A 60948-nucleotide genomic window follows, 5' to 3' on the forward strand; every position below is an offset into this window, starting at 1 on the left:
TTGGGAGGCCCCCGCCCCACTGACCCTCAGGAAGCACTCTGGGAATGGAGGTTTGGGCAAGAGGAAAAGGAAGTCACCAAGAGCCCGGCGGACCAACACTGTGGGAGGAACAGAGGCCTCCAGCCAGCCCCCACCACCGCCAACCCTCCGCCCCCCGCCCCCTGTGGGCAAAGTCCTGCAGATATCCTGCCCGGAGCGTGGATGGGTGCTCTGAGGAGGACGAGAGGCTCTCGGCTGTGCTCCACACGAGCTCCTGGTCTGCAAGCCCTCCCTTAGTGGACACGAGAAAATCAGAGGGAAGAGGACGGCCGGGTTCAGGAGTGTCGGGGGTCCTCTTTGCAGGCCCTGCTCCCTGGGCCGGGTGACCCATGCCTCTCAACCCCACACTTGATTATGGCATCGCCTGCTTTCTAGGACTGCAGAGGGGAACGGGGTGGCACTTCTGCCACAAGGCGGCATTTAGCTGGAGTGTGCTGTCACGGCTCCTCACCATTTACATTTTTAAATTTAAACCAGGATAGTGTATATTCAGGGAGTCCCTCGTGCTGGCTTGAGATACACACGCAAAGTGAAGTGGTTGCTACAGCCAAGCTAGTCAGCATGTCCAGCTCATATGGTGACCACTCTTGTGATCAGGGCCTCTGAGACCTGCTCCGGAGCACACTCCAGGCAGGACCTGACACAGCGTGCTCACCCACAGTCACTGCTGGATGGTCTCTCTTCTACTGCTTCATCTACCCTGTGTGTGTGTGTGTGTGTGTGTGTGTGTGTGTGTGTGTCTGTGTCTGTGTGCACATGCGCATTTGTGTGTGCGTGTGTGTGCGATCAGTTGAGTACAACTCTTTGCCACCCCGTGGCCTGTAGCCTGCCAGGCTCCTCTGTGGGATTCTCCAGGTAAGAATACTGGAGTGGGCTGTCATTGCCTACTCCAGGGGATCTTCTCAACCCAGGGAGTGAACCCACATCTCCTGTGTCTCCAGCATTGACATGTGGATTCATTACCACTAGCATCACTTGGGAAGCCCTTCTCTAAAAGATGGGGAGTGCTTTACAAAAGTAATTGCATTTCTATCATTAAGCAAAAAGTTAACAACAATTGCTTAACAAAACAGAACACCCGGGGTGGTGGTCTGTTCATCCACGGCTTCTGTTTAGCCAGGAGAACACAGGGCTAAGAAGGATGAGGCAGCTGTGCTGTGTACAGATTCCAGGTAACACAGCAGGCTCCGGTCATGGGGACCCCTGCCTGGGGAGATCTTTTTCTCTCTCTCTCTTTCTCTCTCTCTGTGTCTCTCTTGGGTGATGTTAGCAGCCTTTGAAAATGGTTGCCTAGATTTGCTCAGGTAATCTCAGTTGTGAAACAATGACATTTGAATTCCAAGCTTGTATTTAAAACAAAACACTTTCCCTCATCAACTACTTGTAGCTTTAGATTCATTTAGATTTGGTGCATTTTGTTTTATGTTGTCTTAATGTCTTTATTAACTCGTGGATTTAAAGAGTCGACGTGTTTCTAAAAATCCTGTTTCGCTATTATCGGTTGTGCTGGGTGATGGTTGCCGCGCGAGCTTTTCTCCATTGCAGGGCGAGCGGGGTCTGCTCTGCCCTGTGGCCCACCAGCTTCTCCTGCGGTGCCTTCTCTCGTTGCGGAGCACAGGCTCTAGGCACACAGGCTTTAGAAGTTGCAGCTCCCAGAGTCTGGACCACAGGCTCAGTAGTTGTGGCGCCCAGGCTTAGCTGCTGGACCAGGGATCAAACCCATGTCTTCTGCATTGGCAGACAGATTCTTTATCACTGAGCGGCAGGGAAGCTCCATGATTCAATGTGATAATTCTCACGTCTTTACTCAGCGGGGGCCTCCTCAGGGAATGTTTTTGACATGGACCTGGTGACCCATGGTGGCTTTCCTGCCTTCTGGTGGACACACTGTTTTAGATTGTTCATTTCCTGACTCAGATGTGAAATCTTCCATTTCTTCCAGAAGCCACAGATGGTTTTAATGAGAAATCTGCTCGCTTGGGGGTGACTACTGATCGGGTTTGTGTACTGGTTTCAGTCCTTTTCTGTACAAAGCTTGTCATTTCATATTTATACCATTTGAATTTAGGAATACAGTGTTTTTACTTAACCTCACCCATTGTATAAACATCTCCTTTCACTCACACAGTTGATTCTCAATGATATCAGAGTATTGACTCACTCAATCTGACCACAACATAAAAACATTAATCTCAGAAAAACAGTGCCCATGCCCATACTCCCGGGACTGGCGGTTTCCTCTTGTTAGTGTTGTGATAGTTGTGCCATTATGGGAATGTTTCAATATGCAAGAAGGCCTGTATTTTCCTGGCACACAGATATTGTAGTCAGGGATTTGATAATGCTTGTGTAGATTTCCCTTGTGATTGTCCACTGCTGCTTATTGTAAAAAGTAAGACAAATGAAGGCTTCTCCTGAATCTAGGAAGCAGCAGTGGATGGGCATAGCACTTTAACTTCATAGCCCTAGTGCTCCCTCTTTTACTGTTTTCACAAAGCAATGAACAGTCTGGCCTGGGATGTTAAGAAATCAACCCCCTCTGCTCTTCTCCCAGAGCCCCTACTGTGCGATCTGCTTGATTTGGTCAGACTCAGGCATTTCTCCTGAGAGAAGGAATCTGGGTGCTGGGGGAGCTCTGTTAGTTTTGAGTTTATAGGGTTCAGATTGTTTCAGAACTGTATGATCCTTGGGTATTGGGTGGATATTAAGATGGGCACAATAAAGTACAGAAATGGTATGCACCTAACAGAAACAGAAGATATTAAGAAGAGGTGGCAAGAATACCCAGAAGAACTATACAGAAGGCATCTTAATGACCCAGATAACCATGATGGTGTGATCACTCACCTAGAGCCAGACATCCTGGAGTGTGAAGTCAAGTGGGCCTTTGGAATCATCACTATCAACAAAGCTAGTGGAGGTGATGGAATTCCAGCTGAGCTATTTCAAATCCTCAAAGATGATGCTGTTAAAGTGCTGCACTCAGTATGCCAGCAAATTTGGAAAACTCAGCAGTGGCCACAGGACTGGAAAAGGTCAGTTTTCATTCCAACTCCAAAGAAAGGCAATGCCAAAGAATGTTCAAATTCTACTGCACAATTGCACTCATCTCACACACTAGCAAAGTAGTGCTCAAAATTCTCCAAGCGAGGCTTCAACAGTCCATGAACTGAGAACTCCCAGATGTTCAAGTTGGATTTAGGAAAGCAGAGAAACCAGAGATCAAATTGCCAACACCCATTGAATCATAGAAAAAGCAAGAGAATTCCAGAAAAACATCTACTTCTGCTTCATTAACTATGCCAAAATCTTTGACTGTGTGGATCATAACAAACTGTGGAAAATACTCAAAGAGATGGAAATGAATATCAGACCACCTTTCCTGCCTCCTGATAAATCTGTATGCAGGTCAAGAAGCAACAGTTAGAACCAAACATGAAACATCAGACTGGTTCCAAATTGGAAAAGTAGTATGTCAAAGCTGTATATTGTTACCTTGCTTATTTAACTTCCATGCAGAGTACATCATGTGAAATACTGGACTGGATGAAGCACAAGCTGGAATCAAGATTGCTGGGAGAAATATCAATAACCTCAGATATGCAGATGACACCATCCTTATGGTAGAAAGCAAAGAGGAACTACAGAGCCTCTTGATGAAAGTGGAAGAAGAGAGTGATAAAGCTGGCTTAAAACTCAGCATGAAAAAAAAGAAGATCATGGCATCTGGTCCCATCACTTCATGGCAAACAGATGGGAAAACAATGGAAACAGTGACAGACTTTATTTTCTTGGACTCCAAAATCACTGCAGATGGTGACTGTAGACATGAAATTAAAAGGAACTTGCTCTTTAGAAAAGCTATGACCAACCTAGACAGCATATTAAAAAGCAGAGACATTACCAACAAAGGTCCATATACTCAAAGCTATCGTTTTTCCAGTGGTCATGTATGGATGTAAGAGTTGGACTATAAAGAAAGCTGAGCACAGAAGAACTGATGCTTTTGAACTGTGGTGTTGGAGAAGACTCTTTGAGAGTCCCCTGGACTGCAAGGAGTTCAAACCAATTAATCCTAAAGGAAATCAGTCCTGAATATTCATTGGAAGGACTGATGCTGAAGCTCCAATACTTTGGCCACCTGATGAGAACTGACTCATTGGAAAAGACCCTGATGCTGGGAAAGATTGAAGGCAGGAGGAGAAGGGGACGACAGAGGATGAGATGGTTGGATGGCATCACCAACTCGATGGACATGAGTTTGAGCAAGCTCCAGGAGTTGGTGAAGGACAGGGAGGCCCGGTGTGCTGCAGACCACGGGGTCGCAAAGAGTCAGACAGAACTGAGGGACTGAACTGAACAATTAGGTTGTTAGTTTTGCTTTTCAAATCTACTGTATGTCTATCTGGGAGCATTGGGAGAAAATACAAAAACAGTAAATTGCCGCCATCTTCCCAGATTCCTTCTTAAATGGGCTTTCAACTCTGTAATGAAAGTCAGAACAGGGTTGATAGAAAAGAATACATCACTATTATTGTGGACCATATAATCATTCACTGAAACTCGAATTTGGTGTGCTTCCTCTAGAAGGTTGTCTCCAAATGTTCTGGTCTGTACGCTCCTCTCGAGGTTATGAAATAATTTTCTCGGCCACCAAGAAAATGCGGTTGATATTCCTCTACCCTCTCACAGGTGACGCTCCTTCCCTTCCCCTGCCTTCGACGCTCTGCCCCTCCTCTGCCCTCCAGGCCTAAGAGCAGCTTCTATCCTGGACTCTGCTTCCACTCTTACATCCTCTTCCTCTGGTTCTGGCCTTCCTGCCTCCTCAGCCACCAGCAGGTTGCAGGTGAAATCCAGACCCAAGAAAGGGCCTGGGCAGAGGAGAGAAGTGTGGGGCTTCTGGCCCCAGCGGAGGCTCAGTGCCGGAGGAGGGTGGGAAAAGAAGCACCTGCCAGATGCCCCCAGCCTATGGTTTCTTTCTGGAAGTTTGTGGTTTTAGGTCTTACGTCCAAGTCCTCAATCCATTTTGAGTTAATTTTCATGCTCTGGGCAGCATTTTTAAATACCCACAAGATGAGGAGCAGGAGGATAAAATGATCACTGTCCTCCTTCTGATTTTCCAAACAGCATGCAGGAGCTTTTCTGAAGCCCCCCAGGCTCTGAGATGCGGTCCATCCACCAGCAACGTCCATTGTTGAGTGTGGATGTGGGTGAGGCTCGGGCTGGCAGTCGGGCAGCTGGGGTGTGGGTCCCTGACCAGAGGATGTGGGGGTAGCAGGCCACATATAATAGCCATGCTTTAGTGGGAATGGATCATAAAGAAAGCAAGGGAATGCCAGAAAAACATCTACCTGTGTTTCATCAGCTACACTAAAGCCTTTGACTGTGTGCCTCATAATAAACTGTGGAAAGCTCTTAAAGAGATGGGAGTACCAAACCATCTTACCTGTCTCCTGAGAAACATGTATGTAAGTCAAGAAGCAACAACTGATTGGTTCAGGATTGAGAAAGTACAACAGGGCTGTCTGCTGTCACCCTGCCTATTCAATCTATATGCTGAGCACATCATGAGAAATGCTGGGCAGGATGAGTTACAAGCTGGAATCAAGATAGGTGGGAGAAACGTCAACTACTCTAATCGCAGAAAGCAAAGAGGAACTTAAGAATTTCTTGATGAGGATGAAGGAGGAGAGTAAAAAGCCAGCTTAAAACTAAATATTAAAAAAAAACCCAAAACCTAAGATCGTGGCATCCTTCCCCTTTACTTCATGGAAAATAGAAGGGGAAAAGGTGGAAGCAGTGACAGATTTCCTCTTCTTCTAAAATCACTAAAATCTCTAAAATCACTCTAAAATCACTGTGGATGGTGACTGAAGCCATGAAGTCAGAAGACAGTTGCTTCTTGGCAGGAAAGTTATGACAAACCTAGACAGTGTGTTGAAAATAAGAGGCATCACTGTGCCAACAGAAGTCCCTATAATCAAGGCTATGGTCTTCCCAGTGGTCATGTATGGTTGTGAGAACTGGACCATAAAGAAGGCAGAACGCCAAAGAACTGATGCCTTCAAACTATGTGCTGGAGAGGACTCTAGAATCTCTTGGACAGTGAGAAGATCAAACCAGTGAATCTTAAGGGAAATCAACCCTGAATGCTCACTGGAAGGACTGATGCTGAAGCTCCAATACTTTGGCCACATGATGCGAACAGCTAACTCATTAAAAAAAAGTCCCTGATGCTGGGAAAAATTGAAAGCAAGAGGAAAAGGGGCAACAGAGGATGAGGTAGTTGGCTGGCATCACCGATGCAATGGACATGAACTTGGGCAAACTCCCAGAGATGGTGAGGGACAGGGAGGCCTGGCATTCTGCAGTCTATGGGGTCGCAAAGAGTTGGACATGACTGGGTGACTTAACACCAACAAAAATGGAGGTCACAATGCAATGGAATGGTCAGAAGACAAGGCTTAGAAGCGTAGAGCAGGGAGACAAAGAGATGGTTAACAGCAGAGAGGGGACAATGGAAAGCCTGTGTAAGCGGATGTTATCCAAACAAAAGGAAGAAACTTCCCAGCCCTCAAGGACACCCATTGTGGGGTGGTAACGGGACTCAGACCATCACAGCAGCCGGAGACCCAGTCTGAAAGTGTGGAATGTACAGGTTGGCACCATGAGACGAGAACCTAGGGCTTAGGGTCTGCCAGGGTGGGCTGAGCTGGGGAGAAATGGCTGGGACATTATGGGAGGGTGACAAGGGGCTGGGGCTGCTGCTTGAGGAGGAGGGCGTGGAGCAGGGGCGCCCTCCCACAGCAGCCTTCCTTAAAGACTGGCTGGTGTTTCCCATTCCTCTCCTCTCATCAGCCACCCAGTAAGACTCTTCTTACCAGTCAGCTCACAGATCTTTGCAAATCAAACCCCCCTCTGTCAGTGTACCAGGTCCAAAGTAGTTGTGGCAGGCAGATTTATTTTTACTTCCCCAGCAAGACTGTGTTAGCCATGAACACTCTCCTCTGAAAGGGATTACCTGTTTCACAGGCTCCTGTTCCTGCTGGTGTCTGGGTGATGCCTTTCAACCAAGGTAGAAATTAAGTGACATCTAAGTGAAGATGTGGTTCATGTTGCGCTGGGTTTGGAGAGAGGACTGGGGGGCAGGTGAAGGAGCAGAGAAGGTATGGAAGCGAGTGAACTCGGCACCCTGCTCTTTCCGGGAAGACATGGGGCTGTTTGCAGGATTCAGAGGTGAGAGGGGTCTGCAGTGTGGAGTTGGGGGAGAGCAGTATCAGGATGGGCTCTGGGGAGTTCGGTTCCTGAGGACAGTCTGTGGTGGGGACGGGGCTGGCTCAGGCTCTGTAGGGTCTGAACTTAGGCAGGTCAGAGAGCCTCTTCATGAAGAATTCAAATTGATGGACAAGGTGTGGGCACCTCGGACATCAGTTCCGTGGGACGACATTCCTGCAGAAGCCTGACGAGGAAAGCTGGCCCTGCTGTGACGGAATGACCATTGGATCTGGAGTGTTTATTGCGTTTGTTTCAATATAGAACTTCCTTCCTCCACAGTGCGGTCAGCGTGCTTATGAACCAAGCAGAGAAGCACTGGTAACCATTTACTGGGAGAAGCTCAGCCAAGGGAAGAGTGGTGCCCTGAAGCCACTCTGGCCTCCCCCTGGGGATGTGGACACCCAGGGGCAGGAGGATGAAAGAGGATGGACACGAAGATCTGGATGGTTCAAGCGCCAGCAGGAGAAGGGGGCCCAGCACCACAGTGTCCCCTCCCCCCACCACCAGACCCTTTGCCTGATGCTGGGGGCCAGCGGTAGGCGGGCTCCTCTCTGGGCTCGCCCACCATTTCCTGGGACCTCTTTGCTTTCCTGAGACAAGTGCAGGTAGGTTCTCATCTCAAGGGTTCTGACCCCTCCTGGTCGTGGGTCTTCCAGGTCCAGGGGAGCTGATGCCCTCGAAAGGGAGCGGCCGACCCTAGGTCTTGGCAGTGCATGACCAGGGTTCCAGTTTCTTCTGAAAACAATGCCAATCCTCAGCTGTTCAGAGATCCTGGGGCTCTGCCATCGCTGCCTGGAACATCATTGCCAAGACCACGCCGCCCTTACCTCACTGCCTAGATGGTGCAAAGGCCCAGCCCTCAAAACACACCTGACTGGGGGAAATCAGCCAAGGCCTTGGCGCAGAGGCTGGGGAGCAGCTGGCTGGGGTATGAGTGAGCAGAGCCTCAGATGGTCACTAGTTCTCACATGCTGCTGAAACGCACGCGGAGGTCAGACAGGCAATGTCACAAGAATTTGGTCTTACTTTTTGGAACAAGAGGTGGGGGCATGAGTCCAGACCAGCTAGACTGAGGCGTGGTGACAAACCAGGGGGAAGTCTCAGTGATGGGCAAGAGGAGTGACTTTCCTTGCCTCCTCACAGGCTCATCTTGTTTGGGCTGCAGGGCTCCGGATCCTGGCGGTCTCACGGTCTGCAGTGCTGGACACACCCAGGCAGGAGTTCGGATCCACCAGCTGCCCACGGAACAGTGGGGTTTCAGGCCTCCAGGGGAGCCTGTCCCAGAGGACAAGGTGCATTTTGGTTTCTGAAGAGCCACCCAAGTGTGAGATTCTCTGTCATTTTATTTGCCAATTTGCTGAGCTTTCAAGATGACATATTCCCCGGCGACTTTTCACATCTGCTAATGAATTCAATAAAGCACTTACTGGTGACTTTGTCTGGCTTAATGGTGGTAATAACTTTACATGATTAAACTTAATCAAATGCCATGTCATTAATGAAGCCATGTGTTTTCTGCTGACAAAATTCATAAATGAGATGTCACAACCCATATGTTCACTTCAAGTGACTGTGCAGGGCCTTCCGCATGCCCACAAAGTTACACAGTCAGGAAAATTACTCGCTCAGCAGCGTCCAGTCAGTTACCACACTGGAGTCTGGAAGGTGGAGCTGCCGTGAGACAGTCAGCCCCGGAGCTCTGAGGCTGAAGGTGAGGAGGGCAAACAGCTGACTCTCCCCACATCATGCCCTCTGGACCCTGCAACTCTTTCTGAGTTCCCCGCCCAATGCTCATGGTCATGCTCTAGAGCACCATTTAAGGCAGTGGAGTCAAAGACACATGTTTGATCAGTACAGTCAAGCAAGAAGCTAAACTGGTGATAAGTGGGGAGCGGGGAGGTTTCATCACATGCCGAGGCTGCTAGAAAAGGAGGGAATTCTTGGTGTGCGACAGAATGGATGAGTCTGGAGGACTCACACTCAGGGACACAAGCCTTCCCAGGACAGACACAAGATGGCACTCACACGTTCCAAGGACCAGGGCCTGGCGTTTATTTGTCAGGGGCAGGGGAGACCAGGGGAGGCAGGGGAGCACTACATATAGAGCATATGACATGCGCTGTGTGGGAGCCGCCGCAGGCTGGGAGCGAGCCCTCCAACTGCCTGGTGATCCGGCCCCTCCTCTGTTCCTGGTGTCTGAACCTCTTCTTGCCTTTGATGCTTTTCCTTTTAGACCCCAGGGGGCTTTCTCTATCCTTGAAGCTTGAGTTACTTAATGGAGGTGTTTTATATCCATCCTCTTGTATCATTTTTTATTCCTGGAACACGTGACCAACAGATAAAGAGTTTTCATTTTTTAAGAGATATGTTTATGCACTCACATCTTGAATTTCCCCCTTTATTTCTTCTGTTTTTATGTTTAAGAGCACCAGTGATACACAGGTTATTTCCCACGGCTTCCACGCTCAGCCTCTGAGTCTCTTAAGGGCTTTGCAGATGCACATCTGCGTCCTGAGTGGCTCCAGGTTTACTCCCCGGGCCCAGGACAAAGCTTCCTTGACTCCTGACACCTCTTCCTTCTTCTCTATTCCTAAGAGAGCTTGTCTGGGCTCTCATTTTGTTCACTGATATTGTTATTTCTTATTTCTTTGCTTTTTTGAAAAAAATTTAAAGTTACAAGAAAAGTACAGAGAATTTTTACAAAACACATTGCGTTCGCATAACCCAAATTTAGCTATTTATTTTGTCATATTTGCTTCTAATCCCTTAAAAAGAAAAACAGATACAGCTTAGGAATCCTTTATAAACAACACACAGGCCTGTTCTCACTGATCCAGTGGTAAACAGTTTGGTGGTTTGTATTATTATATTCCTTTAAAAACATTTACATATGTACATAGTCATAATAGTACATAGCCATCATAGTCAATAAAAGAGTCTGAAATGCAGTACTTGGATGCAATCTCAAAAATGACAGAATGGTCTCTCTTTGTTTCCAAGGCAAACCATTCAATATCACGGTAATCCAAGTCTATGCCCCGACCAGTAACACTGAAGAAGCTGAAGTTGAATGGTTTTATGAAGACCTACATGAAACTTTTAGAACTAACGTCCAAAAAAAGGTCCTTTTCATTATAGGGGACTGGAATGCAGAAGTAGGAAGCCAAAAAACACCTGGAATAACAGGCAAATTTGGCCTTGGAGTACGGAATGAAGCAGGGCAAAGGCTAATAGAGTTTTGACAAGAGAACTCACTGGTTATCATAGCAAACACCCTCTTCCAACAACACAAGAGAAGACTTTACACATGGACATCACCAGATGGCAAACACTGAAATCAGATTGATTATGTATTTTGCAGCCAAAGATGGAGAAGCTCTATACACTCAGCAAATCAAGACTGGGAGCTGACTGTGGCTCAGATCATGAACTCCTTATTGCCAAATTCAGACTGAAATTGAAGAAAGTAGGGAAAACCACTAGACCATTCAGGTATGACTGAAATCAAATCCCTTATGACTTTACAGTGGAAGTGAGAAATAGATTTAAGGGACTAGATCTGATAGACAGATTGCCTGATGAACTATGGACCGAGGTTCGTGACAATGCACAGGAGACAGGGATCAAGACCATCCCCATGGAAAAGAAATGCAAAAAGGCAAAATGGTTGTCTGAGGAGGCCTTACAAATAGCTGTGAAAAGAAGAGAAGCGAAAAGCAAAGGAGAAAAGGAAAGATATACCCGTTTGAATGCAGAGTTCCAAAGAATAGCAAGGAGAGATAAGAAAGCCTTCCTCAGCGATCAATGCAAAGAAATAGAGGAAAACAACAGAATGGGAAAGAGTAGAGATCTCTTCAAGGAAATTAGAGATATCAAGGGAACATTTCATGCAAAGATGGGCTCAATAAAGCACAGAAATGGTATGGACCTAACAGAAGCAGAAGATATTAAGAGGTGGCAAGAATACACAGAAGAACTGTACAAAAAAGATCTTCATGACCCAAAAAATCATGATGGTGTTATCGCTTACCTAGAGCCAGACATCCTGGAATGTGAAGTCAAGTGGGCCTTAGGAAGCATCATTACGAACGAAGCTAGTGGAGGTGGTGGAATTCCAGTTGAGTTATTTCAAATCCTGAAAGATGGTGCCGTGAAAGTGCTGCACTCAATATGCCAGCAAATTTGGAAAACTCAGCAGTGGTCACAGGACTGGAAAAGGTCAGTTTTCATTCCAATCCCAAAGAAAGACAATGCCAAAGAATGTTCAAACTACTGCACAACTGCACTCATCTCACATGCTATTAAAGTAATGCTCAAAATTCTCCAAGCCAGGCTTCAGCAATACATGAATCATGAAATTCCAGATGTTCAAGCTGGTTTTAGAAAAGGCAGAGGAACCAGAGATCAAATTGCCAACATCTGCTGGATCATCAAAAAAAACAAGAGAGTTCCAGAAAAACATCTATTTTGCTTTATTGACTATGCCAAAGCCTTTGACTGTGTGGATCACAATAAACTGTGGAAAATTCTGAAAGAGATGGGAATACCAGACTACCTGACCTGTCTCCTGAGAAACCTGTATGCAGGTCAGGAAACAACAGTTAGAACTGGACATGGAACAACAGACTGGTTCCAAATAAGAAAAGGAGTACATCAAGGCTGTATATTGTGACCCTGCTTATTTAACTTATATGCAGAGTACATCATGAGAAATGCTGGGCTGGAGGAAGCACAAGTTGGAATCAAGATTGCTGGGAGAAATATCAATAAGTTCAGATATGCAGATGACACCACCCTTATGGCAGAAAGTGAAGAAGAACTAAGGAGCCTCTGGATGAAAGTGAAATAGGAGAGTGAAAAAGTTGGCTTAAAACTCAACATTCAGAAAACTAAGATCATGGCATCTGGTCCCATCACTTCATGGCAAATAGATGGGGAAACAGTGGAAACAGTGGTTGACTTTATTTTTGGGGGCTCCAAAATCACTGCAGATGGTGAATGCAACCATGAAATTAAAGGACACTTACCCCTTGGAAGGAAAGTTGTGACCAATCTAGACAGCATATTAAAAGGCAGAGACATTACTTTGCCAACAAAGGTCTGTCTAGTCAAAGCTATGGTTTTTCCAGTGGTCATGTATGGATGTGAGAGCTGGACTATAAAGAAAGCTGAGCATCGAAGAATTGATGCTTTTGAACTATGGTGTTGGAGAAGACTCTTGAGAGTCCCTTGGACTGCAAGGAGATCAACCAGTCCATCTGAAAGGAGATCAGTCCCAGGTGTTCACTGGAAGGACTGATGTTGAAGCTGAAACTCCAATACTTTGGCCACCTGATGGGAAGAGCTAACTCATTTGAAAAGACCCTGATGCTGGGAAAGGTTGAGGGCAGGAGGAGAAGGGGACGACAGAGGATGAGATGGTTGGATGGCATCACCGACTCAATGGACATGAGTTTGGGTGAACTCTGGGAATTGGTGATGGACAGGGAGGTCTTGCATGCTGCAGTTCATGGGATCACAAAGAGTCAGACACGACTGAGCGACTAACTGAACTGAATGTACATGTATCTACTATACAAACTTGTTTTTGAAAGTGTTACCTTACACAAATGGCACCATGCTGCAGTGATTATTCTGCCCTTTCCTCCTTCTCACACCATGTTCATGATCACAAAATCCTTTATTATCTGTATTTCATCCTACTAGTTTTTGGGTGGTGACATTTAGGCTTTAATTCAGCTTATTTGTGAAGCAAGAGTCTCCCTGAATGGTTTTTCTGACCAAGACGTCTAGTCTCCCCATATTACATACTGAACGTCTGGCGATGCCGATGCTATCAAATCCCCAAATCCTCAAACACGGACACGACTGTCTGAGCTCTTCCCCGTTGGCCTGCTTTTCTACTGCTCTGCTGTTGTCACACTCTTTATTATCATACCTTTGACATATTCACTTTCTTATAAGTAAACCCAATTTGGCTTTTTCTAAAAAAAAAAGTTTCAGGTAGTTTTTCCTCTCAAACTTTTTAAACCTTATATTATAAAGTATAATGTAAATTATAAAATTATGAATTTTAAACATGCAGAAGTAGTTGTTGCTGTTCAGAGGCTAAGTCTTATCCAACTCTTTGCAACGCCATGGATTGCAGCACACCAGTCTTCCCTGTCCTTCACCATCTCCTGGAGCTTGCTCAAACTCATGTCCAGTGAGTCAGTGATGCCATCCACCCATCTCATCCTCTGTTGACCCTTTTCTCCTCCTGCCTTCAATCTTTCCCAGCATCAGGGTCTTTTCCAATGAGTTCTCTCTTCACATCATGTGGCCAAATTTTTGGAACTTCAGCTTCAGCATCAGTCCTTCCAATGAATATTCAGAGTTGATTTCTTTTAGGATTGACTGGTTTGATATCCTTGTTATCCAAGGGACTCTCAAGAGTCCGGCCCAGTAATGTAACTCATTCCCAACTTCAGTGATAATCAACTTCTGCCCGGTATGTTTCATCTATGCCTCCCCCCCTGATCCCTCCACCAGGTACTGTGTCATTCCAAGCATTTCTTAAGCTGTTTCTTTACACACATTCTTTAAAATCAGCTTTTTAAGTTCTCCATAATTTTGATGGAGCTTTGATTGAATTATCATTGAATTTAAAGATTTTGGAGAGTTCACTTGCACAATTGAATCTTTCTATCCATGAAACTGGCCCTTCTCCCCATATATTAAATGCTTTCTTTATATCTTTCAATAACCCATTTGTGTTTTCTCTGTCAAGAGCTTGCATACTTGTTACGTTTTGCCACAACTATGAGTGTCAATGATTTTACTGTGGCTATGAATATTTTATAATTCCCACTTGTTATTGCTATTGTAAAGAAATACTATGAACTTTGTGCAATGCTCTTGTTCTCTGCAAATCTTACTGAACTTTTATTAATTAGGGTATTTTATTGGATTTTATACATAGACAGTCATATCGTCTGCAAGAAAATGATCATCTTGCTCTTAACTATTCCTGATCAGTCATTGTTTCTATCTTTCATTTTGCTGCAAAGGCTTGTTGCTCCAGCGCATGGTTGAGAAGGGAGAGCCAACTCGCCTTCGAGTTTGGCCCTCACATCCGTGGGTCACGAAGGTTCCCCATCTGCCTACAGTCTTCTTCCTGCCCAGCTGTTTGACTTGTTTCCAGGTCTCAGCCCAGCCCCAGGCTGACTCTGACCGATTGTCATTCATGTTTGGGGCAGTGGATGGGCTGAGCCAGCCTGGTCCTGAAGGCCCATGGAGGGAGGGATGGGCTGAGCTGCAGAGAGACTGTGACTGCCACTTGAGTTTGCTATCATCCTGCAGGCACCCCTGAATCACACTGGGCGATGACTGCCCCCCCTTGCCCCGCCCCTGCCACCTCCCCTTGGCCAACTTCCTCGGCTGAAAGGCTGAACTGTGGGCAGTAGAGCTCCTGTGCAGGCTGGCCTTCAGTTTTTGTTTTTAAATCATTTTCTTTAGTTAATTTTGGCTGTACTGGGTCTTTGTTGCTGTGCGGGCCTTTCCCTAGTTTTGGCAAGCAGGGGCTACTCTCTGGTTGCGGTGCTCGGGCTTCTCATTGTGGTGGCTTCTCCTGTGGTGTACAGGCTCTAGAGCAGGCCAGCTTCAGCAGTTGCAGCGTGAGGGCTCTAGGGCCCAGGCTCAATAGTGGTGGTGCCACAGGCTTAGCTGCTCCACAGCAGGTGGGATCTTCCCAGACCAGGGATCGAACCTGTGTCTCCTACATCAGTAGGCAGATTCTTTACCACTGAGCCACCAGGGAAGGCCCTGGCCTTCAGTTTTACCTCCTGCCTTAGAGATGGGTCTCAGGTCCCCCTTCTCAGGCCCATCAATCTGGAGATTCTCCTGCACCCCCACCTCTGGGATACAGCTAAGCTCCAGAAGCAGGTCGAATGGGGCAAGTACCCCCAGTGGCCGAGCTCCTCTGCCCTAACGTGTCCTCAAGACCCCACTGCTTTCTCTCCCTGGCTCTGTTCTTTGCCTTGGGTGTGAGTCAGGGACGGGACGTGAAGATGAGTGGGGGGACAGGCGACCCTAGGGTGCAAAATGTTTCTCAGTCAGAAAACAAGCAATCAGAGAAAATGTATTTTTAAAAGAGAAGATTTAGTGGGTGGGCCAAGTTTTCTATCTTTCACCTGGTAGATTGATGATTATATGGCTGCACAGCGGCAGCTAACATTTTCAAACAGGAAGACATATGATCAAACAGGAAGACATATGATCAAACAGGAAGACATATGATTAAATCTCTTTTGATGTTATCTGCAAATTGTTTCTCTGAGCTCTGCTTCCAAAGGGTCATTCCCCAATTAGAATCAGAGATGATTATTGTGGCAGCAGCCCTGCCTGCTTCGACGGTGAATTCTTCTAAGCATAATTAGCCTACAGGCAGTATCTCGTAGCATGTTGGACCCTCAACATTTTGTTCTTTTCTATTAGTAACTAGAACCAGTTCATCTCATACATGAGTGTGTGTGTGTTCAGTCGTGTCTGACTCTGTGCGACCCCATGGACTGCAGCCCGCCCAGCTCCTTTGTCCATGGGATTCCCCAGGCAAGAATACTGGAGTGGGTTGCCATCCCCTTTTCCAGGGGATCTTCCCAACATAGGGATTGAACCTGTGTCTTTTGTGTCTCCTGCACTGCAGGTGGAATTTTTACCACTGTGCCTCCTGGGAAGACCATTTCATCTGCTGCTTTTCCAGTAGAATGGAGTTCTTTGCTTCTCCCACCCAAGGCCCCTGTGACCTGCCACAAGTCATGGACTCCCCTGTGGCTACTGTGCCCCTGACCCTGGGCAGACCATTATGTCCCCAGGACTGATGATTTAATAAGTTCATTTCCACTCAGGACATTTACTAAGGCCTCTCTTGAAGTGATAGATTGTTTGCTCTTGACAACTTATTACTACTATTGAAGTGGGCCTTACACCAGAGTGAAGGGTTCCTAGACCTCTAATGGTCACTGGTGAGCAAAGTGAGGTGGAGGAGCTAAGACTAATGAGGTACCATGTCTTCTAGTTTCCTTTTGCTCAATAGTGACCACTAGAGGTCAATTCAGATTCCTGGCATTAGGTCTTCTTTTGAAGAGTTAATTGATGTTATGGGCTTCCGTGGTGGCTCAGAGAGCAAAGCATCTGCCTAAAATGTGGGAGACCTGGGTTCATTCCCTGGGTTGGAAAGATCCCCTGGAGAAGGAAATGGCACCCCACTCCGGTATTCTTGCCTGGAGAATCCCAAGAACGGAGGAGCCCGGTAGGCTACAGTCCAGGGGGTCGCAAAGTGACATTATATAAATGACATTGACATTCTTTAAAAGAAGGCTGAGCACCGAGGAATTGAAGCTTTCAAGTTGTAGTGCTGGAGAAGACTCTTGAGAGTCCCTTGGACAGCAAGATGAAACTCGTCCATCCTAAAGCAAGTCAACCCTGAATGTTTATTGGAAGGACTCATGCTGAAGCTCCAATACTCTGGCCACCTGATGGAAAGAGCTGACTCACTGGAAAAGACTCTGTTGCTCAGAAAGATTGAGGGCCAGAGGAGAAGGGGGCGACAGAGGATGAGATGGTTGGATGGCATCACAGACTCAATGGACATGAGTTTGAACAAACTCCGGAGGCAGTGGAGGACAGGGAAACTTGGCGTGCTGCAGTCTGTGGGGTCACAAAATTGGACACAACTTAGCAACTGAACAACAGCAGCTCCCTCTCTTCTGAGTGAGCTCCAGGCTCTCGTGGGTGAGATGTCCGCCAAGTGAACAAACTTTACCAGCCTCGCCTGAAGGCGCTGGAGGAGGTGCCTCCCAGGAGTTCCTCCTGGGCCCTTGGCCTTCCCACTTGGCTGGGGCTCCTCCTGGAAGCAGTGGCCACATCAGACTGGCTGGCTGTCCAGTTCGCAGGCTGCCTCCCTCATGGTTCCCAAATGAAGGTATAAAACCCAACTTTACCTCGCAGTTTCTCATGAACACATACTTGGTATTATTGTACTCAGAATTTTTGTTTATTGGGAAAGGGTATAATGACAAAAGGGTACTATTTGTTCAGTAACATTTAACAAATAAGTGTGTTATTAATCACAAATACATCTAAGTACATATGTAGACAAGGAGCCACAGGTGAAAGATGTTTGCTTTTTGGACCATGCTGAGTAGAGAGTCCCTGTGACACATGCTGCCAAGGGTCCCAAGACCCCCAGCCAAGCCTGCAGCATCCAAAATGCATTTTACTGCCGAGCCTGGTATACAGCCCCTCAGCTTCGAGCGTCCTCTGGAATGAGAACTTTATTTACTTATTTGGCTATGCTGGGTCTTAGTTGTGGCGTGTGGGGTCTTCAATCTTCACTGCAGTATGCAAACTCTTAGTTATGACATGTGGGATCTAGTTCCCTGACCAGGGATCGAACCCAGGCCCCTTGTGTTGGAACTGTGGAATCTCAGCCACAGGGCCACCAGAGAAGTCCCTGCTAATTTATTCTTTACTGAAGTAAGTACAGTTGGTTTACAATGCCATGTTAGTTTCAGTTGTACAGCACAGTGATTGAATTATAGGCATATAGCTGAATATATATTGCTTCTCAGAGTCTGTTCCCATATAGGTTATCACAGAATATTGAGGATAGTTCCTGTGCTGTCCAGAAGGTTCCTGGGACAACAGCTGAGAGCCCTGAGCTCACAATGTGGCCTTCCAGCCTCCAGGCTCCCAGTTGGCTTTCAAAGAGCCTGGATATCACCAGCCCTGTGGTTTTACAAGTTTAAGAAGCCAACAAGTTGAAAACCAACAGTGCTTCTTAGGTCTGTAAGAGAGCTGTGATCACAGGGCAAACCCAAGGTCTCACCTGCGGTGGGGAGGGGGCTGCCGTGAAGGTCATACCCCAGGCACAGGCGCCCTCAAGCCTGAGATGCAGGCACGCCCCCAGCCCCAAGCCCAGGCTCCACTCCTGACGCCCACATCGCTGTGGCCTCACTGGGCCTCGGCCTGCTGCAGGATTCAGCTCCCGGCCAGATACTGAGGTCAGGCCACGGTGGTGAGAGCGCTGAATCCTGGCCACTAGACCACTGGGGACAGTGACAAGGCCCTGGCCTGTCGGCTTTGTCAAAGTGAATTTCCACAGACAGAAATAGTGAGAGGAGTAAAGTGCACTAGGAGGAAACAGAGTATGTGTAGATAGACCCCCGCGGAGAAGGCAATGGCACCCCATTCCAGTACTCTTGCCTGGAAAATCCCATGGATGGGGGAGCCTGGTAGGCTGCAGTCCATGGGGTTGCTAAGAGTCGGACACGACTGAGCGACTTCACTTTCACTTTTCACTTTCATGCATTGGAGAAGGAAATGGCAACTCTCTCCAGTGTTCTTGCCTGGAGAATCCCAGGGACGGGGGAGCCTGGTGGGCTGCCGTCTATGGGGTCACACAGAGTCGGACACGACTGAAGTGACTTAGCAGCAGCAGCAGCAGATAGACCCCCGGCGGGCTCAGAGAGGGAGTCACGCCCTCCAGGTGATCTGAGTCGCTTACACAGGCATTTCTTCCAGTGTTTTCTGGCCAGTCACCTGGCTCTGTCTGACTCTGAGTTCGTGTCTGGAGTATCTTGCGTCTCTTAGCCGAGACAGATTCCAGCACAGGGGCCTGTGGGTAGGTTGACATCACGTACTGTGGGGTGGGGCCGCCTCTCTTTGACCTTCAAGGAGTCTTTCTGCACCTGTGCAGTTAGGAAGGTCTCCTTGACCTTGAGAAGGAGGAACAAGTGATCTCTTTGGCTGTCATCTGGGCAGGGCTCAGCTCCTCCTCCCTTTTGCTGTCACCTTCCTCTGCGAGTCTCTGTCCACAGGGGACAAATTCCGGCTGCTCAGCTTGGACCCTGTCCACCTCCCGCCCCACCCACACCCACACCCCCATTCCCCACACCCACATGCCCTGCCTCCTGCCCTCCCCACGGCCCATCGGCCCATCGGGAGGGTTCCAAACAACAGGGAATTCCCAGGGAAAACACTGCAGTCTCAGCCCTTGTTGAAGGGGACCTGCCTCTCCACTAAATTGTTCAGTTACACATGTAACAATCCACCTCGGGAGAGCCATAAAAAGAACCAAAGTTCACATGCAGATCCACTGGAACAGCATCATGATGTCTACTTATCAGCAATAAGGAAAAGTTGCTCTGTTTCCATAACCATAAACCTCTTGTGCTGGGTCATCAGGAGGTCTTCCCTCAGATGGCCGATCTCTGCAGCCTTCATCCTGGGCATTGGCTCTGCTCACCCAGGGACGACAGGGAGCAACATGTTCCCCGGCCCCGGGCACTGCACTGCCCTCCTGGGTGCCCAAAACCCTGCCCACACGTGTGTACGTAGTCCCTGTGTTAAACCCTCCTTCAGCTAGCCCTGTGTGAAGGTTCCAGCGTTCCCCACAGGGCTCCTGCTACAGCTGAGGATGGAGCCAGGGACCTAGTAGGTAACACAGACCTCTTTCCACTTGCTTTGGCAAAATAAAGGCCTGTAGTTTTGAGAAAAATCACATGGTGTTCTGCAACTTGACCCAGACACTATAAACATGTGACATTTCATTGAGTCATCCCTCTTCCTCTGGGGAGGCTGCAGGTAGACGGGGCACCAGAGGACAGCTCAAAATAAACCCTCAGAAGCTGGAAGAGCCCGAGTGTTCTATTTGCTGCTCTCTAGGCAGCTATCTGCAATAGAACGCTATTTTCATTTTACTTTTGCACTTTTCTTAACCAGAGAGCTGTCTGAAATACCGTTACCATTTTCCTGTTGCCACTGTGCAAAGTCCTGTTGGGGAACCGACATTGAGTTAAGTGGGCAGAGGTAATTAAACATTTAGTTTTGTTTCAGAAATTGTGGTTCTCTGCTCTTGACACCATTCACTGGAAAAGTCCTCACTTGCTCTCAGAGACCAAAGTCGTGTAGGATGTTGAGCAAATGTTTTCCACGCACACAGTGTTTACAGAGCAGGACCAATCACGTTTTAATCCGGGCCATAGCGACATCAAACTTCAAGTAAAGAAGCAACATAATCTGGAAATATCTCAATTTACCAATCCTCCTGGTATAGTCCTTCAACTGGGTTCAATAGAATCTTCTGGTCTAGAACAAGAACATGTATATTGAACATTTTTCATATGAAGGATGTGTATCATTCATTTGCTCATTTACTTATTCAGCAAGAATCTGTTATGTGTCTAGTACAGATCAGATATTGTCCTGGAAGCTGCGGTACATTGGTGAATAAGAGGAAAAAAAAATTTTTTTTTGCTTTGGTGAAGCTTATATCCTGGGGGTGCCTGCTAAGTTGCTTCAATTGTGTCCGGCCCTTTGTGACCGCATGGGCTGTAGCCTGTCAGGCTCCTCTGTCCGTGGGATTCTCCAGGCAAGAATACTGGAGGGGGTTACCATGCCCTCCTCTGGGGGATCTTCCCAACCCAAGGATTGAACCAGTGTTGGCAGGTGGGTTCTTTACCACTAGTGCCACCTGGAAAGCCCTATCCTGGGGGTAATTAATAAATTAATCAATAAAGAGGAGAAACAGACCAGTGTGAAGGGGTTTCTGAGTGCCTGAGGGTGATTACAATTTTAACTGAAATGCTGCAGGTAGGACTAGTGAGAAGGACATGGGAACAGATCCTTGCTAAGGAAGGAAGTCATCGTTTGCAAACCTCTGGTGTGTGGGCCACCTGATGGCTCAGCCTCCACAAGACCCTGTGCAGACACTGTCTACCAGGCAATTTCCCTTCCATCAGTTCAGTTCAGTTCAGTCCCTCAGTCGTGTCCGACTCTTTGCGACCCCATGGACCACAGCATGCCAGGCCTCCCTGTCCATCACCAACTCCTGGAGTCTACTCAAACTCGTCTCCATTGAGTCGGTGATGCCATCCAACCATCTCATCCTCTGTTGGCCCCTTCTCCTCCTGCCTTCAATCTTTCCCAACATTAGGGAATTCTTTGAAGGTAAGCTTTCTTTAAAATCCAACTCTCACATCCATACACGATCACTGGAAAAACCATAGCCGGACCTTTGTTGGCAAAGTAATGTCTCTGCTTTTTAATATGCTGTCTAGGTTGGTTATAACTTTCATCCCAAGGAGTAAGCGTCTTTTAATTTCATGGCTGAAATCACCACCTGCAGTGATGACATGCCTTGGAGCCCCCCAAAATAAAGTCAGCCACTGTTTCCACTGTTTCCCCATCTGTTTGCCATGAAGTGATGGGACCAGGTGCCATGATCTTAGTTTTTTGAATGTTGAGTTTTAAGCCAAAATTTTCACTCTCCTCTTTCACTTTCATCAAGAGGCTCTTTAGTTCTTCTTTGCTTTCTGGCATAAGGTGGTGTCATCTGCATATCTGAGCTTATTGATATTTCTCCTGGCAATCTTGATTCCAGCTTGTGCTTCATCCAGCCCAGTGTTTCTCATGATATACTCTGTATATGAGTTAAATAAGCAGGGTGACAATATACAGCCTTGACGTACTCCTGTTCCTATTTGGAACCAGTCTGTTGTTCCATGTCCAGTTCTAACTGTTGCTTCCTGACCTGCATACAGATTTCTCAAGAGGCGGGTCAGGTGGTCTAGTATTCCCATCTCTTTCAGAATTTCCCACAGTTTATTGTGATCCACACAGTTAAAGGCTTAGCCCCTTCCATACTAGGATAATAAAAGGCAGAGGAAGGGGCCCTTCATTTGTGACAGCAGGAATCACGGCAAAGCTGTGCTTCCTTCTTATAAATGCCCTTTGAAGGTCTCATCAGTCTAACACCTACTGTAGACAGCGCAATTGTCCTTGTTCAAAGGAGATATGTCTGTATAAATTGCGTATTTATTTTCCTCTCAAGATCTTTTTTAAAAATACATACTATTTCCAAGGGACTCTGAGACTGTCTGGCAAACAGAATGCTGGCTGAATATTTCCTACCACTGGACGTGTTCTCCTGGCTGGTAAGGACAGTATCTTGAAATATTAATCTCCGTGACGTCCTTTTATCGACTCCCTTGTACATGACTTTGCACGAGTTAGAACATCTACGTTGCCTTGAAAAGAAGCAGGAGTTTCGGAGCTGGAATGAGAAGCAGAAGGAAGGAAGGGAAAATGTTTGATTTATTTTACTGCAACTCACCAACCTGAGTCAGCAAGGCCAACAAATAGGAGTCAGGCTACTGTCTCCAGGTTTTGCTATATCACTGGGGCAACTTAATTGAGCCACGTAAGCAGAGGAGCCAAACTAGTCCCTGGAATTTCCATCAACAGCTGCCTACGTGTCAGACTCGTGGATCATGGTGATGAGACACTGCTGCTGCTGCTGCTGCTGAGTCGTTTCAGTCGTGTCCGACTCTGTGCGACCCCATAGACAGCAGCCCACCAGGCTCTGCCGTCCCTGGGATTCTCCAGGCAAGAACACTGGAGTGGGTTGCCATTTCCTCTCCAATGCATGAAAGTGAAAAGTGAAAGTAAAGTCGCTCAGTCGTGTCCGACTCTTCGCGACCCCGTGGACTGCAGCCCACCAGGCTCCTCTGCCCATGGGATTTTCCAGGCAAGCGTACTGGAGTCAGTTGCCATTGCCTTCTCCGATGAGACATTGACTGTGCACAAAACCTCACTGAGTCCCAACTGAGAGGCTACACTGGGGACCCACTCTTACTGCGACCCAGGACACAGGACAAGTGGAAGTCCCCCCACCCCACCCCCCCGCCCCGGTTTGATTGTGCCTCAAGGTGTCTGCAGCGTATCTATAAACTATGCATCTGGAGTCGGGCTCCCTGCCTAAGCATGTTCGTAGCATCGCCATTTGCTTCTCCTTGCTTCTTTCCGCTCAGACAGGTCAGAGAAGTTCTCCGGGAAGAAGGACTTGAGCCGAGAAGCTGCAGGCAGTATGTGCTGTCCTCTACATGGTCCTCTCAGGGACACTATTCCCGCCAGAGGCTCAGGTCACTTACACTGCCCCAGGTTTCAGGCTGGAGTAAAAGAAAAAAGTGTTTGTTGAAAGACTGAGCAAAGTTTTTGTATTTTTGCCGTCCTTCACTTCCCCTGACCTTGGGGATTTGTGAAGACACCTGGAATGACGCTCTGTGGGTCAGCATATGGAGGGAAGATGAGCTGTCACAGGGCCATGAAGTGCTTCCCCTGCTTACATGTCCCTGTGAGCGTGAGTTCTGGTGTGCACAGAAACAAACTTTGCCCTTGCACACATCCCCTCCCCTGGCTGTGGTTGCCTTCATCCAGCCACCTTCATCCAGCCGATCCAGACTCCTTGATGATACGAATTCACCCTCTTCCCATCCTGCCATCCTCAGCACTTCAGAGGAAGATGAGATTTCCATGTGAACAGAGAAGCTAATTTTCTGTATTCTGGTTGTATATTTCCAAGTGTGCATTACACACTTGTCTCCAAAAGATGAGGCTCATTTCTGTTGACATTTTCACCCATTCATTTCCACTTGCTTTTCTAAATTAGTTGGATTTGCTTTAACTTCATTTTCCCCCAGACATTGGAAGAATGATTAATGCAGCTCATTAACCATGAAATTAAAAGACGCTTACTCCTTGGAAGTAAAGTTATGACCAACCTAGATAGCATATTAAAAAGCAGAGACATTACTTTGCCAACAAAGGTCTGTCTAGTCAAGGCTATGGTTTTTCCAGTGCTCATGTATGGATGTGAGAGTTGGATTGTGAAGAAAGCTGAGCACCAAAAAACTGATGCTTTTGAACTGTGGTGTTGGAGAAGACTCTTGAGAGTCCCCTGGACTGCAAGGAGATCCAACCAGTCCATCCTGAAGGAGATTAGTCCTGGGTGTTCATTGGAAGGACTAATGGTGAAGCTGAAACTCCAATACATTGGCCACCTCATGCGAAGAGTTGACTCATTGGAAAAGACCCTGATGCTGGGAGGGATTGGGGGCAGGAGGAGAAGGGGACAATAGAGGATGAGATGGCTGGATGGTGTCACTAACTCAATGGACATAAATTTGAGTAAACTCTGGGAGTTGGTGATGGACAGGGAGGCCTGGTATGCTGCAATTCATGAGGTCGCAAAGAGTTGGACATGACTGAGCGACTGAACTGAACTGATTGAACCATTTTATCATTTTATTGCTCATAATAAAACCAGAATTAATTTTCCAAAATTATGTGGCACATTACTATAAAGATTTACTAAAACCCAGATGCATGTAAAATAATACTGTCTTTCTATTATTCCTGTTTATTTTTGATTCTATCAAAAAGCAGTAAACTTCTGCTGGCAAAATTGCTTGGAAAAACCTAGCTGTTTAGCAGGCAATAATGCTTCCCTATTGGGGTAGGAAAGCTCCCTAGATGAGCTACCCCACGCCCAAGTTCAGGGGCAGTGGCCAAAAGGAACAACCCCACATCCAAGGAGCGGCGGCTGCGTGGGGGAAGGAGGGCCGAGAGGAGCTATTTTACGTTCAAGGTCAGGAGGGGCGGCCGTGAGAAGATACCCCTCGTCCAAGGTAAGGAGCAGCGGCTGCACTTTGCTGGAGCAGCCATAAAGAGATAACCCACGTCCAAGGTAAAAGAGACCCAAGTAAGACAGTAGTTGTTGCGAGAGGGCATCAAAGGGCAGACACATTGAAACCATAATCACAGAAAACTAGCCAATCTGATCACATGGACCATAGCCTTGTCTAACTCAATGAAACTAAGCCATGCTGTGTGGGGCCACCCAAGACGGACAGGTCATGGTGGAGAGGTCTGACAGAATGTGGTCCACTGGAGAAGGGAATGGCAAACCACTTCAGGATTCTTGCCTTGAGAACCCCATGAACAGTATGAGAAGGCAAAATGATAGGATACTGGAAGATGAACTCCCCAGGTCGGTAGGTGCCCAATATGCTACTGGAGATCAGTGGAGAAATAACTCCAGAAAGAATGAAGGGATGGAGCCAAAGCAAAAACAATACCCAGTTGTGGATGTGACTGGTGATAGAAGCAAGGTCCAAGGCTGTAAAGAGCAATATTGCATAGGAACCTGGAATGTTAGGTCCATGAATCAAGGCAAATTGGAAGTGGTCAAACAGGAGATGGCAAGAGTGAGTGTCGACATTGTAGGAATCAGCAAACTAAGGTGGACTGGAATGGGTGAATTTAGCTCAGAAGACCATTATATCTACTACTGTGGGCAGGAATCCCTTAGAAGAGATGGAGTAGCCATCATCATCAAAAAAAGAGTCTGAAATGCAGTACTTGGATGCAATCTCAAAAACAAGAGAATGACCTTTCTCTGTCTCCAAGGCAAACCATTCAATATCACAGTAAACCAAGTCTATGCCCCAACCAGTAATGCTGAAGAAGCTGAAGTTGAATGGTTCTATGAAGACCTACAAGACCTTTTAGAACTAACATCCAAAAAAGATGTCCTTTTCATTATAGGGGACTGGAATGCAAAAGTAGGAAGTCAAGAAACCCATGGAATAACAGGCAAATTTGGCTTTGGAGTATGGAATGAAGCAGGGCAAAGGCTAATAGAGTTTTGACAAGAGAACTCACTGGTCATAGCAAATACCCTCTTCCAACATCACAAGAGAAGACTCTACACATGGACATCATCAGATGGCAAACACTGAAATCAGATTGATTATGTATTTTGCAGCCAAAGATGGAGAAGCTCTATACAGTCAGCAAATCAAGACTGGGAGCTGACTGTGGCTCAGATCATGAACTCCTTATTGCCAAATTCAGACTGAAATTGAAGAAAGTAGGGAAAACCACTAGACCATTCAGGTATGACTGAAATCAAATCCCTTATGACTTTACAGTGGAAGTGAGAAATAGATTTAAGGGACTAGATCTGATAGATTGCCTGATGAACTATGGACAGAGGTTCGTGACAATGCACAGGAGACAGGGATCAAGACCATCCCCATGGAAAAGAAATGCGAAAAAGCAAAATGGTTGCCTGAGGAGGCCTTACAAATAGCTGTGAAAAGAAGAGAAGCGAAAAGCAAAGGAGAAAAGGAAAGATATACCCGTTTGAATGCAGAGTTCCAAAGAATAGCAAGGAGAGATAAGAAAGCCTTCCTCAGCGATCAATGCAAAGAAATAGAGGAAAACAACAGAATGGGAAAGACTAGAGATTTCTTCAAGAAAATTAGAGATACCAAGGGAACATTTCATGCAAAGATGGGCTCGATAAAGAACAGAAATGGTATGGACCTAACAGAAGCAGAAGATATTAAGAAGAGGTGGCAAGAACACATGGAAGAACTGTGCAAAAAAGATCTTCATGACCCAGAAAATCACGATGGTGTGATCGCTCACCTAGAGCCAGACATCCTGGAATGTGAAGTCAAGTGGGCCTTAGAAAGCATCACTGTGAACAAAGCTAGTGGAGGTGATGGAATTCCAGTTGAGCTATTTCAAATCCTGAAAGATGATGCTGTGAAAGTGCTGTACTCAATATGTCAGCAAATTTGGAAAACTCAGCAGTGGCCACAGGACTGGATAAGGTCAGTTTTCATTCCAATCCCAAAGAAAGGCAATGCTAAAGAATGCTCAAACTACCACACAGTTGCACTCATCTCACATGCTAGTGAAGTAATGCTCAAAATTCTCCAAGCCAGGCTTCAGCAATACATGAATTGTGAACTTCCAGATGTTCAAGCTGGTTTTAGAAAAGGCAGAGGAACCAGAGATCAAATTGCCAACATCTGCTGGATCATCAAAAAAGCAAGGGAGTCCCAGAAAAATATCCATTTCTGCTGTATTGACTATGCCAAAGCCTTTGACTGTGTGGATCACAATAAACTGTGGAAAATTCTGAAAGAGATGGGAATACCAGACCACCTGACCTGCCTCTTGAGAAACCTGTATGCAGGTCAGGAAACAACAGTTAGAATTGGACATGGAACAACAGACTGGTTCCAAATAGGAAAAGGAGTACATCAAGGCTGTATATTGTGACCCTACTTATTTAACTTATATGCAGAGTACATCATGAGAAATGCTGGGCTGGAGGAAGCACAAGCTGGAATCAAGATTGCTGGGAGAAATATCAATAACCTCAGATATCCAGATGACACCACCCTTATGGCAGAAAGTGAAGATGAACTAAAGAGCCTCTTTATGAAAGTGAAAGAGGAGAGTGAAAAAGTTGGCTTAAAACTCAACATTCAGAAAACTAAGCTCATGGCATCTGGTCCCATCACTTCATGGCAAATAGATGGGGAAACAGTGGAAACAATGTCAGACTTTATTTTGGGGGGGGGCTCCAAAATCACTGCAGATGGTGATTGCAGCCATGAAATTAAAAGGCGCTTACTCCTTGGAAGGAAAGTTATGACCAACCTAGACAGCATATTAAAAAGCAGAGACATTACTTTACTAACAAAAGTGCATTGTAGTCAAGGCTATGGTTTTTCCAGTGGTCATGTATGGATGTAAGAGTTGTACTGTGAAGAAAGCCGAGTGCCAAAGAATTGATGCTTTTGAACTGTGGTGTTGGAGAAGACTCTTGAGAGTCCCTTGGACTGCAAGGAGATCCAACCAGTCCATCCTAAAGGAGATCAGTCCTGGGTATTCATTGGAAGGACTGATGTTGAAGCTGAAACTCCAATACTTGGCCACCTCATGCGAAGAGTTGACTCATTGGAAAAGACCCTGATGCTGGGAGGGATTGGAGGCAGGAGGAGAAGAGGACGACAGAGGATGAGATGGCTGGATGGCATCACTGACTCGATGGACATAAGTTTGAGTAAGCTCCGGGAGTTGGTGATGGACAAGGAGGCCTGGCGTGCTGCGATTCATGGGGTCGCAAAGAGTCGGACACGATTGAGCGACTGAACCGAACTGAACTGAATTGAACGGCTTCCCTTGTAGCTCACTTGATAAAGAATCTGCCTGCAGTGCAGGAGACCCGGGTTCGATTCCTGAGTTGGGAAGATCCCCTGGAGAAGGAAATGGCAACCCACTGCAGTATTCTTGCCTGGAAAATCTCATGGACAGAGGAGCCTGGTGGGCTGCAGTCATGGGGGCACAAAGAGTCAGGCACGACTGAGCAACTAACACTTAGCAGACAATGTTGCTGTTTTCATTTATTAGGTTTTTACTGTAGCCCGGGTGACAGGGCGTCTCGGGCATTTTGCCTCCATTTGTGCAGTTAGTGACTTGACCAGAAACTCAGAAAATTCTCATCGTTGGACAAGAGAGGCTCTGCTCATGCATTTCCTCACAAAGAAGGATCCCCTTAGTAGACTTTGCTCATCTTCCGGAGGCTGTGCCTCTGTGCTCCTCCCAAGGGGATACAGTCAGGTGTCTCCCTACTCAGCCGAGGGACAGGAGACAAGGGTGACCATAGGTGAAGTCTGGGCCAGTCAGAGGGCCGCTCAGCAGAGCTATTCATAAAAGGCTGCAGACACCTTACCAACTGCACCCAACACACGGTGGTCTCCCATTTGATGGATGTAGGGAGAAGGATCAAGAATTCCAGGCTCGGAGGATAGAAGACACAGAAATGCATCTGCCATGTTTGCAGTGGGAGGTTGGACCCATCTCTGCTGCTCTGGTGGACCAACTGAGTCATGAAAGTGTGTCCTTATCTACAAGATTAGGCTCCATGCACAGTTCTCTCTCGGTTCTAACAATTTACAGAAGTTTAATCTATGGCTTGGATCTCATATAAAGCAACACAGACATAAAAGAAGCACATGCTAGTATGGAACTAATCATGCAGAAAGTGAAAGTGTTAATCACTCCGTCGTGTCTGACTCTTTGCGACCCTATGGACTGTAGCCCGCCAGGCTCCTCTGTCCATGGAACTCTCCAGGCACAAATACCGGAATGGGTCGCCATTCCCTTCTCCAGAGGATCTTCCTGACCCAGGGATCAAACCCGGGTCTCATGCATTGGCAGGCAGAGTCTTTATCATCTGAGCCATCAGAGAAGCCCCAACCATGCAGACGCCGGTGACTCTGAAGGTGGACTTGTTCCTGGTGCTCATGTTGTGAGATCCAGTGGCGTTGGCTGGATGGGTAGCTAGCCTCTCTGTGCCTTCTCCAAGGAGAATTTGGCTTTCAGGGCTCTGTAAAGTATCAGACCCTAGTCGCTGCCTTCAGAGAGCTTACAGTCTTCCTGGAAAGCTGGGGGCAGGGCAGCGCTGGGATTTAAGTGACTGAAAGAATTTACAAGAAACTGTGGTTGTCTTTTTTTGTGTAGCTGCTAATCTTGTTCAATTCTTTGTAACCCCATGGACTGTAGCCCACCAGGCTCCTCTGTCCATGGGATTCTCCAGGCAAGAATACTGGAGTAGGTTGCCATTTCCTACTCCTGGGGATCTTCTCGACCTAGGGATCGAACCCCAGTCTCCTGCATTGGCCAGGAGGATTCTTCACCACTGAGCTATCTGGGAAGCCTTTGTGGTTTTCTAGTGACTGGTAAAGACTACAAGCACTGGAGGACTAGGGGAAGGAGCCCATGCCCAGTGGGGTGCCTCTTAGGGAGGCTGGACACACAGTGATGGTGTCAGACTAACCAGGTCATTCCCTGGAGTCACATCTGCCTACTTGTGGGAGTCCAACTAGGTTGCTGAGCTTTCTGGAAGCCTCAGGGCTTCATCTTCAAGACACAGTAACATAGGACTGACCTTCTAGGGTAATCTTGGACTTAAAGCAAGCAGAGCATTTGGCACAGAGCCTAGTGTAGAGTGAGCAGTAGGTAAAGGTCAGTCACTCACATCTCCATTGTCATGATCAGAGCCGTTGTCATCACCGTATAAGGAAAAGGTTGGTGTGAGCCTTGAGACACAAGATTGTGTGGACAGATGCTCCCTTGAACTTGTGGATGGAATTTCAAGATCCCAGGACTAGGAGAGACTTAGAGACCTAGCACTTTTTTGTTTTTAGATTGGAGTACCTGCTATCTGGTACTATATCTAAGAGATGTTGCCAAAAACATGTGCCTGGTCAGATTCCCTACTAAGTTAGGAGACTAAGCTTTCCCTTCCCACCTGCCAAAGTGTATTTTAGTATCTTCTTTGACTGCTCAGGCTAAAGTGATTTCTCTGCATCTATGACCCCCTCATCAAAGTTTACTAGTCATTTGTGCGACTGTTTTGGCACTTCCTTGGGTTCTTTTGAATTTTTATTTAAATTTTTGGCTGCTCTCTAACATGTATTTCCTGCCTCAATTGTTGTTACATATATTTCCTGCCTCAATTATAGAGCACAAACTCCTAGTTGTTTCTATGTGTCTCTGCACTTCCCACAACTCTTAATATGATTCTGCATGTGGGTAAGCACTCAACATATTTGCTAGTTGTTTGATTTTTAAAATTCAACATGTTGCATAAAATTTGACCAGGCAAAGTCAGATAGAAATGTTTCTGCCAATGAAAAATATGTATTGGTTTATTGAGGTTTAACATACTTCAGAGATATGCTCCATGATATTTAACACATTCATATTCTCATTCCCGACCACCCCAGAAAGTTGCCCTGTCCCTCCTCTGGCACCACAAAACCACCACAGGTCATTCTATCACCATGCTAGCTCTGTCTGTTCTAGAATTTCACATGAATGGAGTCACATGGCATACACTTCCATGTTTGCATTCCTTCACTAACATACTATTCCTAATAAGCATTCACATTGTCACATGTATCAGAGGCTCATTCTCTTCCACTGGGTAGTGGACCATGGCTTGAATATTCCTGTCCATTAGTCCACTTCCTTGCAGACAGGTTTCTAGGTTGTTCCAACCAATAAACCACTATGAGCATTATTGTACATGCCTTGATACCAATCAGGACCCCATGAGGCTCCTGGGCACAGAATCCTTGGAAATGAGCTGCATTCAGCCTCCATGACCTTCTCCGGGTTCCAACAGGCTCAAGTAGCTGTTAATTAGGGAAGGGAGTGGTTGCAGAGACAAGAGAGGTACTGTCAGAAGAAACAATAGTGTATCTTTGAAGCAAGGTCCTGGTTCCCAATCAGAGGATACTCACATTATCTTAGAGCAGCAAGGCTTTCTCTAACTCCACTTGCAGATATGTTTACCTGCATACACATGCCCCAGCACAGTCCACCCTCAGTATTTATCAAAGATAAGTGAAAACATGGCCACAAGGAGCATGTATCATACTGCTTACTATACACTAGGCACTGTCCTGAATGTTTTGAGCATGTTAACTCAATTTTTATCAAGACCTGTGAGGTAAGTGCCTCTACCAGCTCCATTTTACTTGTAGAGAAAGTGAGGCAGAGAGAGGTTCTGGCCTCAGTCAGTCCCCAGCCTCCGGCCTCCGGCCTCCGGTCCTGCTCCACAGATGGGGGAGACTGGTCACAACCAGGGCCCTGCTCCTCCCCTGCCCCCAGTACCCCACATTCTTGTCTCCTTACTGGGAAAACCCCACAGGCTGACACTTCCACCTCCAAAAAACGAGCAGTACTCTAAACCGTTTATAAACACAAAGGACTTGGGCCTTAAACTCAGTAGTTGCTGTCCTTGCTCAGTCGCTACATCCTGTCGACTCTTTGCAACCCCATAGACTGCAGCACGCCAGGCTTCCCTGTCCTTCACTATCTCTGGGAGCTTGTTCAAACTCATGTCCATTGAGTAGCTGATGCCATCCAACCATCTCCTTCTCAGTTGCCCCCTTCTCCTCCTGCCCCCAATCTTTCCCAGCATCAGGGTCTTTTCAAATGAGTCAGTTCTTCGCATCAGTACTTTCAGTGACTATTCAGTGCGATCTTAATATATTAATATTAAACTCAATATACAAGGCAAGTAGGTGCACAGGGTAGTTGGGCGTCAAGTGAAGCTACAATCAGGAATTTCAGATGGTTTCTGGGCAGCGGTTGGGTTGGAAAGTTGAGCAGGTGGGGGTGCCCGGATCTGCAGTCCACACGGCAGTCAGGACCCAGGTACCCACACCCTTTAGGGTACCTAGGACCCCGCAGCGCCGGTACGCTCCGGCCCGGGCCGCACCCACTGAGAACTGGCAGTCAGCAGCTCTGGGTTAGGGCAGGCGACGCCCACTGCGCACGCGCGCGCTGCCTACTCTTGGATCAGGGTAGCAACACGGCCTCGAGGAGCCTCGCCGGCCAATCAGCGCGGCCGGGGGCGGGGCTTTCCCGTAGCGCTCCCGGGTAGGCGGCGGGCAGCTTCCGGCAATAAAGCCTGACGCTCCGCCGTCAGGTGCGGGCTGAGGGCTTCTGAGCGCCAGGTGGGGCCGGGATCGTCGGCGCGCTAGGTAAGGAGTGCGATGCTGCGCGCGCCCGGTGGGGACTGTAGGCGTTCGCGCGTCAGGTGGGGACCGAGGCAGCCAGTCGGCCTTAACCCCGCGCCCACCCTCCGCGACACGCCGTCCAGGGTCCTTCACGACCCCGCCCGGTACTTAGCCGTCTCCCGCCCTCTACAGGTCGGCCCCCTGGCCCCCCGCCCCCCGTCTCCGGGATCCCAGTCCCTCGGCCCGGCGTCTTGTGAGTCCGCCCTCCGGCTCCGCCCTCCCCAGGCCAGACCCGTCCTCCCGGCATCAGTCGTCTGCCCTCACTCGGCTCCGGCCCCTCTGCGGTTGCCTTCCTTGTTTTTCTTGAGCTGACGCCTCTGCATTTTGCATCCTTCTCTTCGCGGTAAGCTCCGCTTTGCCCATTCTCCCAGCCCTGGCCTGCTAAGACTCATCTGAAAGGAGTCCTGAGGAACCTTTCTTTCCTGCCTCTCGCAAACCCTTTCCTCCAGCCCTAATCAGAAATGACTCGCGTTCTCTTTTATTCCTATTCCACTTCCCCTCTTTCGGGACTGTTTTCCGTTTCCTTATGGCATCTGTGATTATCTCTCAGGCCTTTTTATGGTAAATCCCATTTCTGATCCCCAGCCCTCGATTTCCCCCTGCTTGATCTCTCTGGATAAGATTCTTCCACACTTAGAAGCCATATTCGTGTTTCATCTGTCAACATTATTTGGAAGTCTTGTAAGGAAAAGAAAGCAACAGAAGTCAAATGCTTATCACATGAAGAATCAGTCATTCTTATCTCAGAGCAGTGGAAATTATTTTCTCAAAAATTGATGATGAAAGATAAATACTGGAGAAGAAACTCCTTTGCCAGCTTTTTGTCTAAATACGAAACTGCCTTTTATTTTCGTTGTAGCTTGTTCTTGTTCCTAGTATATATAGCAATAGCTCTTGCTGGACAGTTATAGTTTTTATTGTTTTGAAAATCAGTTTAGTGATTGAGATAAGTACTGTTACTCCATTTCCTTTCCATCTGACTTTAAGAAAAACATCAGGGTATATGTAGCCTTTTAAAACTTATTAGCTCTGTTTCCTTTCATATGTTTTCCTTGTCTTGTGTTTTATATTTAGATCAACCATTACTTTCAGTTCAGTTGCTCAGTGGTATCCGACTCCTTGCAACCCCATGGACTGCAGCACACCAGGCCTCCCTGTCCATCACCAACTCCAGAAGTTTACTCAAACTCATGTCCACAGAGTCACTGATGCTATCCAATCACCTCATCCTCTGTTGTCCCCTTCTCCCACCTTCAGTCTTTTCTCAGCATCAGGGTCTTTTCAAATGAGTCAGTTCTTCACATCAAGTGGCCACAGTATTGGAGTTTCAGCTTCAGCATCAGTCCTTCCAGTGAATATCAGGACTGATTTCCTTTAGGATGAACTGGCTGGATCTCCTTGCTATCCAAGGGACTCTCAAGAGTCTTCTCCAACACCACAGTTCGACGCTCAGCTTTCTTTATAGTCCAGCTCTTACATCCATACATGACTACTGGAAAAACCATAGCTTTGATTAGACAGACCTTTGTTGGCAAAATAATGTCTCTGCTTTTTAATATGCTGTCTATGTTGGTCATAACTTTTCTTCCAGGTAGCAAGCATCTTTTAATTTCATGGCTGCAGTCATCATCTGCAGTGATTTTGGAGCCCCCCAAAGTAAAGTCAGCTACTGTTTCCTCTGTTTGCCCATCTATTTGCCATGAAGTGATGGGACCAGATGCCATGATCTTAGTTTTCTGAATGTTGAGTTTTAAGCCAACTTTTTCACTCTCCTCTTTCACTTTCATCAAGAGGCTCTTTAGTTCTTCTTTGATTTCTACTAGAAGTTTATTACTTTAGATCATATCTGATGTATGACATATAAGCCAAAAAATATAAGGGGAAAAAACCCTGCAGTTTTATGACATCTGTTTTTATATGGTGTCCTGGAATTGCTGTTATAAAAGTGTTGTGATTAAAAAAAAATAAAAGTGTTGTGATAGAGATGGATGGTGGTATCCAGGAATTGCTGTCATAACAGTGTTGTACTAGAGATGGATCGTAGATTGAGATTCCATGACTGTAAATCCCAGCTCCACCAACCTTGGTGCCTCAGTTCCTTCATCTGTAAAATACAGATTTAACCTCTTAAAAGGGGATTGTAACATTTCCTGCCTTGTAGGGTAGTGTAAGGACTAAATGAGATAGTAAATTGTCTAGAGTAATGCCTACCCCATACTGAGATCTAATAACTGCTGCTGTAATCATTAGTTAACAGAAAGTTAAATTTTTGAAGGAAAGACATTGTTTGGTTACTTCTGATTCTCTTGTGCAGGAGTTTGAGCTCGTAAATGAAGTTCATGAAGTCCAGTTCTCTTGCAGTGCTTCACCTCCATGTCCTGCTGTATAGAAGAGACATCAAGGAAAAGTTTACAACAGATAGCCCCACATGCTCTCTGACATTAGTTGGTAAAATGTGCATAATATTGCAGATTGTACCAGCTATTTCACAAGAGTAGTCACACTTTGAGTCGTTACTCTTACACATTTAATAATTTTCAGGAGTAATTTCTAGTTTTTATTTTTGTATTTGGAAATTATTTTTTAAAAAAGGTAATTTTGAGTAAATTTGTAAAATGCTAGCAGTTCAAATCTTTTAGTAGAACAGATAGATATATTTCCATACAAGATGATGGGTTGTCATCATTCCAAAAGTTTAGCAATACTGTTTTTCAGTATGCAGATTTGTTAGATGTCTCACACTGGGAACATTTTTGAAAATTTGAGAGCCAAGTCTTTCACATTGCAAGTCATGTTTTTTCTTTTTTTTCTTTTCCCTGATGGCTTTTTTTTTTTGGGGGGGGGGTTGTTTAGTGTTTGTGATCACTGTGCTTCCATAATCTCTGCTTTAGTTTATGAACTAAAGCATAAAGATTATGTTTGAGTATTATATAAGGTTATATATTGTAATAACCTATGATGGAAAAGAATATGAAAAATATGTATATGACTGAATTACTTAACTATACACCTGCAGATAACACAACATTGTAAATCAACTATACATCAATTTTTTAAAAAGGTTATATGCAAGTATAAAGCATAAGTATAAAGATAATTCACGTTTCTAGGATGGAATACACACATTTGTTTTGAAACAAATCTTTTACTCTGTGTTGAAAAGAAAACCCGTGGAAATGTACTATTATTATTTCCATGGTCCATTTAGCTGCATTTCACTCCCTAGCAGCTGAAAAATTAAGGCCAAATATATTTGTTTCTCACAGAGTTGTTAAAGTCACCGTGATTATGTGTCGAGTTTTGGTAGTTGTAAAGAAATCGATTATCTTACTGGAAACCCCAAGATGACTCTTAACTTTACGGTAGAAACTTTGTGTAAATGTTAGAGGGATTGCTTGTGAGGCCTGCATATAAATGCATTAGGTGGTGAGTGGGCATGGTATTCACATAGGCAAGTACAGTGTGTGTCATAAAGTCTTGAAATATTTTGTTAGCTGAGGTGTTGACAAGAGGTTTCTATGGCTTAAGTAGTTGTTCTTTCTGCCTCTTTTCTCCCCTTCAATTTATCCTTCAGACCCTGGCAAATGATTCTCAAAATGGCACTGCTCACATTGCTGGATTGCTCAAAACTTTTAATTACTTACAGAATAAAGTCCAATATCTCTGATAGTCAACATTCTCCGTCTCCTTTTCAACATACCTGCCAGCCTTGCTGTAGATTTCTCTATTTCAACCAGCCTGTTCTGCTTATTCTCAATCATGTCGCATGTATTCCTGTTTTCATATTTTTCTCACCCATCATTTCTGTGATTGGTAGTTTTTCTTTCCTCTCCATTCACTTAAGGTCTAACCATGCTCCAAGGCTAAGCTCATGTCCTCATTTTTCTTCAGGCGTTTCCCAGATGGTTTGCTTTTTACTCAGAATTTCTTTTAATTATTCTTTCTTCACTCACTCAGTATTCATATTACAAGAGTGCATGTATACATATATATATATATATATATATATATATATGTATTTTTAAATGAGAAACCAAGTTTATTAATTTAACTATACAAAAACTTCTAAATTCTACAAGAAAGGAAAAAACTAAAATAATAAATTTATTAAACCTGTGGTCTTACAAATCATAAAAGAAAAAAGAAATACTGGGGATAATTCATCTACATCAGGAATCAAATAATACAGGTTAACAATGTCACCATTTCTGTCTTTCACATCAGCAAATTGTGTTCTATAAAAATTGTCACATGGTTAATACATGTTCACCTAAGAAAATAAATATTAAAAATAAAAATGTCTCAAAGAAAAAATAATGTGCTTGAAATTCAAACATGAAATCACTTGAAATTCAAACATGCAGAGGTATTCACTGTTTACATTTCACTTTATCTGCTTTTAGATTTTTTTTTTCTGTGCACACATGTATAAACTTGTGCTCAAATGTAGAAATACACAGAAGTATCACATATATTTTCCTATAACTTGCTTCTTCCACTTAATATACTATGAATATCTTTTTATGATAAGAAATATTCACACAATTATTATTTACAGTCACTTACATCCCTGGTGTAATAACATATATTTAACAAAGCCTCTTTTAGATTTTTTAATTGTTACAGTTTGTTCCTGTTAAAAAGAATTCTTCAAGGGACATTTTTCTACATAACATCACCCCTACCAGTTTTACTGAGAGATTAGTGACATATAGCATTGTATATGAAAATGCTGTGAAAGTGCTGCACTCAATATGCCAGCAAATTTGGAAAAATCAGCAGTGGCCACAGGACTGGAAAAGATCAGTTTTCATTCCAATTCCAAAGAAAGCCAATGGGAAAGAATGTTCAAACTATCACACAATTGTTCTCATCTCATACGCTAGCAAAGTAATGCTCAAAATTCTCCAAGCCAGGCTTCAACAGTCCATGAACCGAGAACTTCTAGATGTTCAAGCTGAATTTAGAAAAGGCAGAGGAACCAGAAATCAAATTGCCAACATTCATTAGATTATAGAAAAAGCAAGAGAATTCCAGAAAAACATCTACTTCTGCTTTATTGATTATGCCCAAGCCTTGACTGTGTGGATCACAACAAACTGTGGAAAATTCTTCAAGAGATGGGAATACCAGACTACCTTTCCTGCCTCCTGAGAAATCTGTATGGAGTTCAAGAAGCAGCAGTTAGAATGGACATGGAACAAGGGACTGGCTCCAAGTTGGGAAAGGAGTATGACAAATCTATATTTTGTTACCCTGCTTATTTAACTTACATGCAAAGTACATCATGTGAAACGCTGGGCTGGATGAAGCACAAGCTGGAATCAAGATTGCTGGGAGAAATATTAATAACCTCAGATGTGCAGATGACACCACCCTTATGGCAGAAAGTGAAGAGGGACTAAAGAGCCTCTTGATGAAAGTGAAAGAGGAGAGTGAAAAAGTTGACTTAAAACTCAGCATTCAGAAAACTAAGATCTTGGCATCTGGTCCCATCCTTTCATGGCAAATAGATGGGGAAACAATGGAAACAGTGACAGACTTTATTTTCTTGGGCTCCAAAATCACTGCAGTTGGTGACTACAGCCATGAAATTAAAAGATGCTTGCTCCTTGGAAGAAAAGCTATGGCCAACCTAGAGAGCATGTTAAAAAGCAGAGACATTACTTTGCTGACAAAGGTCCGTATAGTCAAAGCTATGGTTTTTCCATTAGTCATGTATGGATATGAGGGTTGGACCATAAAGAAAGCTAAGTGCTGAAGAATTAATGCTTTTGAACTGTGATGTAGCAGAAGACTCTTGAGTCCCTTGGGCTGCAAAGTCAATTGTAAAGGAAATCAGTCCTGAATATTCATTGGAAGGGCTGCTGCTGAAGCAGAAGCTCCAATACTTTAGCTACCTGATGAGAGGAACTGACTCATTTGAAAAGACCCTGATTCTGGGAAAGATTGAAGGCAGGAGAAGGGGACGACAGAGGATGAGTTGGTTGGATGGTACCACCTACTTGATGGACATGAGTTTGAACAAGCTCCGGGAGTTGGTGATGGACAGGGAGACCTGGTGTGCTGCAGTCCATGGGGTCACAAAGAGTCAGACACAACTGAGCGACTGAACTGAACTGATAGCACTGTATATAAGTTTAAAAAAATTCTTTTTTTGTATTGGGGTTTAGCTGATTCACAATGTTGTGATAGTGTCAGGTGAACAGTGAAAGTATCAGGTGAAGTCAGCCATACATATACATGTATCCATTCTCCCCCAATCCCCCTCCCCCTCCAGGCTGGCACATAACATTGAGCAGAGTTCCATGTGCTGTACCATAGGTCCTTGTTAGTTGTCCATTTTAAATATAGCAGAGTGTACATGTCCATCCCAAACTCCAAAGCTGTGTCTTCCCTTCACCCTTCCCCCACCCTCTCCAACCATAAGTTTGTTTTCTAAGTCTGTGAGTCTTACTGTTTGTATCATTTCTCTTTAGATTCCACACATCAGGGATGTCCTACGATACTTCTCCTTCTCTGACTTAACTTCACTCAGTATGACACTCTCTAGGTCCGCCCATGTTGCTGCAAATGGGATTATTTCATTCCTTCTAGCGGCTGAGTAATATTCCTTTGTATATATGTACCACATCTTCTTTATCCAGGCCTCTGTCCATTGCTTCCGTGTCTTGGCTATTGTAAGCACTGCTGCAGCGAACACTGGGGTGCATGCATTTTTTCAGATCATGTTTTTCTCCAAATATATGCCCAGGAGTAGGATTGCAGAATCCTATGGTAGCTTTATTTTCAGTTTTTTTAAACCAAATGTTGTATGTGGAGCATGATGGTCTGATTTACATACATCACAAAATGAGTACCCCAATAGGTTTAGTGAACATCTATTATCTCATATAGATACAACAGTAAAGAAATAGGAAAAAAAGTATTTTTCCTCATGATGAGAAATCATAAGATTTGCTGTTTTTATAAAGCATTCATATATAATGTACAGCAGTTTTAACTAGCTTGTTGTACAGTACATCCATAGTACCTGTTTAATTTATAACTGTAAGTTTGTGCATTTTGACTGCCTTCATCTGCACATATGTTTAAATGTATTTACATCTATTGTATGTGGAGGGGGCTTTAATTTTTTTTTTTTTTTCAGTTCGTCAAAAGAGTATAGTGGTATACCTTTAGGGAAGGGATGCATAATGTAACAACACATTTCAATTCAGTTCAGTTGCTCAGTCATGTCCGACTCTTTGTGAACCCATGGACTGCAGCATGCCAGGCCTCCCTGTCCATCACCAACTCCGGGAGCTTGTTCAAACTCATGTCCATCCAGTAGGTGGTACCATCCAACCATCTCATCCTCTGTTGTCCCCTTCTCCTCCTGCCTTCAATCTTTCCCAGCATCAGGGTCTTTTCAGATGAGTCAGCTCTTCGCATCAGGTGGCCAAAGTATTGGACTTTCAGCTTCAGTAGCAGTCCTTCCAATGAATATTCAGGACTGATTTCCTTTACGTTGGACTGGCTGGATCTCCCTGCTGTCCAAGGGACTCTCCAAGAGTTTTCTCCAACACCACAGTTCAAAAGCATCAATTCTTTGGCGTTCAGCTTTCTTCTTAGTCCAACTCTCACATCCATACATGACTACTGGAAGAACTTTGACTAGACAGACCTTTGTTGGCAAAGTAATGTCTCTGCTTTTTAATAAGCTTTCTAGGTTGGTCATAACTCTTCTTCCAAGAAGCAAGTGTCTTTTAATTTCATGGCTGCAGTCACCATCTGCAGTGATTTTGGAGCCCACCAAAATAAAGTCTGACACGGTTTCCATTGTTTCCCCATCTATTTGCCCTGAAGTGATGGGACTGGATGCCATGATCCTAGTTTTCTGAATTCTGAGTTTAAAGCTATCTTTTTCACTCTCCTCTTTCACTTTCATAAAGAGGCTCTTTAGTTCTTCTTCGCTTTCTGCCATAAGGATGGTGTCATCTGCATATCTGAGGTTACTGATATTTCTCCCAGCAATCTTGACTCCGGCTTGTGCTTCATCCAGTCCAGCTTTTCTCTTGATGTACTCTGCATATAAGTTAAATAACCAGGGTGATAATATACAGCCTTGACATACTCCTTTCCTGATTTGAAACCAGTCTGTTGTTCTGGGTCCAGTTCTAACTGTTGCTTTCTGACCTGCATACAGATTTCTCAGGAGGCAGGTCAGGTAGTGTGGTATTCCCATCTCTTGAAGAGTTTTCCACAGTTTGTTGTGATCCACACAGTCAAGGTTTTGGCATAGTTAATAAAGCAGAAGTAGATGTTTTTCTGGAAGTCTCTTGCATTTTTGATGATCCATCGGATGTTGGCAATTTGATCGCTGGTTCCTCTGCCTTTTCTAAATTCAGCTGGAACATCTGGAAGTTCATAGTTCACATACTGTTGAAGCCTGGCTTGGAGAATTTTGAACATTACTTTGATAGCATGTGAGATGAGTGCAGTTGTTCAGTAGTTTGAGCATTCTTTGGCATTGCCTTTCTTTGGGATTGGAACAACTCATTTAGTCTGTGTTTATATATTTGTCATTGAAGAAATCGTATCTTGGACCTATTGGCAATATTCTTTACAGTTGCCACTTGATTCTTCTAAAATGCAGTTTAAATATGATAGTGAAAGATACTTTGGCAGTTGTCAGAGTGGTCCTAACAGACATTTTTCTCTTGTTTGTGTTTTATCTGGATTGACTGGACATGGGTGGCAGCTTTTGCATTTCAGGGTGATCTGTAGTTGTGAAACAGGACTGTAATATGAGCTTTATTGATGTACTGTTGAGATTTAGGAAATTATTTTTAATTATTTTCTAAAGCAAGGATTTAAATTAAATAATATATGACTAAAAAAGGTGTGTTCTGATTATTAATTAAACAAGGTTTTGAGATCCTCTTGGTATGGCGGAAAATTACTTCATACATTTCATGTTGGGCACTTGTAGTTAACTCAGGAATATTGTTGAAGGCTTAGAATTTCTCTCTGAAATTTTTTTGTCTTTTTTAAGCCCGTATAAATTCCTTTTTCATAGCTTATTTTTTGTGAGTTATATTAAATATATTTGGGAGATGGTATTTAAACACTTTAATCTCTTGTGTACTCTGATATGATGTGTGATATTAGGGAAATACCCCAGATTTACTTTGGACATGAGGTTAATTTAACACAGTTACTCTACTGAAACTTTCAGTTGGATTATGAAGTACCTTTTTTGTACAGCTGAATACAAGGTATACTTTTAAATTCTTACCGTAATGGCTTCTTTATCACACTTACCTCTCTGTTGATCGTTTCTTTCTTGAGTCCGTTCTTGTCTTGCATTGCCACTTCCGCTGCATCTGTGGCTTTTCCTTTTTGGTGTCCTTTCTTGGCTCATCTTCATCTGCCCATTCCTTACATGTCAGTGAGTCTTAGAGCTTGTGGCTTGACTCTCCTTGTCCCACTCGGCCTGGTCTCTGTCTGAGACGTGGTTCCTGTGGTCATACTGTCTGGATGCTGATGGTTTTCCCACCTTACTCTCTTGCCTCACCCTCTCCCCCGAGTCATGGATCTGCTTGTGTTTCACTCATTCTTCCATTCATTCAGTGACTGGTGAGCTCCCTATGTGCCTGGCATTGTTCTGGGTATTGGGATACAGAGTTGAACAAGACATGGTATTTTCTTGAGGAAGGCAGGTGGCAGCCGTGTAATTTCAGAGGACACTCATTACTGGGAAGACGCGAGGTGCTGGCAGAGAGACTGAGTAGCCTGAGGTCTTTGTGACGCTCAGATCTGGTTGAGTCGCCTCCCTGCAGAGGTCCCTGTGTTGGCCACTCTGAGTCCTCAGAGTGCAGTCCAGCTCCTTTGAGTCGTTTGCGTTGGTGGCCTCTTCGTTCTCATGCCAGCCACTCCCCGCTCCTCCCCTTTCGTGGTCAGCTTCGCCAAACCCGACTGTGTACAGGGCTGAGCATCAGTGTCTCATGTCCTTTGCTTCTATCTTCTGAGTGGATTTTCTGTTGTGTCATTTCCCCCTTTCTTCCTCACTCTCTGACTGCTTGTTCTTCAGGTATGAGCTGGGATGTCAGCCCTGGGACACCTTTCATGGCACATGCAGGATTGAGCTAGGAAATCCACCAGTCCTCATCTGTCTTACCCTGTTTGGACAACTGAGGACTGTGCTATCTTCACTGTCTTATCTTTCTGTGTAGCCGGCATGTAAGGCACATACAGGCATTTAAATAGGATTGTATTCATTAAAATTAATGAACACATGTTCTAAATGAAAAGAACCATATCACTTACACATTTTTAACATAAAGTAACCATGTTTTATAGGCGAACTATGCCATTTTTGGGCCAGGACTGGAGATCTCCTGGATGGAGTTGGATCAAAACAGAAGACGGCTGGAAAAGATGTGATGCATGGAGCCAGGAACTTGAGGGAGAGAACAGCCAGTGTGACATTGGCCACGGCATGTGAGTCTAGCTCAGCAGAGCCGTGGTGTCTCCCATCCAACATTGATGTCGTGTCTGCTGAAGCCTCGTGACTTACCAGTTGGCTGAGAATCACCCCCAGGCAGGCTGGTGTGAGGAGACAAGTTATTAGCTAGAGTCTGAGCCTGGTGGATTGCTGGTGCCCACACACAGATGCTGCTATCTTCTTTTTATTTAAAACGTTTACTACTTACAGCTTTCTGAGAGATAGGTGTTGTTATTATTAACTTCCCATTATAGCTGAGGATGGAGAAGGGAATGGCGACCCACTCCAGTTTTCTTGCCTGGAAAACCCCACCGACAGAGGAGCCTGGCGGACTGCAGTCCATGGGGTCACAAAGAATCAGACACAACTGAAGCGATTAAACATGCACGCATAGCTGAGGAAGGAGAAGAAATGAAAAGACGCAGTGCTGCTGGCCTATGTCCGAGGCCCCTAATAATGGCTTGCACCAGATGGGAGAGGTTTCTCTTGGAGGCCTGAGTGGCGCTGTGACTTTGCTCGGGGCTGAAGTGATGTGTCTCGTTGCTCTGCGGGTCCCAGAGTGCGGTCTCACGTGTGCGGTTCAGGATGTAGCTTCCTCCTGGCGGGAGAAGGGAAGAGGGAGACGCCTGTCCCCACCTCACGAGCTGGTGTGTGAGCAGCAGCGGCGGCTGGGGGCCGTGGTCCTCCCCAGATGGACGTGAGTGATTGCAGATGCAGAAGCAGGCTGGCGGGTCCTGGCGAGTCACCCATAGTCCATGTCACCAGTGTCCTGCAGCGCTTGGGGAGTGGGAGGTCTGGTCTCTACCTCCAGAGACTCATGGGTTTTGCTGTGGATCATACTGCATATTTTTATCTCACATTGACCTAATTCTCATCTGTGTATTTGAACTGACAGCATAAGTCAGACAGCTTAAGTACATAGGTGTCTGTGCTTCCTCCTATACGTTTGTCCCCGGACTGTTCCTTCAGATGAGGGGCAGTCTGGCGGCCTGGCCCTCCCAGGGCAGAGTTTGGCAGAGCACACATGGGCGTGTCTCCCCAGGGCCCCTCGCTGCTCTCGCCCAGCCAGCGGAGAGTCGGGTGTGGGGGTGCTGGGCAGCTCCCTCATGCCCCGCGCCGGGTTCCACTTCTCTGATGTCTTTCTGGAGAGCAGTGTGGTTCCGCTCCTCCTGGATACCCTTGTGATTGTCATTAGCGAAGCTGTTCAGATTTGAGAGCTTCTGCCTTTAGTGCTTGAATCAGTGACAGCAAACTCGTGTGAGACTAGGTGTGAGATACAGACAGAATCATCCGATTTCTATGAATTGGTGTTATTTAGCACCTGTCACTGAAAGTTAAGTTGTTTGTTTTTGGTAAGTGCTCTTTTGCCTGTCTTGATGATTTACAGTTCTTGCCAGTGTTGTTTAAGTCTGTTCTGACAGTGATGAATGCATTCATCTGGCAAATTCAGCTGTTTTTTATTAAAAGTGAATTCGGGTTAGTGGATGGCGCCTGTGTACAATTTTCAGAGCGTGGTGGCGAGGAAGCCCGCGGTGTGACCTCCTTGGCTTTGCGCATCGGTGCTTGGACCACTGCAGGCCAGGATCTCCAGGGAGCCCCTCTTTGCCACCAGCTGGAAAGCTGTCCAGGGTCACTATGCTGAGAGTGAACATTGCGTCATCTTCGCTTTTGAAGGGGGTGGGCTGCATTTTGCCTAGTCTTTTTTTTTTTTTAATTACAAGGAAGATTTTTTTTCAAAGAAAGTGTTTTCAAGTTGTTTAGTTATCACCTTATGATTTTATTATCTTGTTTCATCCAATGGGAAAGCTTTAAATTACATGTATTTCAGTGGATAAAAGACATGTTTTACTTCATCCGGCTTCAGTTAGAGGCCTTAATAGGCAGCATTATTTGATGCTTTGTAAAGATACGTGCCAGTGCAGTAATGTTCTAGTTGAGTCTTTGGAAACGTGGGGACAAGCAGAAATATTGGGTGTTTCCTCAGCATTGGATCAGGGAGACAGCAGATCATTAGTATCAGGTACTTTTTTCCAGAGTATAGATTATAAATATAAGTTTTAAAGTCTGAAGTGACCTTGGTTGAGCATATCAAAATCCTTAGGAGATTCTAAAACATGTACATCACTTCCTGATACAACTTTCTGATAAGAACCAGGATAAACCTCAGATTTCTCAGAACAAACAAAAAACTTAGATATTAGCCTTGTAATTTCAAACGTGTGATTTGTTGCTTTGAAAATTAGATGATTGCCTTCAGATTTTAACATGATTTTTATTTTGGGTTCCTGAATTGTAAAAGTATTTATTGTCCATATAAACCAAAATTTGTTTATTTATTTTACAAAAGAAAATCCAAATGAAGAAATCCTTTTAAAAATATTTTAATAAAATGTATCTTTGTTTCAGTATCTTAAATAGTGAAGATGAAGAAATATTCAGTAATGAAGAGCACGAATATGCATCCAAAAAAAGGAAAAAGGACCATTTTAGAAATGACACAAATACTCAGTGTAAGATCATTTTCATTAATAATCTCATGATTTTTGCTTGTGGACTGTTTTGATAAATTGAATTGTGTTGACAGTGCTGTTCTAGGGCAGAAATTCTGATCCAGTTACATGAGCAACAGTGTGTCCAGAGATGGTCAGACTTGGGGGTCAGAGTCCTGCAGCTCTGCCCTTTGCTTGACTAAGTCATCAGTAAGATTTACAGCAATGAAATAAAAGACAGGAAAACCCACAGAACAGCCTGTCTGAGTGTTGAGTTATGTGTGTTTAGTCGCTATGTCCTACTCCTTGCGAGCCTGCCAGGCTCTTCTGCCCATGGAATTCTCCAGGCAATAATACTGGAGCAGGTTGCCATTTCCTCCTCCAGGGGATCTTCCCAACCCAGGGATTGAACCCTGAACGTGTCTCCTGCGTTGCAGGTGGGTTTTTACCACTGAGTCATAGTAGCGGTCCTGAATTCAGGTCTGTTCACTCCCAAGCAGTGAAACTGACCTCTAGAGGCCTTGACACTGCTTTGGTGCAGGAGACACTGCTGGCTCCGAACAGGAGATAGTCGCGGTCAGAGCTGGAGCCTGTAGGCAGGGTGGGCGAGGGCCTGGAGGTGGCGAGGCTCTGAGAGTGCCTGTGTGTGTGCTCAGCCCTGACTCACTGAGGGCCTGTTGGTGCGATCAGTCGTGCGCCCCCTGGAGGCTCCCATGGGCAGTGTACTCTCCATCCTTGACACTCTGGGACGTGAGTTACGTGGAAAGTGTATTTGAGTGGAATACCATATAGGGACAATGAAAGAGGAAGAGAATTTTTATTAGGGTATATACAGAATGCACATTTGTAGCCATTTATGTTTGTAGATGGCTGAAGTCACTGGTGACACTATTTTCTTTTAAGTCACCAAGATGCGTGCCATGTCATCTTTCATGCAAAGACGTTTCAGCACTTGGTAAACTGATGTTGGGAGGTGAAGCATGTGGCTGAGTCAGGGGTCACCTGTCCACGTGGCATCCGACAGTGTTGTTACATGTGCAGTTTTTGAAGCTCCTCAAAATCTTCATTTGGTAATGAGTCACCAGATGTTAAAAGCAAATTCTTATTCTAGGTTTTTATCGTGAAAACTGGATCTATGTCCACAAAGAAAGCACAAGAGAAGTAAGTATTTTGTTATAAATAAGAGTATATTTTGTATTGCTTCTGTTGGATGTCTGATGTCACCTTAAGTAAAGTGTTTCTTTTGCAGTATCAAATCAGTGTCCAAATTCTGACAGGTGAAAGCCTTATGAGGGTCTTTCAGTGCATGAGTGTGTGTGTGTGTGTGTGTGCCTCTGTGTGTGTGTGAGTGTGTGCGTGTGTGTGGTGAGTGTGTGTGTGCGTATGTGGAGCATGTCAGCGCCCTGTACAGCTCTGATTCAGCTGAAGTCTGTTTCTGAACAAGTAGGGGCCCGCAGTTGCTTTGATATTTTCTCCCCGCCCTCCCCGAGCTGTTCAGAGGTGGGATACTGTTGCTGGTGAGGCTGTGTTTTGGCCCCCGTGTGTTCTGGAAGGGTGGGAACAGCTTGTAAACCCTCGTTTATTTGTAGAGCAGTGAAGGTGGTGTTGGTAGTTAAGTTGGAATCTGCAAAAAGCCGTTCAAGCCCTGCCATCCCCCTTTCTTGACGGAAGGTGTGGTCTGTTCACCTCAGCTGTCTGTTTCCTTTTTCTCTGCTTGGTGTCTGGGGAAGCTTGCTTCCATCTGTAGCCTGAAAGACTCTTTTGCTTTTGCCTTATTTTGCGACAGTTGGGGGAAATGATTTGGGAGGAGTCGTTTAGCATGTGTTAGACTGTTGGCGTGAGTGAAGTGTTCTGGCAGTGTTGGTAGTGGATGTTCTGAAACCAATCCCATTTCCTAGAAGCTTAAGGGTTAGATCCTGAGACAGGGAGTTAATCTGACCTGTTTGGCAGTAGTTGCTGTTGTTAAATGGATGTGTGCTGCCGGGAGAACCTGTGTGAGCTCATGAAAGACTCTGAGACAGAGTAGATGTCCTGCTTTGGCGCACACGAGGCAGAAGGGGAGGGGGCTGCGAGGCTTCGGATGCTGCTGGGTCCGGGGATCAGGGGCACTGGCAGGCATCGGGAGGGCCCCCCTCGCTCCACATAGCATCGCACCTTTGGTCTTCTCCTCTGGGCCCACCAAGTGTCTGCTTGTGAGGTGCACGCGTGCGCCTTCCAGCCCTGTTGTGAGATGGGTGGCTGCCCGGGAGGAGTCTGTCACACCGGTGTCTGGATGCTGTTCACTGAGAAAGAGATACGTGATCAGCTGTGATGGGTTTCGTATTATGACCATCGCGCCCTCCGCAGCCCCCAGGGAACGTTCTGCAGCTAGTGATGTTGAGCATGTGCGATGAGTGTGTCTTGTTGACTTCTCTGCACCTTGAGGCTGCTGCGGTTTGGGGGTGTGTCTCATGTCGGAGACAAGGTGTCCCCGGCGCCGCCCCACTGGGCCTGCTCCTGTCTCTGTGAAATGCAAGGTGTATCTGTCTCCTCATGTTTTCTGTGATTATTCCGTGCTTTATGCTCACAACTCTGAACTGAAAACCTCTCTGTGTTGTAAGTGTTCAAAAACAGGGATAGAGTTTAAAATGTCTTCTGAAACCTAGGGTTCAAATTGCTACAGCGCTTAATATAGAATATGGGGCATATCATTAAGGAAAAACATCTAAAATAGCTGTGTTTCTGGTAATAAAAAAAAGTCAGGTTTCCTTCGTGGTCTTTGACTCTTGAATCCGTGAGCCTTATGCTTGGGTTTTGGGGTACTAGGCCCCCTGTTCCCAGCCTGAACATTGCCCGTTGTCACATTCCATCGCCTCCAGCCCTTGCCACCTAAACACTGATATGCAAGCCTCCGGCCCCACCCAGGTGCCTCTCGGCCTTGATCCTGAGTGGCTGGACGTACACAGGACTGCATGCAGAGGGATTGAATGGCAACACGTGTGTTCATAGAAGAGGCCTTTTTATAATGGCCAAGCATGATTTATGTATTTATAGTTGCACAGCCTAGAATACATCTGGTTATTTTATTACTTTAGGCTTAATTTTGTCCTCCCCAAATGCATGTCAACAAAAGAAATTGACGTGTATTTAATCAGTATTTACCTTTGTATCTACAGAGGTGTAAAGTGTCAATGCGTATACATAATTGATTACACATAAATGACAGATTTAGAATGGCTTTAATTTTACTCAAAAATTAGATCTAAATATGGAATAAATCATAGTAAAAATGACTATCCTTTGCGAAAATTAAAAAAAAAAAAGTTGCATGGATTAATTCCCATTAGCTGTCCATTCATTTTGCCTGGTTGGCTGATTTGATGTATCATAACTCATGTCTGTTTTTCCAGAGACACGGCTACTGTACTTTGGGAGAAGCTTTTAATCGCTTAGACTTCTCGAGTGCGATCCAGGACATCCGAAGGTTCAATTACGTGGTTAGGGTGAGTGTTCATTTCAGAGCCACCGGAGGACACGTGGAGTGGTTGCACCCTAAAGATTATCATATCCCATGTTTAAGATGCTTTGGGCAGCTGCGTAAAGCTGTGCTTGTTCCTGGTGGAGAACCATGGGGTGGGGGCTGGGGATCAGGAGGAGGAGGACTGAAGCTCCCTCCAGCCTATCTCATGTGTCATGTTGGAGACGGAAGGAGAGGCGGGCGTTCCTCTCAGGGTTTCTTACCTGGTGGTCTCATATGCATTTTCTACTTGGTGTTTTTCCCAGAGCATGAGCCCTGCTCGGTAGAGGGGAGCAAGCTAATGGAGGGAAGGGAATTGATACAGAACAGAGCTGCATAGAAGCCTTATTGTGTTAATGATACATTTTTAGAAGAAATGTCTACCTTTTCCTGCATTCAGAAAATAAGAGATCTCACTCTATATTCCATTTATTGTTTGTTTTTACTTGCCTAGCAAGTTTACTCACCTGACTGTCCTAGGCCAAGAGTAAGTGGTGAGTCATGAAACTGTCAGTGGGATTTTTAATAGTGCCACGAGGCTGTGGTGGGCACTCCCCGTAGGGGCCTGTAGGAGTGCTCCTGTCAGGACAGAATGCTGGCTGGTTACGTGACCTCCAGCCCAGCCTGGGGTGTGGTTTCTGTAATCACTGCAGCACCGGGCAGCTATGCATAGACACAGTAGCGTTAGCGGCGTGATCCTCCCCAGCAGTTACCGTGTGATTGTCATGTTTGTTGTTCTGGCCTCCACAGTCAACACAGTGGTGCGAGTGTGTAAGTGCGTGTGAGTTGGCACTTTCTCTGCTCCCTCTGCAGCTGACAGAGGCAGCAGGGAGGGCTGGAAAGGAGGGATGAAGAACCCCTTTTCAGAAACACAGGAGCAGATGTGATCCGGGTTCTGGAAGGTGTTTACGGCTCACCCAGAGGGGCTCAGATTGCTCAGGAACAGTATGGGCAGCAGTGAACGGGTGTGTGTGTGCGGGTGCGGGTCTGACCAGCACCCCAGACAGGCATGGCCTCAGTGAGGGCCTGCGCGGGCACAGCAGTTGCAGGACATGAGCGGGTGGGGATGGGCTGACACAGGTCTCCTGAACTGGTGTGCACAGAGCTGGGCATGGGGCGCTGGAGACTCCTATAGATGCGCTCTGTTTGTGGTGACCAGTGTCCCCGACATGCAGAGGGGAGGGGAAGCTCTGTGGCCGAGAAGCCGGCACTACTGCTGCGTCCCCCTGGGTCCTACCCGCTGGCCTCCCTGCCGGCCACTGGGACCCCTCCTCCCTCAGAGCCGAGGAGGGATGCAACGGCTTCCATGTGCTGAGAGCAGCCCGCCTCTGACGGAGGGGGCGCCCGGGAGGCAGGTGGACATCGGGGCCGGATGGACCCGCAGGAGCAGTGGGACAGATGTGCTGGGGGGCCATCAGGGGAGGTCTGGCCCCTGTGAGGCTGGGAGGTCAAAGGAGAGGGCAGAGAGTGCAGCAGGGGCGGCCAGGACCCTGGCCGGGGCTGGAAGGTGGGGGTTGAGCAGCAGCTGTACCTGCATCCTTTGCTTTCTTCTCGGGTCACTGGGGTGGGGAGGTGGGCTTCCCTTCAGAGGTGATGCTCACCTGTAACCCCTCCCCGCCCCCCCAAGCTGTTGCAGCTGATTGCAAAGTCCCAGCTGACCTCGCTGAGTGGTGTGGCCCAGAAGAACTACTTCAACATTCTGGATAAGATCGTTCAGAAGGGTAAGGCGAGGACTGACATTTTTAATGATCTCAGTCTTAGAAACTTAGTACAAGGAGATTTTTCTTTCATTTACCCCCAGTACTAATGGTGTCAAATAGTGTGTTGGGCTCAGGTTGGCCGCTTGGGACTTGATGTTCTTAGTATTGTTCTTTAAAAGATGCTTTAGGACACAGAATATATTGTAATGAGAAAGACAATTTGGGGGGCACCCCTGAAGCATGTGGGATCTTAGTTCCCCCACCAGGGATTAAACCCATGCTTCCTGTAGTAGAAGTGCAATCTTAACCGCTGGGCTGGCAGGGAAGTCCCTGAGAAAGTAATCCCTGAGTTTTAAACGGACACTTACTGCTTCATGGTTAACTAGTCATAGCTCACCTTTGCTATATAGTGATTCTGTAATTAGCAAGGTTGTGACTTAGTTCTTCGGCATCAGATAAGCCTGTAATTTTCTTTTTAACTTAATGTTTGTCTTGATTAGTTAGTGGCCAATAGTAAATGGAACTTTAAGAGTTTATGCATATATATGCCATTTTAAATATCAGTTCTCTTTATGATTAAGTATAAAAGAAAGTAGAGATGGTTTTAAAGACAAAATTGTAGACTCAACCTCAAGTACACTATCAGACAGCATTTGGAAGTTTTCAATTGGAAGTTTTCGAATCTCGTCATACTTGTGATACCTCAAAAATGATGTCACTTTGGATATGCAGTGAAATTAAATCATTATTTTCTCTTTGTGGTGAAATGTACATAAAACACCATCTTTCCTGTGCATCTTGAGTGCACAGCTTTGTGGCACTGAGCATAGTCACATCACAGCAGCTGTCCCTACCACAGTGGTGACACGCTGTCGGCAGAACTGATACACCGTCCCCCCACACACTAATCCCACCTCCCCTGCACCCACCATCTACTCTCTGTGAATGTGACTATTCCAAGGACCTCATATTAGGAGCATCAGACAACACTTGTCCCTTTGTGACTTGTTCTTATCATAAGGTCTTCAGGTCTCATGTGACACATGTCAGAATTTCTGTCCTGTTTAAGGCTGAGTAATATTCCATTGTGTGTATAAATCACATTCTGTTTACCTGTGGCATCTGCTGAGAGGCCCTTGGGTTGTGAAAGCAGGTCACGTTAGAAATCGTTTGACTTATTTGTTTGTTTTTGGCTGTGCCAGGTCCTCGTCGCTGCACAGGCTTTTCTCTGGTTGCAGAGAGTGGGGGCTCCTCTTCAGTTGTGGTGCATGGGCTTCTCATCGTGGCGGCGTCTGTTGGGGAGTGCAGGCTCTAGGGCTCTCAGGCCTCAGAAGTTGCAGCTCATGGGCTCAGTAGTTGTGGCTTCCAGGCTCTGGAGCACGGGCTTAATAGTTGTGGCTCACAGGCTTAGTTATTTTGAGGCATGTGGAATCTTCCTGGATCCAGGAGCAAACCGTGGCTCTCCTGCATTGACAGGTGGATTCTTCACTGAGCCCCCAGAGAAGCCCGAAAGCAGGTCATTTTTAACAGTGGGGGCTGACTGTATTGTTGCATTGTTTCATTTTTGTTTATTCCAGTTCTTGGTGACCACCAAAACCCTCGCCTGATCAAGGATCTTCTCCAAGACCTCAGCTCCACCCTGTGCATTCTGATCCGAGGAGTGGGGAAGTCCGTGCTGGTGGGAAACATCAACATCTGGATTTGCCGATTAGAGACTGTTCTCCGCTGGCAGCAGCAGCTGCAGAATCTTCAGATGACTGAGGTATGTGCTTTCTGGACTGCAAGTGAGTCGTCTCTGCTGTTACATCACAGAAGCCATTGCTACTTCTAAGTGTATGTGGAAGACTGTCACAGCTCTTCCAGAGGTTTTTTTCTCTTTTTATTTCGTGAATACGTATTAAACGGTCGTAAGGTGGGTTCAGGCCTAAAGACTCTGTAATGGCTTATAGGTGTCACTGGAAAGACAGTGGGGATGGTAATTATTAAAAACAGCTGGTCCTATGGGTGATGAGGTGGTAAATTAATTTGCCTTGACAGCAGATTAGATATTTTAGGCTGGAATAACATTCGGTAAATTAAAGCGGCACCATATAGTAGTGACTCTGTTCACCTGCTGTTGCTTCTCAGGGTTGGTGTTTTCATCTCCACTTCTTGCTGTCTTTGATGTTTTATGTTGATTCTGATAACTGGTTTCACCAGGGAAATGTTGACCCCATTCACTGAAGTGTCTTACGTTGTGGGTGGTTTATCTCTGGTTGGGTTCAGAGGTGACCTTGGGCCATGTATTTGCCATGTAAATGCGGGATTTATAGGAGTGGTGATTCCCTAGTTAAGGCCCTGCGGTTAGCAGGAATGATTTGATATTCTGTGTCCAGGCAGCCTCATTCCCGTGGTCAGGGGCTTGTGCTGTCAGGGCCACTCGCCTGTAAGACACTTAACACGTGGGGCGTGTCTGCTTTCCAGACCTGGCCCAGGCGCCACTGTCCCCTAGTCCCCGACGTGCAGTGACGCCAGGTCACCCAGCGCACTCGGGGGCTAGGGTGTCGGTGTCCGGGGCCCTGGGTTCAGCCAGGGCTGCCGCAGGGTGTCCCCTGGGGGGAGTGGGGAGGCAGCAGACGTCGCTGTGCCCGACGCGCTCCTGCGTTGCCGCTGGAGTGAGTGTGGGGCCCTCCCAGCAGGTGGACAGCGGCCTGACGCTCAGCGACCTCCCTGTGCACATGCTCAGCAACATCCTGCACAGGTTCTCGGACGGCTGGGACATCGTCACCCTGGGCCAGGTGACCCCGACACTGTTCGCCCTCAGCGAGGACCGGCAGCTGTGGAAGAAGCTCTGCCAGTACCACTTTGGGGAGAAGCAGGTGAGTGGGGGCTGTGGCCCTGATGGCCGAGCCTGGCCGCTTCAGGGAGTGGACTGGAATCACTACGGGAAAGCTTGCTTTCCATGTGGAGAAAGCCCTAATTTCAAAAACGGCCCAGAACAGAGCAGCAGAACCGGGGCAGTTTCTTCCTGTCCAGGACAGGCCGTTAGTCTTTGCTGTAACTGGAGGCCCCTCTCCAGGCGGCGTGTCCCCTCGAGACTCAGGGGTAGGCGCCTGCTCCCTGCACCTTGCCCTCCCAGGACGGGGCCAGCCTTGGGTTCCGGCGGATGCTGTGTGTCTCCCGGTTATCGCTGCCCCTCCCTGCCACCCCCGCCCTGTGTGGTTTCTGCAGCGCGGCACCGCCAGCTGGGTGTCCATGATACACGCAGCAGTGTGCGGGGCCAAAGCAGACAGCCTTGCCCCAGGGAGGCCCCAGGGAGGGCCAGATGTCATGTGTCTTCTCAGACACAGGCTCGCAGACCTGAGGGGTCACGTACCTATCCAGGAGAAAGGTGGTGGGGGCAGCGAGCAGGTTCCCGCCTGAATCAGAGGGTGAGAGGTTGGGCACAGCCAGGCTGCGGGGCCACCATGGTCGCCTTCTCCTGGGGGCATGGGGTCACGAGCAGAGGGTAACATTGTGAGGAACCGTGAAGATGCTGCTGCGTCGGGCAGCCCCTGGCTATGCCCAGGTCCGCCTGCTCAGCATGCCATCCATGCCTGTTCCTCCAAGGGTGTGGTCGCTGCCCTGCAGGGTGTGAGGTGCCACCTCCTGCCGTCTCTGGGGCCCAAGACGCTGAGCATCTTTTCGTGTGCTTGTTTGTCTGTTTGTGTGTCTTTCCAAATGCTTTGGCCATGTTGTATTTGGATACTTTCTGCGTTCTGGTGACAAGTCCCTGTCAGACATGATACATGTAACTTATTTCTAACTTAGTAGACATCATGGACATCAGTCCAGATAAAAACCTTTAAGTCTGTTGAACAGCTGCATGGTATTCCATTATCTAGATTCAGCTCGAATTTAATTTCAGATAATTGAATGTTTCCTGCAGTGTGTTGCCTTTTAAAGTTGTTGTGCACATGACACTGCTACGAAAGTCATCTGATTCTGAACAGAAGTCTGTTTGTCTAGTTTTGTAGACACTTGATCCTTTCAGAAAAAGGTCATGTGGAGTGGAAGCTGATGTACTTTGCGCTTCAGAAGCACTACCCCACCAAGGAGCAGTACGGAGACACCCTGCACTTCTGCCGGCACTGCAGCATCCTCTTCTGGAAGGTAAGGAGGGCACCTGTGCTCCTGGAGAGAGAGGCTGTCCAGGTGAGTGTAGAGTGTGATGACACGATGGCGTCTCACCAGGGATGTCCACCTGAGTGTAGAGTGTGAAGACATGATGGCGTCTCACCAGGGACTGTCACCCAAGTGTAGAGTGTAGAGTGTGATAACATGATGGCGTCTCACCAGGAATGTCCACCCGAGTATAGAGTGTAGAGTGTGAAAACATGATGGCGTGTCACCAGGAATGTCCACCCGAGTGTAGAGTGTGATAACATGATGGCGTCTCACCAGGAATGTCCGCCCGAGTGTAGAGTGTGATACCGTGATGGCGTCTCACCAGGGACTATCCGCCCGAGTGTAGAGTGTGATACCGTGATGGCATCTCACCAGGGACTGTCCGCCCGAGTGTAGAGTGTGATAGCATGATGGCGTCTCACCAGGGACTGTCCGCCCGAGTATAGAGTGTGATGACATGATGGCGTCTCACCAGGGACTGGGGCCAGGGGCAAGTTCACCAGAGCAGAACCGTGGTTGGACCTGAATGTGGGGCCACCCACTGTTTCTGGTGCAGGATGGTAGGGCAGGACCTGTCCCCCAGGCAGTGAGCATGCTGCCTGGGCTGCGGCCCGAGTCCTGGCGGGCTGCTTCCCCCGTTCTCATGGCTCAGCTGAGAGGAGGGTCAGGATCCCCACCTCTTCCGGAAGTCAAGGGAGGCCACCCCCAGCCTTCAGTCTCCACACTTGGCCTCAGCTCACTGTCGGGACCCCCGGCAGTGGTGCCTCCAGGGGCTTCTCCTCAGAGCACAGCCCTGGAGTAGAGGAGAGGCCCATGACGGCGCCCAGGCTCCTCCTGTTTTTTTGGCCCGGACAGCATGTCTGGTCCTTGTGGAGACTGAGCTGTGTCCGCAGCTGTCAGGCCCATCCTCTTCCTCTCTGGTCCCTTCCTCTCCCGTCCAGGCTCTGATGAAAACAAGTTTCTAGGGGAGGGACAGGTGCTTCTGTTCACCTCCTCTTAGAAAGACCATTTCCGTAGTTTGCCTTGAGTCTGAGTCTGTTTAACGTTGTGAAGTTTGACTGGGGAGAAGGGTGACAGGCAGTCTGCCCTGCCGCTCCGTGTCCTCCTGTGGGGTCATAGGACCGCGTGCCTTCTGCCTGGTCTGAAGCACCGTGGCTGTTTTTTGTTTTCTGTTATCTGTAATTTGTTGACTGGATTATGTGGCAAACTAAACTGCTGAAAAACAAATGTATACTTTAAATTGTTTTCATTTCAGGTTATTTACATGATAATGTGGTTTTTTTGCCTGTACCCCTGTGGTTGTACAGTGGGAGTCCCCATGTCAACAAGGCTTTACTGCTGGTGCTGTGGGGGCCAGCCGGAGACCATGTCATTTCTGACTTGTTTTGGAGTCTGGCACGGCTTGTTCTGCACAGTTAACAAGAGGAAAGGTGTTGTATGGCTGCAGTGGTGGTTCTGTGAACCTGTTCCTCCAGGCCAGGGGCACCTCATGCTCAGTCTTGCCAGGGTGCTAGTGGGACACGGGTGAACCAATCAGCCCCGGGGCCACAGCACACAGGGTGGTCCCAGACATGTGGCAGCTCAGGACAGAGTCAGCGGATGAGATGATCTGGTCACTGCTCTGAACGACGCTTCCCCCGAGCAGATGGCTTATTCCAGAGACACTGGGAGCAGTGGTATGTCCCCCGGGACAGAAGTCTCTGACTTTGCATGTGGCATTAGACTGTTCGAGAACACTGTCTCTGATGTACTGAACCGAGAAACACCCTTGCTACTTTCTGTGTTGGCGTACAGAATGTTCAGGTGAAGTATCAAGAAATAGGGATGTTCTGGGTGTTTAAAAATTGAGAGGTGATTTTTTTAGGTTTCCAGAAGAATTTGCCTACAGATTCTTTTGTTTATGAAAATTCAGAACAAGTGTCTTGCTGGTCTTTGGGCTCTGAAATGTTGTTCACAGTCTTGCCTTGAAGGCTGAGCGCCTTGACCTCTGTGCAGCCTTGGGGACTGGCTCCGTCCATCTGTGAGGTCACAGAGCAGGTTTTTCTTCTAGAGGCCATTCCACTTTCTTCTGAGTCTGTGGGTGGAAAATGAAAGAAAAGATGAGTGTCTGGAATTTGTGGTGGACCCGGCTGCCTGTGTCGGCTCCTGAGCAAGCCCCCCGGCTGGCCACCGCCCCCACCCCGCTCCCCCCGACACAGCTTGGCCCCCGCAGGCCTCAGCCTGGTTTCTGGAGCCTCTGCGAGGGCAGGCCTGCTGCGTGGAGGCTGCATGGTGGGGCGATACCCCACTGTGCCGATGCTGCCCGCGTCCCACCGGACCCGTCCTCTTCCTCACACACAGGCTGCGGCTCTGCCGCGAGCTCATGCCACCGCCCCAGCTGCCCCCGGCCATCCTGTCTGACCTGGCTTCACTCTCTGGATACTGTCAGTTTTTCTACTTTCCTTTGGGGGAATGTCGGCAAGGTGAAAGGAGGTCGTGGAGTGGTTGAGTCACCTGTGTGCCCGCAGGCCCAGCTCAGGTGTCTGCCTTCCGTGGGGTGGCCCTCCTGTGAGACCGCTGTGCTCCCCCCACCCTGCTGTCCTCTAGCTGTTTTTCAGGGAACTTCAGCTAAAACCAGGTGTTGAGTGGGCTGGAAGCCAGACAGAATGAATCCAGTCAAAGGCAGCGATCGCGACTGTGTGTCTTTTTTGGTCTCCATGTGTCCACTGCCAGGTCCACACTGCAGGCGTGCAGGGGGGGCCGGGAGGCCACGGGTCCCGGCTGTGCTGACAGCGAGCCCTGCGGTCCCCCGGGCTGTGGCGAGGGTGGGGCAGCCAGCAGGTGGTGAGAGGGGCAGGTTGTGCTGACCTTGACTTGGAAACCGTGGGTGAGCAGGAAGGAGCCGGCTCCTGGGGAACCTGCATCCTTCACTTACTTCCCCCGAGCTGGCTCAGACTGTAGAGGGAGTGAGTGGGCTTCAGGGAAACCTGCTGGGAATGTTCCCAGTGTGAGCTGCTGTGCAGCTCTGCGTGTTCTCAGTGAAGTCATGACGGTCACTTAGCCCTGCTGTCTCACCAGCTGTGGGCCCGAGGCTGGAGGAGGTAGAAGCCACGTCGGGTCCCAGATGGCCTGCGGGTCCTCTGGCTTCCGGCTGTGCATGGGGCCCCGGGGGCAGCTCTCCCCTGTTCACTGCCCAGTGATGTTGGTCGTTTCCATAAATGATTCATGTTCAGCCTGAGTCCTGGTGTGGCCTGGCTCTTCCTAACCCTGTTTTCCCTTTTTTCCTCCCTTCACTGCTCTCCTCCTCCGCCACCTCCAGGACTGCCGCCTTGCTTTATTACTCGAGGTACCTCCTCTCTGCCTGAGTCTGTGTGCGTCCCCGGGGGGCTGGGCCGATGAGGCCACGGCCTCTGCTGACGTGACTAGCCTTCCTACTTGGCCACCATCGGGGTCCTGCGAGCTGCCTTTAGACCAGAGGGAGGGTGTAGGCTTGGCTGGGGGTGGGGGAGGGGGGGTCCTGTCTCCAGACACTGACCTAACTGGCCCCCAGGTCCCGAGGCTGTTCTGACACAAGTGAGCCCTGGGTGTTTCTGCCGGGGGACGTGGTGCTGGGCCCTTGGGGGAACGTGGGTGGGTGGTGCCCGGCGCAGTTCCAGAGTGGATCCTGGCCCACCGTGGGTGGAGGGGGCAGCGTGACCAGGACGGGGTCGGGGCTGGGGAGCAGGGAAGCGTGGGCTCCTCCCGGCCCCCAGACTCAGGGCCGCCCTGTCCCCCATGCACTGGCACGGGGACTGTCCCCGCCAAGCAGCCCCGTGTTCCTGATTCTCGCCTGCTGTCCGCACACCTGTGCGGTGGGGTCCAGGTGCATCTAAGTGAAGGCCTGGTGGCTTCTGAGCTGTCTCCCCTGCCGGCACGTGCGGTAACGCCCTGGTCTCTCGCAGGACTCGGGCCACCCCTGCACGGCCGCCGACCCCGACAGCTGCTTCACGCCTGTGTCCCCGCAGCACTTCATCGACCTTTTCAAGTACTGAGGGCCTGGCCGGGCCCCCCGTGACCTGGAGCCTGCGCTGGAGGACGTGGAAGGGCCTGTGGTTTCCACCGCTGAAACCAGGTCAGGGAGCCCCGGCAAAATCATTTCTGCTTCTCTCTTTAAAAAATTCTAAGCACATTAAAATTTGGAACTTTGTGTATTTGTAAATATGGTTCAAAAAGTGTTTTCAGCACTACATCCTGTGCTGAAGTGACACTAACAACCAAGAAGACTATGCCTCTTAACTCAAATGATGGTTTCCCGATTTTGTAGTGATTGGGGTGAGGGTAGATCACTGATCCTTGTAATGACATTGTACAGAATATTTATTTTTCTTAAGATGTATATTAACTGTATTGGTTGTGTCTGCACGAGTCTTCTGAGATACAGAAGGATCCAGGGAAGTATGTGCCTGTCTCCTGGATGCTCAGCAGTGGGTTGTGAATTGTGCAGATGGCTGAGACCCACGAGGGCCTGAGTCTGGGGCTCATGCCCAACGCTGACCGGCAGGGCCCTGACCTGGGGGAGCCTGGTGTGGCCTGTACCACACTGCTTGGAATCCTCTTCTAGCAGAATAATAAATCATGTTTGTCTACCTATTTTAACTTTGTATTTTGCATCTTACTGAAAAAAAGTAGTGTCAATGATTTTGATAATTGTTTATTGAAACCTCTCAAAGATCATTTTATTTTAAAAATATTGCATGTACATTTTAGAAAATTTTGAAAATAAAGGTTTATAAAAGAATAAAACTGGTGCGTAACCCTGGCACCCAGAACAGCTGTGCTTGCCAGAAAGCACGTTGGAATAGCCCCTGCAGACGCAGGGGAGAAGTGAAGAGGGTCAGGGAGCCCAAGCCCAGTCATTTCTGCCTCCTGCTTCTTAGCAGATGGAAATGTGCAGTCCTGCATATTTGTAAATAGTCTCTGCTTTCAGCACACATCCTGTGCCAAACTGGTGCAGCCAGAACTATGCTTAGTTGTCAGATGATAGTTTCCCTGTGTGTGAATCAGGTGGAAGCTTTTCATAAAACCATCAACGGCATATATAGTGTTCTCATTTTACAACCAGATCTTTTTTCACAAGAGTTTGTGGAAATACGGTTTTTATTGGTGACACGGTACCATGCAGCTCAAAAGAATCACTCTGTGATCAACACCACCACACAGGTGCTTACATCCATCTGATGATGCTCTCCTCACATCAAACAAGAAGCAAGTCAGAAATCTGCAGGGACATTCCCAGAGCAGTGGCGAGAGCGGTTGGTGGCATCTTCCTCCCCTGAAGATGGATGCGTGAAGAGGCTGTGAGGGGGGGCGTTTCTCCTGAAAGCTTGCTGGTTGCTTTTATTTCTGTTCGGTCTTACTTTTGGCAAATTACCTAATGTGTGTTTATTTTTGGGGTATTGGTCTTTTTTGTGTTAATTTCTTAAGACATTAACCTCTTGACGTGAGTTCTTCCCTCTCAACAACATGAAAGTCTTGGGAGATGTGTGTAGCTGTTCCCCATTAATCAGCCCATCTCCACAGGCAGCATATGTGCTTGGACCGGAACCCACGTACAGGCGTCGGCAGGGCTTAGAGCAGTTGTGCAGAGCGGGGATGTGACTGGGGTACAGTGGGGGAGGGGCAGAGAGACCATGCACACAGTCCCTGGGCCCCGACCGGTCGCACCATGCACACAGTCCCTGGGCCCCGACCGGTCGCTTCCCGATGATCAAACGGCATGGATCAGGAAGAGGGGCGCTGTCCTGAGCCGCAGGTTTTTGTGGCATTCCCGAGCGTGGTTCCCTGCCCATGATGTGGCACCTGCATGCCCCCTGTGCTCGCTGGACAGCTGCAGGGGACCCGCAGCACCCTTGGGAAGCCCTGCCTCCAGGAAGCGCTGTCAGCACATGCATGGTGTCTGCCCTGGCAATGAGGTACATTTTCCCACCCAGGTTGTGACTTGTGGGTCAGGAGGAGCCACGGTAGGTTCTGCAGCCCACACAGGAGCTGCTTTTGGGTGTCACGGAGTCGGCTGTGTGTG

General features: G+C 47.1%; 1 protein-coding gene across 5 annotated transcripts; it reads left to right on the forward strand.

The window, feature by feature from the left end:
- Nucleotides 1-32434: 32434 nt before the first annotated feature.
- Nucleotides 32435-59519, forward strand: FBXO25 (F-box protein 25). 5 transcript variants are annotated; one of them, XM_020907491.2, is made up of 11 exons: nucleotides 32435-32555; nucleotides 42936-43076; nucleotides 45487-45590; nucleotides 46681-46730; nucleotides 48959-49051; nucleotides 50693-50786; nucleotides 52343-52527; nucleotides 53444-53623; nucleotides 54753-54896; nucleotides 58210-58236; nucleotides 58832-59519. In XM_020907491.2, the coding sequence occupies exons 2-11, from the start codon at nucleotides 42943-42945 to the stop codon at nucleotides 58919-58921; spliced, it is 1101 nt and encodes a 366-aa protein (XP_020763150.1). In that variant the 5' UTR covers nucleotides 32435-32555; nucleotides 42936-42942; the 3' UTR covers nucleotides 58922-59519. The 5 variants fall into 5 exon arrangements, with proteins under 5 accessions (XP_020763150.1, XP_020763148.1, XP_020763151.1 ...); XM_020907489.2 differs by having other exon boundaries at nucleotides 32436-32555; nucleotides 53441-53623; XM_020907490.2 differs by lacking the exon at nucleotides 32435-32555 and adding an exon at nucleotides 32778-32934 and having other exon boundaries at nucleotides 53441-53623.
- Nucleotides 59520-60948: the final 1429 nt, after the last annotated feature.

This window comes from Odocoileus virginianus, chromosome 4, assembly GCF_023699985.2.
Source record: "Odocoileus virginianus isolate 20LAN1187 ecotype Illinois chromosome 4, Ovbor_1.2, whole genome shotgun sequence".
Lineage (NCBI taxonomy): Eukaryota > Metazoa > Chordata > Mammalia > Artiodactyla > Cervidae > Odocoileus > Odocoileus virginianus.

Excerpts from the sequence above, each read along its gene's own strand:
- FBXO25 (XM_020907489.2), top strand. The coding sequence starts at position 42,943 with ATGCCATTTTTGGGCCAGGACTGGAGATCTCCTGGATGGAGTTGGATC. Across the intron at positions 45,591-46,680 it reads AAATGACACAAATACTCAGT|GTTTTTATCGTGAAAACTGG; the intron begins GTAAGATCATTT and ends TTCTTATTCTAG. Across the intron at positions 49,052-50,692 it reads GGTTCAATTACGTGGTTAGG|CTGTTGCAGCTGATTGCAAA; the intron begins GTGAGTGTTCAT and ends CGCCCCCCCAAG.